The sequence below is a fragment of the Bos indicus x Bos taurus genome, chromosome 2, assembly GCF_003369695.1.
Source record: "Bos indicus x Bos taurus breed Angus x Brahman F1 hybrid chromosome 2, Bos_hybrid_MaternalHap_v2.0, whole genome shotgun sequence".
NCBI classification, from domain to species: Eukaryota; Metazoa; Chordata; class Mammalia; order Artiodactyla; family Bovidae; genus Bos; species Bos indicus x Bos taurus.
Window position 1 is genome coordinate 127,326,232 of NC_040077.1, and position 71,610 is coordinate 127,397,841.

Consider the following 71,610-nt stretch of genomic DNA (forward strand, 5'->3'; position numbering starts at 1 on the left):
GCCTCCTTCTGTGGGCCATCAATATGTATTTAATAATAGTATGTCTCAGAGAAGGCAATGGCACTCCACTCCAGTACTCTTGCCTGGAAAATCCCATGGACAGAGGAATTTTCTGATTGAGTAGAAGCTTTTCCATGTTGGAAAGCTGATGCTACCACTGTAGTGGAGAAATTACTAGAAAATGTTTTTCCCCTTTAAGGAATCCCACAGGATTGGAAAATGTCAGTTTTCATTCCAATCCCAAAGAAAGGCAATGCCAAAGAATGCTCCAACTACCGCACAATTGCATTCATCTCACACACTAGTAAAGTAATGCTCAAAATTCTCCAAGCCAGGCTTCAGCAATACGTGAACCGTGAACTTCCAGATGTTCAAGCTGGTTTTAGAAAGGGCAGAGGAACCAGAGATCAAATTGCCAACATCCGCTGGATCATGGAAAAAGCAAGAGAGTTCCAGAAGAACATCTATTTCTGCTTTATTGACTATGCCAAAGACTTTGACTGTGTGGATCACAATCAACTGTGGAAAATTCTGAAAGAGATGGGAATACCAGACCACCTGACCTGCCTCCTGAGAAACCTATATGCAGGTCAGGAAGCAACAGTTAGAACTGGATATGGAACAACAGACTGCTTCCAAATAGGAAAAGGAGTACGTCAAGGCTGTATATTGTCACCCTGCTTATTAACTTCTATGCAGAGTACATCATGAGAAACGCTGGGCTGGAGGAAGCACAAGCTGGAATCAAGACTGCCGGGAAAAATCTCAATAACCTCAGATATGCAAATGACACCACCCTTATGGCAGAAAGTGAAGAAGAACTAAAGAGCCTCCTGATGAAAGTGAAAGAGGAGAGTGAAAAAGTTGGCTTAAAGCTCAACATTCAGAAAACGAAGATCATGGCATCTGGTCCCATCACTTCATGGCAAATAGATGGGGAAACAGTGGAAACAGTGTCAGACTTTATTTTTGGGGGCTCCAAAATCACTGCAGATGGTGATTGCAGCCATGAAATTAAAAGATGCTTACTCCTTGGAAGGGAAGTTATGACCAACCTAGATAGCATACTCAAAATCAGAGACATTACTTTGCCAACAAAGGTCCGTCTAGTCAAGGCTATGGTTTTTCCAGTGGTCATGCATGGGTGTGAGAGTTGGACTATAAAGAAAGCTGAGCGCTGAAGAATTGGTGCTTTTGAACTGTGAGTTGAAGAAGACTCTTGGGAGTCCCTTGGACTGCAAGGAGATCCAACCAGTTCTTCCTAAAGGAGATCAATCCTGGGTGTTCATTGAAAGGACTGATGTTGAAGCTGAAACTCCAATACTTTGGCCACCTGATCCGAAGAGCTGACTCACTGGAAAAGACCCTGATGCTGGGAAAGATTGAGAGCAGGAGGAGATGGGGATGACAGAGAATGAGATGGTTGGGTGGCATCACTGATTCAATGGACATGGGTTTGGGTGGACTCTGGGAGTTGGTGATGGACAGGGAGGCCTGGCGTGCTGCAGTTCATGGGGTCACAAAGAGTTGGACACAACTGAACAACTGAACTGCACTAAACTGAACTGAAACTTAATTTCAGGTGATAGAGGGAGTCACTTTACTGGACAAATTATGAAACAACTAGATGGTGGGTAATGGCACTGCTATTGGCCCCATCATCCTCAATCTTCAAGAATGGTTGATGGTAGTGATGGCATTCTAAAATGAAAATTGGCAAAACTAACTGAAACCACAGTATTACCTTGGCTTAAAGTGTTACCACCCTTATGGCACCACCCTTATGGCAGAAAGTGAAGAGAAACTAAAAAGCCTCTTGATGAAGGTGAAAGAGGAGAGTGAAAAAGTTGGCTTAAAGCTCAACATTCAGAAAACTAAGATCATGGCATCTGGTCCTATCACTTCATGGGAAATAGATGGGGAAACAGTGGAAACAGTGTCAGACTTTATTTTTTGGGGCTCCAAAATCACTGCAGATGGTGACTGCAGCCATGAAATTAAAAGACGCTTACTCCTTGGAAGAAAAGTTATGACCAACCTAGATACTATATTGAAAAGCAGAGACATTACTTTGCCAACAAAGGTCCGTCTAGTCAAGGCTATGGTTTTTCCAGTGGTCATGTATGGATGTGAGAGTTGGACTGTGAAGAAAGCTGAGAGCTGAAAAACTGATGCTTTTGAACTGTGGTGTTGGAGAAGACTCTTGAGAGTCCCTTGGATTGCAAGGAGATCCAACCAGTCCATTCTGAAGGAGATCAGCCCTGGGATTGCTTTGGAAGGAATGATGCTAAAGCTGAAACTCCAGTACTTTGGCCACCTAATGCAAAGAGTTGACTCATTGGAAAAGACTCTGATTCTGGGAGGGATTGGGGGCACGAGGAGAAGGGGACGACAGAGGATGAGATGTCTGGATGGCATCACTGACTCGATGGACGTGAGTCTGAGTGAACTCTGGGAGTTGGTGATGGACAGGGAGGCCTGGTGTGCTGTGATTCATGGGGTCGCAAAGAGTTGGACACAACTGAGCGCCTGAACTGAACTGAAAGTGTTACCTTTAACTCTTAGGACAATAAGATCAGCACCTTTTGGGAGACAGAAGTTGATGTCTGATGAAATCATTACCAGGAAACCCATGCCCTTAACCATAGAACCACACATGCTCAACCAGCTCTTGTGAACTCTGATATGACCCAGTACTGTAAGACTCTAGGGCAGTATTAGAAGCTTATTTCCCGCAGGTCAAAGAGGCCTTCAGAGACTCTCCACCTGATGAGGGTCTACCCCACACATCGCAACCCAGTGACAGTATTCAATAAAAGACAGCAACCAAAAACTGTACTTGAACCTTGATGGGAAGAGCCCCATCAGGTTCTTTTAACGTATCAGATGGTAGTCAAATTACAGAGTGTTGAACCCTGGGTTCATATCTTTCAACTAAAAAGAGCTCCCTTTTGGGACTTGGTGCTCTGTTGTAGCCACGCATTCCAGGAAACAAACTCACTCAGAAGGACAATGCAGATAGTGGAGTGCAGTTTATTACACCAGCGGGCCCAAGGCAGAGTCTCCTCTTAGCCAAGGACCCTGACCAGCATTTGTGAAAATCTTTTATACCCCTTGTGTACTTGTCCGAACCCACCACCCCAATTTCCTTGAGACCTACATAAAACAAAGGAAGGGTAAATACAATCACAATAACCCCATCATTCATGTGTTAGGTGTTCAAACAATTAATAATCAATAAGCCTGTGGTTAAATTCTGATAGATACAGAAAGAATTTATGACCTGTCTGGAGGTAGGGGTGATTAGAATATGTTTTCTCTTAGGCGATGAGTAACGTGGATGTGATCTTCAAGATTCCCCTGTCCAGAGGGGGTCTTATCCTTCTATTGTAGTTCCCATAAGCACTAAGCACAGAGTCCAGAGCCCTTTGGAGACGTGGCCAAGCATGATCAGCATGAACAGGCCTAAGATGGAGTCCAGCTCTGTCTGTTTCCTCCTTCACTCCAGTGGCTAAGCCTCTGCACTTCCAACGCAGAGTTAGGTCCCAGATTTGATCCCTGGTGGGGGAACTAGATCCCACATGTCATGTCAAAACTAAGAGTTTGCATGCCGCACACCCTCCCCCCACCACCCACACAAAAAAAAGAGCAAACGAATTAATTAAAAGATTAATGATAGAGATTTGAAGGTGTCTTATGGACCTTTTCACACACCATCGATTCCCTTAACTTTCCTCACTTTAAAGTGAGACCCTGTGGCATCACGTGCCCTCCTTGATATAAACAGAGTTCTAGTCTTGGCTTCCTTGAGTACCTGGGTGATGGCATATTTGAGAAATAACTCCTGAGAGGACAGAGGCTTGGGAAAGAACACTCAGTTTCCTTCTAGCTTCAGATGCTGGGATGCAGAGGTAAAAAAGAAATTCCCCGAATATGGAGCTCAGATCTTCTGGGGTAGAGAAAAGACATAAACAGAAGAAACATTAACCAGGGGAATCTATCAGGTGTAGACAGAGAATAACAGTGACTGAAGCTACTAACTGTGGATGTGACCTTTCCCTCATGGTAAACACAATGCCAGAAATAAGAAAAACAATACTCTTGTCTCCAGGGAACAAAGAGGTCATTAAAAGCTTTGTCTCCAGAGCTAGGAGTACCTGAATTTAGTGCCTGCCTTGGTTATCAACTAGGCCTGTAGTACTGAACATGTGATGTAACCTGTCCAAGCTGCAGTTTTCTCGGGTCTAAGCACTACTCCTTTCACTGTGGGCTGTGATGAGAATTACATGAGTATGGAAAAGGTATTTTCGTAGTTCCTGGTACCTAGGAAAAGCTCAGTGGATATTTGTTGAATGAATGAATGTGAGCTAGTTATCTCAAGAGCTCTCTGAGGGAGATAAGACCTTGGAATATGTGAAATGCAAGAGGAGGAGGGGTCCCAGGGACACTAATAGAGGGACAGTAAAGCAGGGTGGTCAAGGTATAGGTTTTGGAGGCAGTCAGATCTGGGTTCAGATATCAGCTCTGTAACCTCTAATACTATGAGCAGATCACCTAATTCTAAACTTTGTGAACAGTAAAAAAAAAAATGAAGCAAAAATGGCAAACATCTTTTTTTTTTTTTATTGCAGTAAAATATGTACAGCATTGGGCTTGTGTGCTCAGTCAGTCAGTCATGTCTGACTGTTTACAAGCCATGGACTGTAAAGAAGAGCCAAGGCTCTTCTGTCCTCTACTATCTCCCAGGGTTTGCTCAAAATTCATGCCCATTAAGTCAGTGATGCTATCTAACCATCTCATCCTCTGCTGCCCCCTTCTCCTTTTGCCTTCAATCTTTCCCAGCATCAGAGTCTTTTCCAAGGTGTCAGCTCTTTGCATCAGCTGGTCAAAGTATTGGAGCTTCAGCATCAGTCTTTCCAATGAATGTTCAGGGTTGATTTATTTTAAGATTGACTGGTTTGATCTCCTTGCCGTCCAAGAGACTTTCAAGAGTTTTCTCCAGCGCCACAATTGAAAAGCATCAATTCTTTGGCACTCAGCCTTCTTTGTGGTCCAACTCTTGCATCCATATATGACCACTGGAAAAACCATAGCTTTGACTATTTGGACCTTTGTTGGCAAAGTGGTGTCTCTGCTTTTTAATGTGCTGTCTACGTTAGTCATGTCTCTCCTTCCAAGGAACAAATATCTTTTAACCTCATGGCTGAAGTTATTGTCTGCAAGCCCCAGAAAAGAAAAGAAGTTCCCCCCAAAAGAAAATCTGTCACTGTTTCCATTTTCTACTCTTCTGGGATGGGGCTGGTTGCCATGATCTTTGCTTTTTTAACGCTGAGTTTCAAGCCAGCTTTTTTGCTCTCCTCTTTCACTCTCATCAGGCTTTCCTGGTAGCTCAGCTGGTAAAGATTCTGCCTGCAATGTGGGAGAGCTGGGTTCGATCCCTGGGTTGGGAAGATTCCCTGGAGAAGCAAACAGCTATCCTCTCCAGTATTCTAGCCTGGAGAATTCCATGGACTGTATAGTCCATGGGGTCACAAATAGCTGGACATGATGACTGAGTGACTTTCACTTCAGTCTCATCAAGAGGCTCTTTAGTTTCTCTTTGGTTTCTGCCATTAGAGTGGTATCATCTGTATGTCTGAGGTTGTTGATATTTCTCCCGGCAATCTTGATTCCAGCTTGTGATTCATTCAGCCCGGCATTGGGCCAGTTGTCTTTCTGCTCCATATTGGGTCTCCACTCCCTCATCTTTTCTCCACACAGCAGCCAGAGAGGCTTTAAAATATAAATCAGTTTCTATTTCTTCTATTCTCCGTATGCTTCAGTGGCTTCTCTTGTAGACTAGAATGTTATGAGATCCTTCATGGTCTTATCACATCACTCGCCCCCAGCTCATTCTGCTCCATCACACTGGCTTCCTTGCAGACCCTGGAACACACTGCTCTCCTTCCCTAGAACCTTTGCACCTGTCTTTTACCTAGAATGTTCCTCCTCTGCACAGCCACAGGCTCACTACTTCACTCTTTTCTAGTCTCTGCTCAGATGTTACCTCTTAAGAGAGGCCTTACCTCCACCCTGTCTTGCATAGCAGCTGCCCCTACACACGCAAGTTGTCTACTTCCTTGTTTGCTTTTTTTTTTAATTCAAAATATATATCACTACCTGACATTACATTCTACATCTTAATTTGTTTATTGTCTGTCTCTTCTATTAGAAAACAAACTTCATGAGGTCAAGCACATAGTACAGTTTGTTTATTGCTGTATCTTAAGCTCAAAGTTCAGTTCAGTTCAGTCGCTCGGTCATGTCCGACTCTTTGCGACCCCATGAATTGCAGCATGCCAGGCCTCCCTGTCCATCACCAACTCCCAGAGTTCACTCAAACTCACATCCATCGAGTCGGTGATGCCATCCAGCCATCTCATCCTCTGTCGTCCCCTTCTCCTCCTGCCCCCAATCCCTCCCAGCATCAGAGTCTTTTCCAAGGAGTCAACTCTTTGCATGAGGTGGCCAAAGTACTGGAGTTTCAGCTTCAGCATCATTCTTTCCAAAGAACACCCAGGACTGATCTCCTTTAGAATGGACTGATTGGATATCCTTGCAGGCCAAGGGACTCTCAGGAGTCTTCTCCAACACCACAATTCAAAAGCATCAATTCTTTGGCACTCAGCTTTCTTCACAGTCCAACTCTCACATCCATACATGACCACTGGAAAAACCATAGCCTTGACTAGATGGACCTTTGTTGGCAAAGTAATGTCTCTGCTTTTTAACATGCTATCTAGGTTGTTCATAACTTTCCTTCCAAGGAGTCAGCGTCTTTTAATTTCATGGCTGCAGTCACCATCTGCAGTGATTTTGGAGCCCCCAAAAATAAAGTCTGACACTGTTTCCACTGTTTCCCCATCTATTTCCCATGAAGTGATGGGACCGGATGCCATGATCTTCGTTTTCTGAATGTTGAGCTTTAAGCCAACTTTTTCACTCACCTTTCACTTTCATCAAGAGGCTTAAAGTTAGCACTCAATAAATATTGGTTAAATTAATTACTGAATAAAACAGGTTTTTTTTTTTTTTTTTACAAGGAGGTTGGATGTTAGGTAAGGTGGGTTACGTAAGGTTACGTAAGGTGGGTTCACATTCTGGGACTCCTGAACTGCTAGATATCTTTATATATATATAAAGTTTTATTTGCTTATTTTTGGCTGCACTGCATCTTCATTGCTCTGCAAGGGCTTTCTCTAGTTGTGGCGAGCAGAGGCCACTCTTCGTTGCTGTGGGCAGGCTCTAGAGCACTCTGGCTCAGTAGCTGTGGCACACGTGCTTAGTTGCTCCGTGGGCATGTGGAACCTTCCTGGACCAGGAGGTGAACTCATGTCCCCAGCATTGGCAGGCGGATTCTTAACCACTGTAACCAGGGCAAGTCCACTGATATCTGATCCATTACAATTTTATAATGTCTGTTAATAACTATTGTTATGGACTGAATTGTGTCTCTATGCCCACCCCCTGTGTAGCCCTAACCCCCATTATGACTATATTTGGAAACAGAGCCTTTAGGGAAATTATTAAAGTTAAGTGAGGTCACAACAGTGGGACTCTAATAGGACTGATGTCATTATTAAAAAGAGGAAGGGACAGATGTGCACAGAGAAAAAGCCATGTGACTATACAGTGAGAAGGCAACCATCTGCAAGCTAGGAAGAGATGTCTCACAAAACCAACCCAGCTAACACCATGCTCTTGGACGCCTAGCTTCCAGAACTGTGAACAAATTCATTTCTGTGGTTTAAGCCACCCAGTCTGATTTAAATCACTATGAGTGATATCATCTTAGAAAGTGAAGGGTAGTTTTTTGGACTCTGTGGGAGAGGGAGAGGGTGAGATGATTTGGGAGAATGGCATTGAAACATGTATAATATCATATATGAAACGAATCGCCAGTCCAGGTTCGATGCATGATACAGGATGCTTGGGGCTGGTGCACTGGGATGACCCAGAGGGATGGTACAGGGAGGGAGGTGGGAGGGGGGTTCAGGATGGGGAACACGTGTATACCCGTGGCGGATTCATGTTGATGTATGGCAAAACCAATACAATATTGTAAAGTAATTAACCTCCAATTAAAATAAATAAGTTTATATTTAAAAAAAAGAAGTCAAGGGTAGTGAGGAAGACACCCCCATCATGTTTTGTGGGTGGCTTCATATTAATTGTTTTATGTACTGTATAGGGGGAAAAAATCCATGAAATGAAATTGTATTATCAGTTGTAAATAATCAATAGATTGGTTCTCTTTCTTTCAAATAGTGTTCATCATTTAAAAATCTTGGAAAAATAAATTTACACTCAAATTTCATATGTGCAGCTATATTAATGTAAGTGAAATCTTGGTAAATGGGTAGCTCATTCATTTTTAATTTTGTTTAAGTGTTATGGAAACATTAAAGATCTTGATCTGTCAGAGTTTTTCACAAAAACAATACTTTGGCCGAACCAAGTTTCCCCACAGTAATAACCTACATACAGCCATATTCAGTGACTAAATTGTTTTATGCTTTTATTAAGGAATGGAGTTCATTCTGACCATCTATCTAAACAAAATGAGACAAACAGCAATAGAAAAGAAAGATGTAACACTGGGATGCATCTGCAGTCAATGCACAGAGCTGGGCATTCGTTACAGAAGAGCATTTAAACACTGCTGCAGAGTGTCCATCCCCGTGTCCTGCAACCGAGCGGCTGCAGGGTCCTGCCCTTGGTCTCCAAGTCTGATCACAAGCACTGCCAGGCTCATGGGGCTGGTCATTCTGCTGGAACACCAAACAGACTTCAAAAAGGGAAGTACAGAAATCTTGAGACTAGTAGTGTATCCTAGCTAAAATTTCATGAAGCACATAATTTTAGTTGTAACAAGCAGTCTTTATGACAACATATTTACTGTTAAAAAAAAAAAAGTAGAAGCTCTGCCAGATTGTTTATTAAACTTATTAATGTTTGAACTTTTTATTTTACAAATTTCATAACATTCTCTCATTATCCATGTTAATTTTATGCAACGCTACATAGGACCTAATTCTCTAAAATAAGTGGTTCAGATAAAAGTATATCTGCCTTGGGAATTCCCTGGTCGTCCAGTGTTTAGGAGTTGTCACATTCACTGCTGAGTTCAATTCCTGGTCAGGGAACTAAGATCCCACATGTCTCTAGGCACGCCATCCCCCCCACTCCCCCCAAAAATCTGGCATAAAGCATTTCTTTTGGGGCACGCAACATAAATTCAGTATTAACTCACTTTATTTTTCATTCATTTAAATACTGAAAATCTCTATGGTAAGACAGCAGATCTTGGAGAAAAAAAGTGATACTAACTGGTCTCCTTTTGAACTCATGTTGACTAATTTCAAGTAACACCTAGCTGTCCTGCTCTATCTAGTCATTTCAATGTAAAAGACTACAATGGACCTTCTTCTTCCTCTTCAGATCTTTAATATCTTCTGCCCCTCCTCAATCTACCTGTTTCTGACAAAGTAGGCCCCTGTTGCTTGACAATGTTCACATTCATGGTTCCCCATAATGTGCCCTAACTCTGCAGCTTTATCTTCCAGAATTCCCCACCACAAACTCTTTGCTCTAGCCATGCTGGTTTATTTTCTGTCCCCAAATTATAAAATGGGCAATTCTGTTTCCAACATTTTGCTAAGAACTTTGTTCATGTCTAAAATATTCCCAGTACTTCCTGGCAGTCCAGTGGTTAAGACCCCATACTGGGTGTGTGTGTGTGTGTGTGTGTGTGTGTGTGTTCAACCCCTAGCTGAAACCTGGGGGACTAGGGAAACCAGGATCCTGCATGCCATGTGGCACAGCAAAAAAAAAAAAAAAAATTCCCTTCCTTTCCTGGGAATTCCCTAGTGGTCCAGTGGTTAGGACATTGTGCTTTCATTGCCATGGGCCTGGGTTTGATCTGGTTGGGGAACTAAGATCCCACAAGCTGCAGCATGGCCAAAGCATACATATATACATAGATAAATTAACAAATACATACTTCCTCTCCTTTCCCTCTGCCTGCCCTTCAAGATTTATTTGAGAGGCTATTTCATTTGTTTATTCAGTAAACATCAACTGAGTGCTCTACATGTGCAATATGGTGTCTGGAATATTGGGATACAGTGGAAACAAGCCTGTACTTATGTAGTTTATATTCTAGCAGGAAAATGACATATTACAAAATGAATTAAAATTTTATTACAATTGTGAGAAGTGCTACAAATATCAGGCACAGGAAAACAGGATAAACCTATAATGGGGAAAATTAACTGGTCTGGGGGATCAGAAAGGGTTTCTTTCAGACATTGTTGCTTTTTGAAAACTATATGGCGATATATTAACTTATATATTATAATTACACAGAACTTTTAATCCAGAAATCCCACTTTTGAGACTTTATCATATAACATTAAAAGTACCAGTAGTTAAAGGGGCTCAAAGTGTGACCCTGGCTCCTAGTGAAGTTGCAAGCATTGTAATGTATACTATCCTACAAAGCCAGGCTGGTGAATTGAGAGAAGGAAATGAAAGTAATCCAGTGTGTCATGAAGAAATATTCAAGTAGGTGGACTCATCATGAGATGCACAGGACATTCCAGAGAATTCAGATTTAGGTCCAGTTACATAATACAAAGTATCCAGCACATGAAAGCTTGCTATAAGGTCTCAGAGGAAGTCTCCCAGTAAAGACTTATTCATTAATAGGGTTTGGTGAAATGGTTGTTGAACATGGGGCAGTAGCCAGTCCTAGCTTCTCAGAGCATAGTTGGCCAAACCGGCTGATGTGTGGTCCTTTGCCTATTTGGAGGCAGTTTGCTGTAAAAGATCCTGTTCTGCTGGTAAAACATCACAGTTGCACTGCTTTGTAACTTGAAATAAAGGTCACCTGTTGTTAGGCTGAGGACAGAATAGATCATCTTTATATAGGGCAAGACATGTGCTGAGTCTCATGAGACAATATCTGTGATTATGTTATTGTTGAACCAAAGCTGCAAAAACTTGAGTATGGTCAATAAAGGCTGTGAAGGACTTGAGGGAGCAGGACACAGAGTAGATTGCAAGACATGTAATGTTTGAAAAGGAAATCTCTTACAGTATCTATATAGTAGCCTTGTGCAGTATTTCTCCTTTTTCTATTCTTGACCTGTTGACATTCTCGTTATTACATTGCCTCTTACTGTGCCTTTACTGAAGTCAGATTCTTTGTGCAGGCCTTGAAACATAATCCACAGATATGGATTAGTTATGGTTCCTCTGGTGTTCAGGTGAGTATGGCCGAGACAGCTCATCTGATTCAGGAACAGCACTTGACTGAGCAAAACTGTGCACTGAAGAGTTCTATTGCTGTGCAGAGTAGAACAGTCCTCAAGTGAGCAATAGAGGTGGCCATTAGGCATGGACACAAATGTCACATTCTTAGTTAGGCAGAGGCACAGATCAGTCTTTATCTTGTAATAACACCACCAGGAATTATACCTTTCTGGGTTATTGGGAATGACACTGGGAGGTACACATCTGGATCTGTGTGCTGTTTGCTTGCTTTCCCTGGCCCTAACCCAAAAGCCAAATAACATGTACAGGAGACTTCTTAACACCTCTTAATGGTGGCTGCAATGGGGCCACGGTGGTCAGCTTCCACGGTGATACTGCAGGTAACATTCTCACGGCAGGATACGGAAGTGTTAAATTGCTACATCAAGGGGTGTCTCCTAAATAGCATTGAAGCCCGGTATTTTCATGCCAGAATTGCCAATTCAAAAAACAGTCATCGGGAGGAATAGTAGGAATAACAGCCTAGTTATATGTGGCTCAGTAATCACAGGCAATTAAGGGCGAGCTCACCTGGGGTAATGTAGGAACCAATGGCAGAAGTTCTTTGGGAGATCCTGGAAGACAGGGATGTCACATCAGACTGGAGTTTATTGATCTTTGTGTTAACTGCCTTGACTATAGCTAATGGTTCTAAAGCAGCTCTAATAACAGGGATGTCTCATCTCAACTCATCTCTAAGATAAATGAGTATGTCTTCTGTGTCAGGATTACTCAGAGCTCCATTTCCCTCTTCACAACTCTCACCCTCTAGATGAGCTCCATAGTTGCAAGCTCATCTTATCCTGTCTCTGTTTGAGAGAGCTAAGCTTACCCGCTGAGCTACTACCTCAGGTGTTTCGGAAGTAATTCTTTGACTAGTGCTGGGTTTTCATTGCAATCAGCTACTCCAGTTTGTATCCTGGCTCTGTTGACCCTGAAACCATGTATTAGGATCCAGTGGAGAAGCTCTGCTCTGCAACTGCTCTGACATTTTTGGAATCTGACTTTGGGTCCAAGACATAGTTTTTAGTGGTGGAAAAACTATATACAACATGAATGTCCATGAATAAGGCATAGATTAATTTCTGGCCCTTCTAGCCTGTGGAATATTAGATAGCTGATTAGAAATAAATTACGTCTATATGGTTTATCTTAAAGGATACTGATTATAAAAGCAAATTTCAAATCAGTTTGTTTAGAAAGAGACCATAGTCACAAAAAATAGCATATTGTATTTGACAGAGTTTGAATATGTTAACATTTTTTCTTAGTTATGGGGAAAAGACTGCGGCCCTCTTTCATAGGATTCCAAAGATATAAGCATCTGAACGCAGAGTTCCAAAGAATAGCAAGGAGCGATAAGAAAGCCTTCCTCAGCGATCAGTGCAAAGAAATAGAGGAAAACAACAGAACGGGAAGGACTAGCGATCTCCTCAAGAAAATTAGAGACACCAAGGGAACACTTCATGCAAAGATGGGCTCGATAAAGGACAGAAATGGTATGAATCTAACAGAAGCAGAAGATTTTAAGAAGAGGTGGCAAGAATATACAGAAGAACTGTACAAAAAAGATCTTCATGAATCAGATAATCATGATGGTGTGATCACTGACCTAGAGCCAGACATCCTGGAATGTGAAGTCAAGTGGACCTTAGAAAGCATCACTACAAACAAAGAAAGCTAGTGGAGGTGATGGAATTCCAGTTGAGCTATTCCAAATCCTGAAAGATGATGCTGTGAAAGTGCTGCACTCAATATGCCAGCAAATTTGGAAAACTCAGCAGTGGCCACAGGACTGGAAAAGGTCAGTTTTCATTCCAATCCCAAAGAAAGGCAATGCCAAAGAATGCTCCAACTACCGCACAATTTCACTCATCTCACATGCTAGTAAAGTAATGCTCAAAATTCTCCAAGCCAGGCTTCAGCAATACATGAACAGTGAACTTCCAGATGTTCAAGCTGGTTTTAGAAAAGGCAGAGGAACCAGAGATCAAATTGCCAACATCCGCTGGATCATTGAAAAAGCAAGAGAGTTCCAGAAAAACATCTATTTCTGCTTTATTGACTATGCCAAAGCCTTTGACTGTGTGGATCACAATCAACTGTGGAAAATTCTGAAAGAGATGGGAATACTAGACCACCTGACCTGCCTCTTGAGAAACCTATATGCAGGTCAGGAAGCAACAGTTAGAACTGGACATGGAACAACAGACTGGTTCCAAATAGGAAAAGGAGTACGTCAAGGCTGTATATTGTCACCCTGCTTATTTAACTTATATGCAGAGTACATCATGAGAAACGCTGGGCTGGAGGAAGCACAAGCTGGAATCAAGATTGCCGGGAGAAGTATCAATAACGTCAGATATGCAGATGACACCACCCTTATGGCAGAAAGTGCCATGATTTTTTTGAGGGGGTCCAAAAATCACTGCAGATAGTGATTGAAGCCATGAAATTAAAAGACACTCCTTGGAAGGAAAGTTATGGTTACTCTAGATAACATATTAAAAAGTAAAGACATTACTTTGCCAACAAAGGTCCGTCTAGGTAAGGCTATGGTTTTTCCAGTAGTCATGTATGGATGTGAGAGTTGGATTGTGAAGAAAGCTGAGTGCCAAAGAATTGATGCTTTTGAACTGTGGTGTTGGAGAAGACTCTTGAGAGTCCCTTGGACTGCAAAGAGATTCAACCAGTCCATTCTAAAGGAGATCAGTCCTGGGTGTTCTTTGGAAAGAAAGATGCTGAAGCTGAAACTCCAGTACTTTGGCCACCTCATGCGAAGAGTTGACTCGTTGGAAAAAACTCCGACGCTAGGAGGGATTGGGGGCAGGAGGAGAAGGGGATGACAGAGGATGAGATGGCTGGATGGCATTACTGACTCGATGGACATGAGTTTGAGTCAACTCCGGGAGTTGGTGATGGACAGGGAGGCCTGGCGTTCTGCGATTCATGGGGTCGCAAAGAGTCGGACACGACTGAGTAAATGAAATGAACTGATACTTATAGGAAATGTATTATTAGCTTTTACATTATAGATCTTTGGATTTCATTCCTTGTTACAAAATCAGCTGTATTAAAATTAATGAAAAAATTTAATTTCGGTACTTAATTTTTCTTAACATATCCAATAGTATCTAATATAATGAACATTCTGTAAATATTTGTGGAAGGAGAAATGGGGTTTATATATCTTTCATAGGGAGAAAAAGATAGTTATCTTTTTCTATTAAATGAAAATTAATGATTAATGATTTAACTAGTAAGTCATTAATGGTATGATGAAATATTGCAGAACCTCCACAATGTGAGCATCACAATCAGTGTGAGGAAGACAGACTTGATCAGGTTGGCAAAATAAAATAGGAAAAAGTGAAAAAGGCAAAGTAAAATAAACAATGGGCTCCAATGGAAGAGATAAGGTCGATAATGCAGTTATTCTGATAAATGTAAATAGGTTGAATTTACCTATTAAATGAAAACAATCTTAAATGTTGGGTATAAAAACTGCCCTAGGTGTTATTCACCTAACTCAGCTAGATGTTGTGTACCTTTCAAACACATAAAACAAAAACACTTAACAAAAAGGATCCTATTCAGGATCCACAAATATCATCAAAATATCTTAGAATACACCTAGCAAGGCAAGTGTAAGATGTGTATGGATAAACGCTATAAAACTTTAGTGAGTGTATTAGCTTTCTACTGCTTCAGTAACAAATAGCCACAAACTTAGTGTCTTCTTGGTGTTGTTGTTCAATCGCTCAGTCGTGCCCTACTCTTTGCGACCCTATGGACTGCAGCATGCCAGGCTTCCCTATCCTTCACCATCTCCTGGACCTTGCTCAAACTCATTCCACTGAGTCAGCAATGCCATCCAACCGTCTCAGCCTCTGTTTTCCTCTTCTCCTCCTGCCTTCATTCTTTCCCAGCAACAGGGTCTTTTCTAATGAGTTGGCTCTTTGCATCAGGTGGCCAAAGGATTGGAGCTTCATCATCAGTCCTTCCAATGAATATTCAGGACTGATTTCCTTTAGGATGGACTAGTTTGATCTCCTTGCAGTCCAAGGAACTCTGGTCAAGAGTCTTCTCCAACACCACAGTTCAAAATATCAATTCTTCAGTGCTCAGACTTCATTATGGTCCAACTCTCACATCCATACATGACTACTGGAAAAACCATAGCTTTGACTGGATGGATCTTTGTTGGCAAAGTAATGTCTGCTTTTTAATATGCTATTTAGGCAATCACAGTTTTTCTTCCAAGGAGCAAGCGTCTTTTAATTTCATGGCTGCTGTCACCATCTGAAGTGATTTTTGCAGCCCAAGAAAATAAAGTCTTAATAGTGTCTTGCTGCTGCTGCTGCTGCTGCTAAGTTGCTTCAGTCGTGTCCAACTCTGTGCGACCCCATAGACTGTAGCCCACCAGGCTCCCCTGTCCCTGGGATTCTCCAGGCAAGAACACTGGAGTGGGTTGCCATTTCCTTCTCCAATGCATGAAAGTGAAAAGTGAAAGTAAAGTCGCTCAGTTGTGTCCGACTCTTAGCGACCCCATGGACTGAAGCCTATCAGGCTCCTCCGTCTGTGGGATTTTTCCAGGCAAGAGTACTGGAGTGGGGTGCCAACCCCAATTTATTAACAGTTCTGTGAGATGGGTCGCTGGTCTAAAGTCAAGGTGTCAACAGGGCTGCCAGTGCATTCTTTCAGGAGACCTAGGGGCAAATCCCCAACATCTTGCTCAGTTAGGTATTGAAGGAATTCGGTTCTGAGATTGTAGGACAAAGAACTCTAGTTCCTTGGTGCTGCCAGCAGGGAACCATCCTTAGTTCCCACAGACCTCTCTGAGTCCTTGCAGATATTCCATAACATTTCAGAAGCAGCAATGAAGGGTGGAATTTTTCTCTTGCTTTGAGTCTCTCCTCTGATTAGATTGGGCTACCCTATATAATGCAGGATGTGATTTTGCATCTTCCCTCCAAAAACAGTGGCCTTTGTAAAAATCTCACCCTTGACTTGCAAAGCAGCTAAATACTCCTCCTTACAGAAGTGGTAAATTCATTGGATGAAAACTTATTTTAAGGCAACTGTCATGCTTATTAACAATGTGTGTGTGTGTGCATGTGTGTGTGAGACAGTCACTCAGTCGTGTCTGACTCTGTGACCCAATGAACTGTAGACCACCAGGCTTCCCTGTCCATGGAATTCTCCAGGCAAAAATACTGGAATGGATTGCCATTGCCTTCTCCAGAGGATCTTCCTGACCCAGGGATTGAACCCTGTTCTCCTGCATCACAGGCAGCTTCTTTACCACTTGAGCTACAGGGAAATCCTTATTATTAACAATTAATATGTCTAAAATGGTCATCTGAGTTAAATTCACCTATTCCAGTTCATTTTAGTTCGCTGATTCCTAAAATGTTGATGTTCACTCTTGCCATCTCCTGTTTGACCACTTCCAATTTGCCTTGATTCATGGACCTAACATTCCAGGTTCCTTTGCAGTATTAGTCTTTAGCATCAGACCTTGCTTCCATCACCAGTCACATCCACAACTGGGTGTTGTTTTTGCTTTGGCTCCGTCTCTTCATTCTTTCTGGAGTTATTTCTCCACTGATCTCCAGTAGCATATTTGGTACCTACACACCTGGGGGGTAATCTTTCAGAGTCCTATCTTTTTTGCCTTTTCATGGGGTTCTCAAGGTAAGAATACTGAAGTGGTTTGCCATTCCCTTCTCCAGTGGACCACATTCTGTCAGACATCTCCACCATGACCCGCCCGTCTTGGGTGGCCCTGCACCGCATGGCTCATAGTTTCATTGAGTTAGACAAGCTGTGTTCCATGTGATTAGACTGGTTAGCTTTCTGTGATTGTGGTTTTCAGTCTGTCTGCCCTCTGATGGAGAAGGATAAGAGGCTTATGGAAGCTTCCTGATGGGAGAGACTAAATGATGGGGAACCTAGGTCTTGTTCTGATGGGCGGGGCCATGCTTAGTAAATCTTTAATCCAATTTTCCACTGATGAGTAGAGCTGTGTTCCCTCCCTGCTATTTACCTGGGGCCAAACTATGGTGGAGGTAATGAAGATAAAGGTGACCTCCTTCAAAACATCCCATGCATGTACTGCTACACTCAGTGCCCTCAGCCCTGCAGGAGGCCATCACCGACCCACGCCTCCACAGGAGACTCCTGGACACTCACAGGGAAGTCTGGGTCAGTCTGCTGCACTCAATATGCCAACAAATTTGGAAAACTCAGCAGTGGCCACAGGACTGGAAAAGGTCAGTTTTCATTCCATACCAAAGAAATCCAATTTCAAAGAATGCTCAAACTACCGCACAATTGCACTCATCTCAGTCAGTCAGTCAGTCAGTTCAGTCACTCAGTCATGTCCGACTCTTTGCGACCCATGAATTGCAGCACGCCGGCCTCCCTGTCCATCACCAACTCCCGGAGTTCACTCAAACTCATGTCCATCGAGTCGGTGATGCCATCCAGCCATCTCATCCTCTGTCATCCCCTTCTCCTCCTGCCCCCAATCCCTCCCAGCATCAGAGTCTTTTCCAATGAGTCAACTCTTTGCATGAGGTGGCCAAAGTACTGGAGTTTCAGCTTTAGCATCATTCCTTCCAAAGAATACCCAGGACTGATCTCTTTTAGAATGGACTGGTTGGATCTCCTTGCACTCATCTCACACGCTAGTAAAGTAATGCTCAAAATTCTCCAAGCCAGGCTTCAACAAAACGTGAACCAAGAACTTCAAGATGTTCAAGCTGGTTTTAGAAAAGGCAGAGGAACCAGACGTCAAATGGCCAACATCTGCTGGATCATCAAAAAAGCAAGAGAGTTCCAGAAAAACATCTATTTCTGCTTTATTGACTATGCCAAAGCCTTTGACTGTGTGGATCACAATCAACTGTGGAAAATTCTGAAAGAGATGGGAATACCAGACCACCTGACCTGCCTCATGAGAAATCTGTATGCAGGTCAGGAAACTGGACATGGAACAACAGACTGGTTCCAAATCAGGAAAGGAGTACATCAAGGCTGTATATTGTCACCCTGCTTATTTAACTTCTATGCAGAGTACATCATGAGAAATGCTGGACTGGATGAAGCTCAAGCTGGAATCAAGATTGCTGGGAGAAATATCAATAACCTCAGATATGCAAATGACACCACCCTTATGGCAGAAAGTGAAGAAGAACTAAAGAGCCTCCTGATGAAAGTGAAAGAGGAGAGTGAAAAAGTTGGCTTAAAGCTCAACATTCAGAAAACGAAGATCATGGCATCTGGTCCCATCACTTCATGGCAAATAGAGGGGAAACACTGGAAACAGTGTCAGACTTTAGTTTTCTGGGCTCCAAAATCACTGCAGATGGTGATTGCAGCCATGAAATTAAAAGATGCTTATTCCTTGGAAGGACAGCTATGACCAACCTAGATAGCATGTTAAAAAGCAGAGACATTCCTTTGCCAACAAAGGTTCATCTAGTCAAAGCTATGGTTTTTCCAGTAGTCATGTACAGATGTGAGAGTTGGACTGTAACGAAAGCTGAGAGCCAAAGAATTGATGCTTTTGAAGTGTGGTGTTGGGGAAGACTCTTGAGAGTTCCTTGGACTGCAAGGAGATCCAACCAGTGCATCCTAAAGGAGATCAGTCCTGAATATTCATCGAAGGACTGATGCTGAAGCTGAAGCTCCAATACTCTGGCCACCTGATGTGAAGAACTGACTCACTGGAAAAAACCCCGATGTTGGTAAAGATTGAAGGTGGGAGGAGAAGAGGACAGAAGATGAGATGGCTGGATGGCATTACCGACTCAATGGACATGAGTTTGAATGAACTTCAGGAGTTGGTGGACAGGGAGGTCTGGCATGCTGCAGTCCATGGGGTCGCAGAGTCGGACACGACTGAGCGACTAAACTGATGTCTAAAATGTATCCTACTTATACATTCTTGGAAATAAAAGTCATCAGTGTTTAATCCCTAGCACCAAAATTATAACTGGAATAATCTCAGACGTCATTCTGAACCTTCAGTAAATTAAAGGTCAGCTATGGGTATCTCTGCAGTCTGTTTTTACCTTTCTTACTTTTTCTAGCCAAGACACATTTACTAAGACAATGCATGCAATGACACGCTTTCCGTGACGTCTCAGGAGGGCGGCCCACCTTCCGGACACGGGTCAGGAGGAAGTGGCCAATAAGGGTCCCGGGAGGCACAGCCCGAGCCTGCAGCTTCCCAGAAAAGGAGACCACGCCCCAGTCAACGGCCGGGCATCAAGCCCCAGCGACTAGTGTATCCCGCACGATGCTGCCTCATTTTGCCCCACGTACAGCGGAAAACCCAAACAACCAGCGGCTGATATCCGGATGGCGCGAAGGCGTGCCCGCGCATGCGCATCCCAGAGGCCAATGGGCGAGGCGGAGGGTGGGGCTGGGCGGGCAGAGAGGAGAGCGCCAGTTGGACGAGAAGAGCCACGCCCACCACGCAACGTCTCTGCGCACGCGCCGAGCGCCAGCTCCTGGTATTTTAGACGCGTCTGCCGTCGCCCTGTTCAAATCTTGTCGGGACGTCTGATCTGGAGGGTTTCGGTAATCGTTTGGGGAAGAACAGTGACAACCTCTTCGTCCTTAGCTTCTCCAGGAAGGCGTGCGTTGGGCCTTTCTCTCATTGAGTGAGGCATCGACGGCCTGTGGTGGGTCTTCTGGTGACAGGGTGCCCCCGTCAGTACCTCAAGACGTGTGTGTTCCCGGGCCTGTGTGAGCCCCGCGGGTGGGGGATGGAGGGTGGCCGGGCGGGAAGGCCGGCCGCAGGCGGCGCCACTGCCTAGAGGCCAGGAGGTTAATTTTCTCCTCGACCTGGGGCCGCCCTTGCAACTCACTTCCGGAACTTAACCTTTTTTTCTTTTCTCGTTTGTTTTTAGGAACTGAGTTTCTGGCAAGGGATACTCGTAGAAGAGTTAGCTGCCGGCCGAGATGTCCAGTTACGTGAACGACCTGTGGTCGGGTTCGCCGCCCAAGGCCTCGCCCTCGTCCTCGCGGTCGGGCTCATGCAGCCAGCCGTCGTCGGCCTCCGGGAGCCGCTCTCCGTCCCGTTCCAGCGTCTCGAGCCGGTCGTGGTCCCGGAGCCGGTCGTGGTCCCGGAGCCGCAGCCCGGCCGGGCGGAGGAGCCGCTCCAGGTCTCGCTCCCGAAGGCGCCACCAGAGGAGGTACCGGCGCTACTCGCGCTCTTACTCGCGGAGCCACTCGCGTTCCCGCAGCCGCCGGTACCGGGAGAGGCACTCCGGCTCCACTCGGAGGTCCTACCGGTCCCGCAGCCGCTCCCGCGGCCGCTTGTATTACCGGAGTGCCTACGCCATCGCGCGAGGCCGCCGCTACTACGGCTTCGGCCGCACCGTCTACCCCGAGGAGCGCAGAAGCTGGAGGGGGCGATCCCGGAGCAGGTCGCGGAGCCCAACCCCCTTTCGCTTGAGCGAGAAAGGTGAGTCTTTGGAGAGGCCTTCGGGGAAAGAGGAAGGACCCCAGCGGGTTAATAGTTAAGACTCCGGTACGGTTGGCACCCAGTTTTAAAATGGATCACTTTCTTTCCCCTTAGGGCTTAACACCGTGCGTTAAATGGCTCGGTGGAGGGCAGTTCTGGGTGGACCAGCTCTCAAAATGCTACTGATTTATTGACCAAGCTTTGATTATTGGTGGCTCAGACGGTAAAGCGTCTGTCTATAATGAGGGAGACCTGGGTTCGATCCCTGGGTCGGGAAGATCCCCTGGAGAAGGAAATGGCAATCCACTCCAGTACTATTGCCTGGAAAATCCCATGGACAGAGGAGCCTGGTAGGCTACAGTCCATGGGGTCGCAAAGAGTCAGACACGACTGAGCGACTTCACCTTTCCTTTCCTTTGATTATTGAGGGAAGCTTACTTTTCTAAACAAAAGAGGTAGAATTCTCTTTCCATAAATAGAAATATATTTTATACGTGGAGATACTGTTTAAATATCTTTATGTTACTAGTGTAAGAACACTTTGATTTTGAGTTTTTTTGGAGAAATGATACCGGATAAACGAACATTTTGTGTTTCTTTTTGTAGATCGAATGGAGCTGTTAGAAATAGCCAAAGCCAATGCAGCAAAAGCATTAGGAACAGCCAACTTTGACTTGCCAGCTAGTCTCAGAAGTGTTCGTGTATCTAAAGAAAGAAACCAGGAAACAGCTGTACTGACTAATGGTGCAAAGTCTGAGGTAAGTATTTTGTTTATTTTAAAAATAATCTCAAACTTCATCTCTAAACTTAAACTTAATATTAAAATAAAGAAGCTCTTCAGAAGACTACTACCAGAAAGAGCTGATTATCCATTTTTATTTCATTTACCCTAGACTGTTTCTTGGAATGGCTAGCTAATATAATTTAAATAACAGACCTGATAATATTAGATAGGGTCTTTCCCATGAAAGTGGGAGACTAATGACCTTTATTTTCAATTGCCATAATCCTGATTACTTCCGTAATTGTAGCTGGCACTTTGATGTCTTTGTAGTTACCAAGTTTTTCTAGCTAGTTTTTTATAGAGTATCTGTAATTCTCATTTGCAGGGTTATGTTCCCACAGATTCTGTACTCAACATACAGTATAGTTTATCTGCTTTATTTCTGTCTTATAGAAATCATGAATGTGGTCTCCAGACATTGATGAAGAAAGTCTGTTGGTAATTGATACATGCGCAAAAGCATCAGAGGTTAAACTAATTTGAAGTCTATGTTGACACTTGAAAGCTTAGTTTTTTGTTGGTAGATTCCGATGCATGCTAGAATTTGGGACAAGCACCATTTGGATAAGATACTAAAGACAATTTTTAAATGAAAGTGTACTTTGTAATGGCGGGGCATCTGATACAGATGTCCCTTTCATAATATATGCAATATATTCCAGATGTTTTGAGAGATTACAGAAGAAGAGGCCTGCTTCATTTGCAGATAAGTTTATTATAATTCTCCAGAAATGTGCAGCATAAAATGCATAGCTTTAAAAGTTTACAATAATGAGGAATTGATACACTCAGTTAACATAAGAACAATGGGTTATCTCCTATCATGCAGACTCAGATGTGGGTTTGCCTAAGCATTAGTGGTGGACAAATAAGAGTTGAGTTGATTTTTCAGGTGATTAGGTACCCAACTGGATGGGCAAATGCCTTAGTTCTTTTGCAACTAGGTATATTTTGGTATGATTTTATTTTCATAGTTACTTGAATTTAGATCAGAGGGATACATAACAATACTGCTTTATGGAGAAAGGTGTCTTAAATCATTGAATCAATTTTATGGGAAAAACTTAACAAAAGTACTGTTATTTTAGGATGTTGATTGGTTAGATCAAACTTGATTTATGTCTCTACAAGTACATTTATAATACAATTGGACTGCTTTTTATACCTACAAGGGTATCACTTCTCAAATTTACTTTCTTTTACCTGTCTAGCTATCAGACACGTTAACAGAAGACGGAACAAAAAATGCCAATGAAAAGTCTTATCAGCAAAAAAGCATCACTTTTAGCTCTAACGTAAGTATATCTAAGCATTGATCACTCAAAAACTAGACTTGGAATGTATTTCTGTCACTGCTGCGGCTGCTAAGTTGCTTCAGTCGTGTCCGAATCTGTGTGACCCCGTAGACGGCAGCCCACCAGGCTCCCCCATCCCTGGGATTCTCCAGGCAAGAACATATGAGGGCTACTAAGCCACTAAATAGAATTTTTAATACTTTTTTGTGTGTGTGGTCCTCACAAGTGACCAATAGGTTCCTACTCTAATATGCACATTCTCAGTTTCAGCGTTTTCCCCTTTTAACTGTTCCCTTTGTCCTTTTTGATTGTTGTAATATTTTAAAATCTCAGAATATCCTATGATTAGAATAATCAGCTAAAGGCTTAATAAAATTTCAAAACTATCTTAATATCTCCCTATTGCAGTATGCTTTGCACGTATCTGATTTCCCCTACTAGTGTCTTGACTTAACAGTTTGATGGAATCAAGTTGCAAGTGAGGTCCATGGCTTTGCATTTGGTTGGTGTCTTTTATTTAATGTGATATTTTAAATATATAATATATGTGTTTGGGAAGCTGACTTAAGAATTTGTTTTCTTTCAGAATTCTGTAGCAAAGCCTATGCTTCAGAAATCAGCTAAAGCTATTGCTGAAGAGAATTCTTCAGGATACCCAAAAATAGATAAGAAGAAAAGTCCGTATGGACTATGGATACCTGTCTAAAAAAAGCCAACAGCTAAGGTTGCCTGAAATGCACTTTTTTTTTTGCAAGTTTGTGTTTCTAGCATTATTCCATTCTTGTGAACCATTTAGTGGTGGTTTTGCAATTACAAATGACAACACAAAAATATGTAAATACTTAATTTAAATAATGATTTAGATTTCTCTTACAGATGGGAGATAGCACAAATGGACCGCAGGTTACACACAGGTGGGATTCTTGTATATTTACACTTCTAGATGTTTTATATAATATGGATGTTATGTAGAAGTGAAATTTTTAAAAGCAAACAGTAATTGAACTGTTTGTGTTGTAAACATTTTGTTAATAAATTTGTTTTTATTATTTTAGTCTCTCTTGATTGTGTATATTTTACATAATGGGTTTTTATTTAATGAAGAAGAATGAGGTAGTATCTCCTTTAAAACCTTCCTGTTCCCAGATCCAAATCCATGGATTGATACCATAGGGCTCAGTGACCTCACCTGGGAGTTCGTGAGAAATGTTGAACCTCAAGTTTCTACCCCAGATCTGAATTAGAAATTGAATCACAACTGTGTTTCCCGTTGATGTAGATACTCATTAAAATCTGAAAAGTTTGGCCTTAAAGACTTAATATTAGCATAATGTTGTCCTGAACTGAGCATCAGGGCAGGAAACTCAGAGGTTGAAGTGGAGTTGCTCAGTGAGCTAGAAAACAGAGGCTTTAGTTGCATTTGTTTTTTTCTATCATGTTTTAATAAATATTCATTGATTTGAAATTCTTGAATGCTTCTTACTATAGCTGAGAAGGAACTTAACTAAGCATGTAAAAAAAATGAGTGTTACACTCAAGATCTGGACAGTTGGTTTAAACATTAGCTACAGACTTTTGTAATTTCTCCTGTTATTATAGTAGTGGATACCAGAACTAGAAAGATTTAAGCCATTTTTAGATGGTCTCTCCAAGCATTTGACTAATTGCATAAATGTTTGAATTTAAATTTAAATTAAAATTCAATTCAATTAAATTTAAATTTAAAAAGATAGTGGAGATCCTCAAGTGGGATGTAATACTGTATTAACTAAAGCTGTGCTATCCAGTATTTACGTGCACATTCCGTTAAGACAGCCACTAGCCCCGTGTGTGCTTTTGACTATTTTGGAAGTTGACTAGAATGACTGAGGAAGTGAATTTTTTTGGTGATACAATGTATTAGGGAGTACTAGTTACATAATTACGGTAATAAAGGTGTTTATCAGTTTCACAATCAATAGCCAGACAAAAAGTAAAAGATGATTACAATTGTAAGTCATAATGGGAACATGATTAACAATATAAAATAATTCATACAGTTTGAGGGAGTCAAAGTGATGAGATAAGTGAAAGTGCATACATGTGTTTTCATCCATCCGGCCAGTCTGGTTGGTTGATGTGTTTAATCCATTTACATTTAAGGTAATTATCGATATGTATGATCCAGTTACCAATTTCTTAATTGTTTTGGGTTTATTTTCTGTAGGTCTTTTTTATTTGTTTGTTTCCTGCCTAGAGAACTTCCTTTAGCATTTGTTATAAAGCTGTTTTAGTGGTTCTGAATTCTCTTTTGCTTGTCTGGAAAGCTGCTCCATCAAATCTGAATGAGAGTCTTGCCAGGTAGACGTATTCTTGGTTGTAGCTTCTACCCTTTCATCACTTGATAAATATATCTTGCCATTCCTTTTTGGCTTGTAGAGTGTCTGTTGAGAAATCAGCTGATAACCTGAGGAGTTCTCTTGTATGTTATTTGTTGTTTTTTGATACTTTATTAAAAACAATAAAGTTTTTAATACTTTATCGCTGTCATTAAGTTTTGTCCATTTGATTACTATGTCATGGTATTGGTATGCTCCTCCTCGGGTTTATCCTGCCTGAGACTGTTTGTGCTTCCTGAACTTGGTTGACTATTCCCTTTCCCTTGTTTGGGAAGTTTTCAGTTACTATATTTTTTTAGGTACTATCTCTCCTTCTGGGACCCCTATAATGCAAATGTTGGTGCATTTAATGTCCCAGAGGGTCTCTTAGGCTGTCTTCATTCTTTTTCATTCTTTTTTTCTATATTCTGTTCTGTGGCAGTGATTTCCACCATTCTGTCCTCCAGGTCATTTATCCGTTCTTCTGCCTCAGTTATTCTATTGATTCCTTCTAGCACATTATTCACTGTTTGTTCTTTAATTCTTTTTGGTCCTTGGTAAGTGTTTCTTTTCTTTTTTTTTTTTGCATCTTCATTGTTTTCTCAAGATCCTGGGTCATTTTCAGTATCATTATTCTTTTTTTTTTTTGGAAGGTTGCCTATCCACTTTATTTAGTGGTTTTTCTTGGGTTTTATCTTGTCCCTTCCTCTGGGATATAACTGCTTTTTCATGCTGATTAACTTTGAATAATGTGGTTTTTGTTCTAGCTCTTGTGAAACTGTGGTTCTTCATGCTTCTGTCTGCCTGCTGGAGGAGGCTAAGAGGCTTGAGTAAGCTTCCTGATGAGAGGGACTGGCGTGGGAAAAAATGGTCTTAGTGTGGTGGGCAGGGCCTTCTTGCACAGTAAAGCTTTAATACAGTTATTGGTTGACCCGAGGTTGGACTTCCTCCCTGTTAGGGCTCTTTGGATTAATGGCAACCTCCAAGAGGGCTTATGCCAAGGGGTAACTTTCTGAACTGCTGCTGCCAGTACCCCTGTTCTTGTGGTGAGCCCCTGCTGACTCACATCTCTGCAGGACACCCTCCCAACCAAGGTGGTTTTGGTTCAGCTCTCCTTTTGGGTCACTGCTCCTTTTCTCTGGGTCTTGGTGCATGCAACATTTTGTTTGTGCCCTCCAAGATTGCAGTCTGTTTCCCCAGTCCTGTGGAAATCCTGTAATCAGATCCCCTTCAAGGCCAGATTTCCTAGGGATTCCCAGTCCCTTTGTTGGATCCTCAGCCTGGAAAGTCTGAGGTGTGGTCCAGAACCTTCACAACAGTGGGAGAACTAATTCAGTATTACTGTTCTCCAGTTTGTGGGTCACCCACCTGGCAGGTACGGAGTTTATCGTGATTGCGCCCCTCCTACCATCTCGCTGTGGCTTCTTTGTCTTTGATATGGGGTATCTTTTTGGTGGGTACCACCATCCTCCTGTCAATGGTTGGTCAACAGCTAGTTGTGATTTTGATGCTCTTGCAGGAAGAGATGAGCGTACATCCTAGTCTGCCATCTTGAACTGGGAGCCTAGAACTGAATTTTAATTTATTGCAAAGTGCAGATAATAAATATTTCTGTGTAGAATATTGTATTGGATAAGAGCTGCTGTTAAATTTGACCCTATTAAAAATGTAAATGTGCAAAGACTTGGGTATATATGTCCCTGGACATCAAATTTGTTACTATCTTTTAGGTAGTCTTGGTCACATTCTCATCCTTTAAGCCAGCAGCACTTGATGTGAACAAGGAATTTCCTGGGAGAAAGTTTTTCTGGGTGAAAAAAAATGTTTCTTTTCCACTTAGTTTAACAGTGGTTATTGGGAGGGTAATTTGCTTCTAATTCATGAGAGTTTAAATAGTAGGTTCATTTATATTCTAAGGAGACCTGAGAATATCAATAGACTGGCCTAGTTACATCAAAGTATAAGAAAACAGGATTGGTTTTAGGGTTTGTAATTTTTTAAAAATGTGGATAACATGAACACCCAGTTAGTATAATTTGTTGGTATATCCTTAGCAAGGTTACAGAACTCCCCAAGGTATTCTTTGTAAGGGAAACTTTTGCAATGAACTGATGACAAAATGCTACGATACTTTTCACCTTCACTTAGCTGGTGACAGAAAGGCACCTGCTTTGATTGTGATTTGTGTTCAAATACAGCCTTTAATAGCTAAGTATACAAGTCATGTAACCTCTTTAACCAATCCTCCTATATAACAGATTAGCCAAATCTGTTACTATGGACGTGTGCCACTTCTGAGTTTCCTTCTGCAGTGATCTTACCTTTCAGCCTTGTTCAGTCGCTTAGTCTTGTCCGACCTTTTGCGACCCCGTGGGCTGCAGCATGCCAGGCTTCCCTGTCCTTCAGCATCTCCCAGAACTTGCTCAAACTCATGTTCATTGAGTCGGTGATGTCATCCAACCATCTGGTCCTCTGTTGTCCCCTTCTACCTTCAATCTTTCCCAGCAGCAGGGTCTTTTCCAGTGAGTCAGTTCTTCACATTAGGTGGCCAGTATTGGAGCTTCAGCTTCAGCATCAGTGCTTCCAGTGAATATTCAGAATTGATTTCCTGTAGGATTGACTGGTTTGATCTTGCAGTCCAAGAGACTCTGAAGTGTCCTCTCCAACACCACAGTTCAAAAGCATCAATTCTTCAGTGCTGAGCCTTTATGGTCCAACTCTCACATCCATACATGACTACTGGAAAACCATAGCTTTGACTAGACAGACCTTTGTTGGCAAAGTAATGTCTCTGCTTTTTAGTATGCTGTCTAGGTTGGTCATAACTTTTCAAGGAGCAAGTGTCTTTTAATTTAATGGCTGCAGTCACCATCTGCAGTGATTTTGGAGCCCAAGAAAATAAAGTCTGTCACTGTTTCCATTGTTTCCCCACTTGTTTGCCATGAAGTGATGGGACTAGATGCCATGATCTTGTGCTGTGCTTAGTTGCTTCAGTCATGTCTTACTCTTTGTGACCTATGGACTGTAGCCCACCAGGCCCCTCTGTCCATGGGATTATTCAGGCAAGAATACTGGAGTGGGTTGCCATGCCCTTCTCCAGGGGATCTTCCCAACCCATGATCTTAGGTTTTTGAATGTTGAGTTTTAAGCCAGCTTTTTCACTCTTCACCTTCATCAAGAGGCTCTTTAGTTCCTCTTTGCTGCCTAAGGATGGTGTCATTTGCATATCTGAGGTTACTGATATTTCTCCTGGAAATCTTGATTCCAACTTGTGCTTCATCCACCCTGGCATTTCACATGATGTACTATGCATATAAGTTAAACAGGGCAACAATATACAGCCTTGATGTAGTACTTTGCCAATTTTCAATCAGTCCGTTGTTCCATGTTCAATTCTAACTGTTGATTCGTGACCTGCATACTGATTTCTCAGCAGGCAGGTAAGGTGGGAGTACCAGGGAATGGTATTGCCATCTCTTTAAGAATTTTCCACAGTTTGCTGTGATCCACACAGTCAAAGTCTTTGGCGTAGCCAATGAAACATAAATAGATCTTTGTCTGGAATTCTTTTGCTGCTTCTATGATCCATTGGATGTTGGCCATTTGATCTCTGGTTCCTCTGCCTTTTCTAAATCCAGCTTGAACATCTCCAAGTTCACAGTTCACGTACTGATGAAGCCTAGCATGGAGAAAGATTCTAAGCGTTACTTTGCTAGCATGTGAAATGAGTGCAATTGTGTGGTAGTTTGAACAATCTTTGGCATTGCTTTTCTTTTGGTTTGGAATGAAAACTGCCCTTTTCCAGTCCTGTGGCCACCGCTGAGTTTTCCAAATTTGCCGGCATATTGAGTACAGCACTTGTAACAGCATCATCTTTTAGGACCTGAAATAGCTGGAATTCCATCAGCTCCACTAGTTTTGTTCGTAGTGATGCTTCTTAAGGCCCACTTGCTTCACATTCCAGGATGTCTGGCTCTAGGTGAGTGATCACACCATCGTGGTTATCTGGGTCATGAAGATCTTTTTTATATAGTTCTGTGTATTCTGTGTATTGTTCACTTAGGAAGGCTTTCTTATCTCTCCTTGCTATTCTTTGGAACTCTGCATTCAGATGGATATATCTTTCCTTTTCTCCTTTGCCTTTAGGTTCTCTCTCTTCTCCACTATTTTTAAGGCCTCTTCAGACAACCATTTTGCCTTTTTACATTTCTTGGTGATGGTTTTGATCACCACCACCTGTACAATGTTAGGAACCTCTGTCCCTAGTTCTTCAGGCACTCTATCAGATCTAATTTGTTAAATCTATTTGTCACTTCCACTGTATAATCTAAGATTTGATTTAGGTCATACCTGAATGGTCTAGTGGTTTTTCCTACTTTCTTCAATTTAAGTCTGAATTTTGCAATAAAGAGTTCATGATCTGAGCTAAAGTCAGCTTTTGCAATAAAGAATTCATGATCTGAGCTAAAGTCAGCTCCTGGTCTTGTTTTTGCTGATTGTACAGAGCCTCTCCGTGTTTGACTGCAAAGAATATAATCAATCTGATTTCAGTATTGACCATCTGGTGGTATTCATGTGTACTTGTGTTGTTGGAATAGTGTGTTTGCTATGACCAGTGTGTTCTCTTGGCAAAAACTCTGTTAGCCTTTGCCCTGCTTCATTTTGTACTCCAAGGCCAAACTCGCCTGTTAACTCCAGGTATCTCTTCCTACTTTTGCCTTCTAGTTCCCTATGATGAAAAGGACATCTTTTTTTGGTGTTAGTTCTAAAGGTCTTGTAGAAATTCTACTTCTTGTAGAAGGTCTTGTAGGTCTTCATAGAACTGTTCAGCTTCTTCGGCATTAGTGGTTGGGCCATAGACTTGGGTTACTGTGATATTGAATGGTTTGCTTTGGAAACGAACAAAGATCATTCTGTCGTTTTTGAGGTTGTACCCAAGTATTGCATTTTGGTCTCTTGTTGACTTTGAGGGCTACTCCATTTCTTTTAAGGGATTCTTGCCCACAGTAGTAGATACAGTGATCATCTGAATTAAATTTGCCCATTTCAGTCCATTTTAGTTCACGGATTGCTAAAATGTCAATATTCACTCTTGCCATTTCCTGTTTGACCGCTTCCAATTTACCTTGATTCATGGACTTAAAATTCCAGGTTCCTATGCAATATTGTTCTTTACAGCATCAGACTTGACTTCCACCACCAGACCCACCCACAACTGGGTATTGTTTTTGCTTTGGCTCAGCCTCCTCATTCCTCCTGGAGCTATTTCTCTGCTCTTCTCCAATAGCATATTGGGCACTTATGGACCTGGGGAGTTCATCTTTCAGTGTGATATCTTTTTACCTTTTCATACTGTTCATAGGGTTCTCAAGGCAAGAATACTGAAGTGGTTTGCCATTCCCTTCTCCAGTGGACCACATTTTGTCAGAACTCTCCACCATGACCCAAATATCTTGGCTTATTTTCTTTTTACTACCAAGTATGCTGAAAAGAGGGCTTTCCTGGTGGCTCAGATGATAAAGAATCTGCCTGTAATTCAGGAGACCTGGGTTGGATCCCTGGGTAGGGAAGATCCCCTGAAGAAGGATATGGCTAGCCACTCTAGTATTCTTGCCTGGAGAATTCTGTGGGCAAAAAAGCCTGGTGGGCTATAGTCCATGGGGTCAAGTCCAAGAGTTAGACACTACTGAGCGACTAATACTCCTAACTCCTAATGCTGAAAAGAATATACTTGCTCCATTTTTTCATAATCATCCCATGAAGTCCTGTCAGTCTTTAACTTGACCTTGTTTGGGTGTGGCCATGACTACCATGTTCAGTCTCTTCTAAGCTTTATAACAAAAGATAACTGCGTATTCCCAGACTGTCTTTATGTAAGTGGGATGCAGTTGCCTAGGTGTGATAAACCATGTCATGAACTGTGAACAAATAGCAAGCAGGTGCTGACAGTGAGAAATTGTACCAAGAGACTAGATTCAGTGCTGTCCAATATAAAGGAGAGCCTCAGTGAAAAAGATTAAAGAGGTCCATTCATTTTTTATCCCAGTATATTTAAAAATATTTCAACATTTAATGTAAAAAGAGGTGATTTCCTACCTTTTTTTGGTAAGGTGGTGTGATTCCGTGTGTATTTTACACTCAAAGCACACCTCAGTTTGCCCTAGCCACATTTCAACTGGTAGCTAGTCACATATGGTAGATGGCTACCGTGCTTATGAAAAGCACAGCCCTAGATGTTAGGTTCAGGTCTGTAATACTATTGTTTAGTCACTAAGTCACGTCCAACTCTTTTATGACCCCATGGACTGTATGTAGCCCACCAGGCTCCGTTGTCCATGGGATTTCCCAGGCAAGAATACTGGAGTAGGTTGCCATTTCCTTCTCCAGGGGATCTTGCCAACCCAGAGATGGAACCCATGTCACCTGCATTGGCAGGTGGGTTCTTGACCTCTGAGCCACGAGGAAAGCCCTCAGGTCTGTAATACTTTGCTTTTTTTTTTTTCCCTAGAGAAGTCTAGCTTACTGAACTAACTACAGCATGCTGTCCTTTGGTTTTCTTTGCTGAAACATCAAGTTTACCTAGTGAAATAAAACTTGTTCTTATGAGGGCTCACTTTTCACTATTTCCTTATGGAGTCCTTTCTCAAATTTTTCTGTCATTCAGGCAGATTGCTATACATTTGTCTTTGACCTCTTCTATTGTCTGCAGTGGCTCTCTGTCCTTTGCTCACTGTTGGATTCTATCCTTGGCCTACTCCTTTAACCTCTGTTGCCAGTTTCCTCCATTCTGCCTTTAACTATCATCTACTAACAGGATTAGCAATTTTTTGAATTCCAGTTTGCAATGCTTGCCTCAGTACTTCAAAATGAACCTTTCCTATACTGAGCTTATTACAGTATTGCCTGTTTGAATTAGTGACTTTAATCATGCACCCAGTCACCTTCAAAGATCATACTGACATCTGATTTTTGGTTGGCTCTTAGGAGTGCTTTTCTCCTCTGTAGAAATCCTTTTTGTCTTTTAAACCCAGGTCAGTATCATGTCTATGAAACCTATTAATTTTTCCCTCACTTCCTTTTCCCTTAGTTGAAATGTATTAAATGTTTCTTTGAAAATACTGGAGAACAAAAAACTCATTTCATTACTATTGATAAGATTGGGCTGCATGGGTGTGCATTTGTGTCAAATTAAGTTAAAAAATTACTCTAAGTAAAATTACCACTCTGTTCCCATTCTCCAGAGGCAATCACTGTAAATAGTATGATATACATCCTAGATTTTTTTTTTATGCCTGGACAAACCCCTCTTTATATAGATAAGAGCATCTCTTCATTGTAGATCTATCTCATTCTTTAATTGTATGAATGTACCATAGTGTTACAATTTCCCTATTCACAGTACATTGAATATACCTTTATTAATAGCACTTATATAGCCATCTATATGTCCATCATTAGCTAAATCATATTTTCCTACTCGTTTATCTGTAAGCATTGCCCAATTTACTGATCTGAATCCTAGTTAATGTTTTTATTCACATGACATGGAATAAATAATCTTCACTTTCATGGGACACACAGTCTTCTGTCTTGTGTTTCCCGTGTGTGTATGTATAATTACTACTAAAATCAAATATCCTAAAACCAATTGGAATAAGGTTAGAATTCCAGTTAGCCTTAAAAAAATGGATTGTATTATATATATTGTAATAATTCTTTGACCAAGTATTTTAACTTACATTCTTCCAAGGAATATTTGCATTTTGAAGGATGGCATATTTACAAAATGCCATTGGAGAATCAGTCTCTTACTGTCCATACTTGTCCCATACATGTACCTGGGCCATGGAGTAGAATATGAGAGAGGCAAGAACTTGTTAACTGACTGCTCTGGGCGGATGAGGGGATGGGGAAAGTTAAGGTGAATTTCCAGTAGGAATTTCTATTGCCTTTCTTTCACTACCTACCATAGCTTACAAGAAGAATTAGTGCCAATTTAGCATCTGAAGTTCCCAAGTTGAACCCTGCTGCTGCTGCTAAGTCGCTTCAGTCATGTCCGACTCTGTGCGACCCCATGGACTGCAGCCTACCAGGCTCCTCCGTCCATGGGATTTTCCAGGCAAGAGTACTGGAGTGGGGTGCCATTGCCTTCTCCGAGTTGAACTCTAGGTCAAGTCAAACATGAGAAATTTCAAGTCATCATGATGATGATGACTTGGGTTTGTATCTAAGAATTTTAAGCCTAGCAGAGTACACACATTAAGTACACACCTAAAACAAATCCAAGACAAGATTTTTCTGAAACAAGTTAATAAATATGTAAGTATGAAAATACAGTCATTTGTAGGACACATCTTTACAAGTTATAAAAGGGTGTCCTGATTAACTGGTACAATTTGGCAGTCAAAACAGTTCCTGAAGGAGATTAGACAGCTGTTCCCTCTTTCTAAGTTAATTTCAGCTGTAGATTTCTCATAGAATCTTTCTGCCTTCTTGTTGAATTTAGCATTCCTTTCATTAATGTATAATGACATCTCCAGCTATATTTGTTTCATTTTTTAATTCTGTAGAAACCTATGCTAATGCTCAGTCACTTCAGTCGTGTCTGGCTCTGTGCGACCCCATAGATGGCAGCTCACCAGGGTCCCCTGTCCCTGGGATTCTCCAGGCAAGAACACTGGAGTAGGTTGCCATTTCCTTCTCCAATGCAGGAAAGTGAAAAGTGAAAGTGAAGTCGCTCAGTTGTGTCCAACTTTTAGCGACCCCATGGCCTGCACGCCTACCAGGCTCCTCTGTCCATGGGATTATCAAGGCGAAATCCAAAGCTGCTTGCTTTTTTGTTCTGAGTTAAGACTGAAAGCAATATATTTAGAAAAGTACCCTGCAAGGATATATGTCCAATGAGCATTGTTCTTGCAGTTTACTTTTTAAAGTTAACAGTACTATCAAATGTGAGAGAGGAGAGTAAAAAGTTGGCTAAAACCTCAACATTCAGAAAACTAAGATTATGGCATCTGGTCCCATCACTTCGCGGTAAATAGATGGGGAAACAGTGAAAACACTGGCAGACTTTATTTTTTTGGGCTCCAAAATCACTGCAGATGGTGACTGCAGCCATGAAATTAAAAGATGCTTACTCCTTGGAAGGAAATTTATGACCAACCTAGATAGCATATTAAAAAGCAGAGATGTTACTTTGCCAGCAAAGATCCGTTAGTCAAGGCTATGGTTTTTAGTAGTAGTCATGTATGGATGTGAGAGTTGGACTATAAGGAAAGCTGAGCGCCAAAGAATTGATGCTTTTGAACTGTGGTGTTGGAGAAGACTCTTGAGAGTCCCTTGGACTGCAAGGAGATCCAACCAGTTCATCCTAAAGGTGATCAGTCCTGAATATCATTGGAAGGACTGATGTTGAAGCTGAAACTCCAATACTTTGGCCACCTGATGCGAAGAACTGACTCATTGGGAAAGACCCTGATGCTGGGAAAGACTGAAGGCAAGAGAAGAAGGGGATGACAGAGGATGAGATGGTTGGATGGCATCATCGACTCAATGGACATGAGTTTGGTAAACTCCAGGTGTTGGTGATGGACAGGGAGGCCTGGCATGCTACAGTCCATGGGGGTCACAAAGAATCGGATATGACTGAGCGACTGAGCTAAACTGATGGTATAAAGAACAATATTGCACAGGAACCTGCAATTTTAGGTCCATGAATCACGGTAAATTGGAAGTGGTCAAACAGGAGATGGCAAGAGTGAACACTGACATTTTAGGAATCAGTGAACTAAAATGCACTGGAATGGCAAATTTAATTCAGATGACTATTGTATCTGCTATTGTGGGCAAGAATCCCTTAGAAGAAATGGAGTAGACCTCATAGTCAGCAAGAGTCTGAAATGCAGTACTTGAGTGCAATCTCAAAAATGACAGAATGATTTCTGTTTGTTTCCTAAACTAACCATTCAGTATCACAGTAATCCAAGTCTATGCCCCAATCAGTAATGCCAAAGAAGCTGAAGTTGAAGGATTCTATGAGGACCAAAAGACCTTCTAGAACTAACACCAAGAAAAGATGCCCTTTTCATCATCAGGGTTTCTCTGAGTTCAGTTGATAAAAAATTCTCCTGCAATGCAGGAGACTTGGATTTGATTCTTGGGTCATGAAGATCCACTGGAGAAGGGATAGGCTACCCACTCCAGTATTCTTGGGCTTCCCTGTGACTCAGCTCGTAAAGAATCTCCCTGCAAAGAGGTAGACCTGGGTTCGACCCCTGGGTTGGGAAGATCCCTTGGAGAAATGAAAGGCTACCCACCCCAGTATTCTGGCCTAGAGAATTCCATCGGTGCCATAGTCCATTGGGTTGCAAAGAGTCAGTCACGAATGAGGGACTTTCAACTTCACTTCAGCCCTCCCCACTTCAGGGAGCCAGGAAGTGTACCTGTTACTTGTCTTCACTTACCCCTTACGCAGCAAGATTTCCAATAATGCTTTGGTTGAATTCATCTGGCCTCTTACCACTTGCTATTGATTAAAAGAGTCCAAGAGCCCTGCCTGGTCTGTTACACTACCAGCCATATAGTAATTCATGTTTCTTCACAGGCTCACCAATAGTGTGTCATTGAACTTTGAGATTTTTGTCATATTTCCATCTCTAAAATAAAAACAGTCCACTGAGATTCTGATTAAATAACATTTACACTTTTTGGAGATACTTCTTTGTGATAATACATTTTTCTTTTGTCTTCCAACCAGAAAATCCTTAATCACTTATTGAGATTTAAGTTTTTTAACTTAAAACTATTTTGTAGTTTTCCTCATGTTACTGTTTAAATCTTATACAGTATCTCTCTTTTAGCGGACTACTTTTTCATTTCCACATCTAATTAATGGTTGAAGAAAAAAAAATATTTTCATGCATTTCTCTTGTATCCAGCAACTTTGTTGTTGTTGTTGTGGCTAAGTCGTGTCCCCCTCTCTGCAAATCCATGGACTGCTGCACGCTAGGTTTCCCTGACCTCTTGTATCCAGCACCTTAGTGAAAGTGAAGTCGCTCAGTCGTGTCCGACTCTTCGCGACCCCATGGACTGCAGCCTACCAGGCTCCTCCGTCCATGGGATTTTCCAGGCAAGAGTAATGGAGTGCCATTTCCTTCTCCAGAACTTTAATCCAGCACTTTACTGAATTATATTAACTTTTTGGCACTATTATTAATTCTGGCGCAGTTTCCCCGTTGAGCATGTTGGAACGAACAGGATGGATGCGCCCTGCTCTCCTGCATCCCATCGATTTTCAACATCGTTGGCGGGAAACGAAAAATTAAACAGACTTGAAAAATCTCTTACATACATTGAAGAGAATGAAAATGGTGCCATACGACAGTACTAAGGGTCTACGCGAGACAAGGTAGTCAGGGGAAGACCTGCTTTGGAGGAAGTGACACAGTCTAAGCGCTGAAGGGAAAACACTTTCCGCTTAAGGGTGAGGTACACAGTTGAGGTAACTTTCCACAAGACTCCTCTAGCTTGGCTATGCTCCGCCACACGCCGGCTACCGAAACACTCCTGCCCCGCCGCGCCCCTGCCCCCGCCCCTGCCCCCGCCCCTGCCCCCGCCCCTGCCCCCGCCCCTGCCCCCGCCCCGCCGCGCCCCTGCCCCCGCCCCTGCCCCCGCCCCGCCGCGCCCCTGCCTCCGCCCCGCCCCGCCGCGCCCCTGCCCCCGCTACGCCCCCTCCTCTACGGCCTTTTGCAGCTGCGCAATACTCTGCCCAATTGAAAATGTCTCACTGCCTAAAGGGGCAGGGATTGGCCCTAAATTCCTGAGGCTGACGGAAGAGGCGGGGTTTATGGTAGGCTATTATTATGTATTGATGCGACAGTCCAAAGGTCGGCGGAAGTGTTGGGTGTTGTTTCCGGAAGTGGGAAAGGAAAGCTTGAGATGGCGGCTGCGACTCTTACCGAGAAGGTACGGGCGGCTGGTTCTATCTAGGGTTCTTAGTTGGGGAGGGTTCTGAGGGCAGCAGGGGCGAGAAGTGGAGGAAGTGCTTGTGTGCCGGGTCAGGAAGGCGCAAATAATGTGGGGCCAGGATCGGCGATGAGCGCCTGGCCCAGCCCGCGGGGACTCACCTGGGCTGACCGGGAGAAGCCTAACCGGCCCTTACTCGGCCTCTCCTCCTCCGTATAGGTGCCGGTGGGTGGAGCAGAGGAGCAGCAGCCTCCCGCAGGAGCCGAGGAGCTGGCCTCCCAGAAGCGCGAACAGAGACTGCGCAAATTCCGGGAGCTGCACCTGAAGCGGGTGAGTTGTCTTGGAGGCCACCTGACACTTGTCACCTGGCCAGGCCCGTGCACATTTGTGGAGGGAAGAGGAAGGCTCACCTGTGTGTGTGACAGATCAGCAGAGCTGGATGAAAGTTCTGTCCCAGTGGTTCTCAACCTGGCAGCACATTGGAGTCACTTTTGGAAACGGACACACTTTCTCCAAACCTTTTTTCGAGTTTGGGGGGGTCTCTCACTAACAGCCTCTCTGCAGTATGACCCCAGTAAGCTCTTCCAAACAGAGGGAACACATGCAAAGGAAAGGAATTCATATCAGGGATGAGTCCAGCAAACAGCTGGCTGCAGTTGGAGCCAAGAAACAAAAAAGCAGCTCTTGACTGTTTCAACTCAAAGGGTCCTGACTGATAGCTCGGCCATGGTTTCACAAAATCCTCACCCAGACTCAGACTACCACAGTGTGACAAATGCACAGCGATACAAACCACAGAAATGACCCCACAGCACCGTCTTCTGCTAAGACCAGTGGTAAATATAGCACTAGCCTCACTCCCTTACTCCTGCCTCCTGTATAAAAACTTAAGTATGTTCATAAAAACAATCAGAGTATGCCCTGACTTTCTGATCCTGCCTAAGCCAGAGCTTCCTGCAGTCACCCGATATAGACTCAAATTCTGTAAGTAGGTGTTAACCTTTTCACTGAAATGTCTCCAGTTCCCTGTGGTTTGCTGTTTCCTTCTGTGTAGCACATTCAGCTTTGACCACACGTGTGTTCTTGGTGTCTGGATGGCAGGAATGACAGGTTGAGAGAAGTCTGTTTCTTTACCCAGAAAAATTTGATACAGAAGCAAACACACTTACCTATTTACTTGGAGGAACTGTGTAAAGAACATGGGGTTGGATATTAAGAGACACATCTTCCTGGACTAACTGCCTCCAGCCTGTGACCCAACAAACATCTAACGTAAGGTGTCCCTGAGATAGTATACTTGTTTTGGTTTATGCAGTTCAATTTATTTTAAAACAGACTCTTCATACAGTAATTTAAATGGGGAGTGCCTTTCACTTGCCATAAGGTAAACTGCTAAAATATCTAAAGAGCAGGAGTACTTGGGAGAGGTTAGAGATACTATCATAGGTTATTAAAGCGCAAGCCTCAAATTGAGGCTTCTTCCTTGAATTAGGATTAAAAGGGAATTGAAAGTAGAATATTTTTTTTTCATAATGTGAGACATTAACCTCCAGGCATCTGGAATAGCACACCAGTACAGCTCAACACATTTCTTGACTGTATACAAATGTAAGACCTTGCTTAAAATCCTTTGATGGTTCTCTTGCTTTTAGGATAAATGGAGTCCCTTGTTAATGTGTCTACTTGGCCTTCCTTGTTTAAAGTGGTGAAAATTTGTTTGGATTTATTTTTATGTTTCAGCCAACAACCTTTTTGTGTTTATGGTTTTAGAATGAAGCTCGTAAATTAAATCACCAGGAAGTTGTTGAAGAAGATAAAAGACTTAAGTTACCTGCAAATTGGGAAGCCAAAAAGGCTCGTTTGGAATGGGAACTACAGGAAGAAGAAAAGAAAAAGGTTAGGAACTGCTCTGCTGTCCTCATAAGTGGTCTGTTCTATTGTATTGAGATAGTAAAAAAAGCTCTTTATCAGCTGCAACACTTTGGGCAAGTAATTTAATCTCCCTGTGATTGTGTTTTCTCATCTGTAAAATGGGATCTGTAATAATTACTTGAGTTAATTATGAATTAAATGAGTCAGTGCATTTGGAACATTTAAGAGAGGGTCTGACACTGGATAAATGTTGAATAATTATTATTTTGTAGATTGATGTACTCACTTCTTATATAGTAGCAGATAAGCAAATTTCTCCTTCACATAGTAATGGTTATTTTAAATGTATTGCTTTATATTCACTTAAAATAGTTCAAATAATTGCTTGTATCATAAGGGCAAGCATTAGCTTTTTTCCCTTTCATTTAGGAATGTGCAGCGAGAGGGGAAGACTATGAGAAAGTGAAGTTGCTAGAAATCAGTGCAGAAGATGCAGAAAGATGGGAGAGAAAAAAGAGGAGGAAAAACCCCGACCTGGGATTTTCGGGTGAGACTGAACTTTATTGAATAGGCCTCTGAGATAAGCATGCCTTCAGTGTTTCTGGTTTTAAGAAAGGATATGCCTCTTCATGGAATATTCTGTAATAGACTTATACTCCTAAGAAAAATACAAATACATCATATATGGCAGAAGTGAAAAAGGCTCTAGTTGAATCAGCTGGATTCCTTTATTCAGTGCTAAAATTAAAGCCTGTTGGTCAGGATCTTCAGGATACAGGCTATGCTAATAATTTTGATTTTTCTCTGAATAGTAATGATCAAATAAGGTAATATATCGTTTCCAATTCTCATTTTACTTTTAGATTATGCTGCTGCCCAGCTTCGCCAGTATCATCGGCTGACCAAACAGATCAAACCAGACATGGAAACATATGAGAGACTGAGAGAAAAGCAGTAAGTTGACAGGATTAATGCAAGTCCTGTTTTCATCCTGAAGTGGTATTGATGTATTAAAACTTGTGTGTTTACATAAACATATATACATAAATACACACTGTAGTGCTTAGGTATGGATTAGCAATAGCTGGGTTTTTTTGTTGTTGTTGCTGTTTCTTGGCTGTGCTGGGTCTTTGTTGCATGTGGGCTTTCTCTAGTTACAGCAAGTGGGAGTTACTGTCCATTGAAGCTACTCTCCGTTGAGGTGTGTGGGCTTCTCGCTGCGGTGGCTTCTCCTGTGGATCACAGGCTCTTGGTGCACCGGCTTCGTTAACTGCAGCACTCAGGCACAGCAGTTGCCCCACATGGGCCCTGGAGCATGTGGGCCTCAGCAGTTACGGGGCATGGGGTTAGTTGCTCTGTGGCATGTGGCATCTCCCTGGACCAGGGATCAAACCTGTGTCCCCTGCACTGGCAGGTAGATTTTTAACCACTGGGCCACCAGAGAAATGCTCAACAACTGTATAAGGATAGTTTCAGGTCTTGATGACACTGTTTACTGCTCGTCCACAGCAGTTAAGCTAACCACATGATTATCTTGCTAGCTGGGCATTCTGCAACTGGGTGTTGAGAGATTATCGTAGTTACTCATATTTTGCGACATAGAATGCTTTAGTGCCAGGATAGTTGAACTGCTGTAAAGGACCAGAGAGTGAATATTTTAGGCTTATAGGCTATCTGGGCTCTGTCACAACTACTCCACTCTGCCCTTGTCATGTGAAAGCAGCCATAGAGTAGTCCTAGACAGATGGGTGGACTGTGTCCCAGTAAAACTGTTTCTATAAACAAGAGGCTGGAATTTGCTGGCCTGCTGTAGTGGAAAGAGAACCTGAAGCTGGAAGCAAGTCCTTTAACCTCTGACCCTTGGCTCTTTCATCTGTAGAATGAAGGTGTTGAACTAAGTGATTTCTTAACTTTCATCCTTTACAATTCTGTATCCTCTTTTCTCTTGTTTTTTTAAAAAAGATGAGATAGGATCCCACAGTAAAGACATTTAGGTATTTTATCTCTCTTCATGAATGGTAGTTTAGCCTGAAAATGTGGAGCACTTGCAGTGTTACTCCAAGACCATGTTGCTGTCTTTTCAGTGGAGAAGAGTTTTTCCCAACGTCCAACAGTCTTCTTCATGGGACACATGTGCCTTCCACAGAGGAAATCGACAGGATGGTCCTAGACCTGGAAAAACAGTGAGTACTCCATACAGCAGCCATCTCATTAAATGTTTCGTGAAAAAATGGACATAACGTGCTTGGAATGAATTAAGATAGATGTTCTACTCGCTCATGTCTGACCTTGCATCTCTAGTGGTATTGGGGACAGAGAGCAAGTATGAATTGAATCCATTTGATTTGGAATGAAGATGTAAAATATTGATGGAATTGAGTTATTATAATTGAAAATTATAAATAAAATTATTCTCTTTAAAGAAATTATTCTTAATTCTACTTTAACAACCATGGCATTCTTTGATTTAAAGAAGTATAAATGTTCTAGTAAACTTATGTATTTGTGTTTCTTAATACTGATAGGGTTGTTTTTCCTGATATTGATCAGGCAGAGCAAAATGAATTTAATTTATAGGAGCTCATACACTTCAGTATTAAGATTAGTGTCTAGTACATACTATATACTCTGTTCATATTAGCTGTGGTTATTAATATAATTATATTTATTATAATTATTAATTAATAATATAATTACTGTTACAATCATTTCCTTTACTTCATGTATCCAGTTCCTGGCAGTGCATCATTGTTCTTTTAGAAGCATTCTGCAGATTTGTTTGTATTTACTGAATTTCATGGTTCATACCCAGGGATATGCTGTTAATTGGCAGTTTCAACTTCATCTTGATGAAAACTGGGCTTCCCCCTCCCCAAAGTGTGCTAGTTTAAGTGTACTGATTTTTTTTTTGTCATGTTTTATTAATACCAAAAAGGAAAGCAGTTGTGAAATTTATTTTCTTCTCCCAGAATTGAAAAACGAGACAAATACAGCCGGAGACGTCCTTATAATGATGATGCAGATATTGACTACATTAATGAAAGGAATGCTAAATTCAACAAGAAGGCAGAAAGATTCTATGGGAAATATACAGCTGAAATTAAGCAGAATTTGGAAAGAGGAACAGCCGTCTAATCCCATCAGGAACTGTTTAGAAGCTTGAGAATAGAGTGAAAATTTCTGCTAGCAAATTGAAGTTCTCTTCAGAGTTACACTGTAAACTAGAGCTCCGTTTGTGCCCTCCCACCCAGCATTTAAAAATAAATGTTTTTTCTTAAATGTATACTTCATGTATATTTCCACATTTTTTGTGCTTGGATATAAGATATATTTCTTGTAATGTACTTGTTTTGTAAAAATCTACTTTGTATAAATTCTATTATTTTTCTATGTATTTTAAGTGTGTATGACGAATCTTTGAAGCATTTTGGGTTTAAGGAATGCTGGTAGCGTATGTAAGTGTAGTCCTTGTTACTTTGAGTATTTCGATGAATTTGATAAAATCTAGAACTGGACTTGGGAACCATGCGGGGTTGTGGACTCCATAGCTAAGGATGGTGATGAGGAGACGACAGTGGCTGCTGGAGGGCAGGAGCAGCTGTCTCCATAGAGGGCTGCTTAGGACCAAGTTCAGGAAGTGGAATTGTCCTCCTGTAAACAGTGGCCAGATGTAGTTCCCTTTTGGAAAGGAGCTGTCTTGTGGATGAGAGTCCCTACTAAGCATTGTATCATTTAAAACATGTATCTGGGGACTTCCCTGGTGGTCCAGTGGTTAAGAGTCTGCCTTCCTGGGTTTAATCCCTGCTTGGGGAACTAAGATCCCACATTCTGAGTCACTTCAGTCATGTCTGACTCTTTGAGACCCTATGGACTGTAGCCTGTGAGTGTCCTACGTCCGTGGGATTTTCCAGGTGAAAACACTGGAGTGGGTTGCCCTTTCCTTTTCCAAGATCCCACAAGCCCATGCCCTGCAACTGGAGAAACCCATATGCCTCAGCAAAGACTCAGCACAGCCAATAAATAAAATGAGTATTTGTATTTATACATTTATATTTACGTAAATATACACACACGTGCTTCCATTGCAAACGTGGTCAGAATAGTACAATGAGTCCTACAATAATTCAGTGCCTGTCTTTAATAATTACCAACTTATGCCAATCTTTGTTTCATCTTCATTTCTATTCACTTTCTATAACTCTCATGTTATTTTGAAGCAAATACTAAATGTGTAATTTCATCTATAAATATTTCACTATCTGAAAGATTAAAAAAAGACTACAATGCTATTATCACAATAATAGTCCTATTTTAATAAAACTAAAGAGTAAAAGATCGGTATAATTTTTTCTGTGTGTTGATAAAAATGCTAAGTACCTAATTAGAACATTCCAAATTAAGAAAAACCTGAAACTCAAGAAAATTTCACAAAAACTTCAGCTTTAGTATTTATAATTAATAACCACTGATGCTTATTCCCTTTTAAAATTTATGTAGTACTTTCTATTTCTGCTCTTATTTTATCTTCTAGCGTTTAATCTCTGTGCAGTTAGGTCTGACCACAGCCTGGATGCTACCTCTGAAAATAAATATATGTATTTTTCTTAATATGTATATTTTTTATTGAAGTATAGTTGACTTATAATGTTTCAGATGCACAGCAAGATGATTGAGTTATACACATTTTTTGGAGATTATTTTCCAGTATAGGTTGGTTCAGTTCAGTCGCTCAGTTGTGTCCAACTCTTTGCAACCCCATGAATCACAGCATGCCAGGCCTCCCTGTCCGTCACCAACTCCCGGAGCTCACCCAAACTCATGTCCATCGAGTTGGTGATGCCATCCAGCCATCTCATCCTCTGTCCCCTTCTCCTCCTGCCCCCAACCCCGTTTTTCCAATGAATCAACTCTTTGCATGAGGTGGCCAAAGTATTGGAGTTTCAGCTTTAGCCATTAGTCCTTCCAAAGAACACCCAGGACTGATCTCCTTTAGAATGGACTGATTGGATCTCCTTGCAGGCCAAGGGACTCTCAAGAGTCTTCTCCAACACCACAGTTCAAAAGCATCAATTCTTCGGTGCTCGGCTTTCTTCACAGTCCCAACTTTGACATCCATACATGACCACTGGAAACATTTTGGATTTTTGAGGCCCCCAAAATAAAGTCTGACACTGTTTCCACTGTTGCCCCATCTATTTCCCATGAAGTGATGGGACTGGATGCCATGATCTTCGTTTTCTGAATGTTGAGCTTTAAGCCAACTTTTTCATTCTCCTATTTCATCAAGAGGCTTTTTAGTTCCTCTTTGCTTTCTGCCATAAGGGTGGTCATCTGCATATCTGAGCTTATTTATATTTCTCCTGGCAATCTTGATTCCAGCTTGTGCTTCTTCCAGCCCAGCATTTCTCATGATGTACTCTGCACTTAAGTTAAATAAGCAGGGTGACAATATACAGCCTTGATGTACTCCTTTTCCTATTTGGAACCAGTCTGTTGTTCCATGTCCAGTTCTAACTGTTGCTTCCTAACCTGCATACAGATTTCTCAAGAGGCAGGTCAGGTGGTCTGGTATTCCCATCTCTTTCAGAATTTTCCACAGTTTATTGTGATCCACAGAGTCAAAGGCTTTGGCATAGTCAATAAAGCAGAAATAGATGTTTTTCTGGAACTCTCTTGCTTTTTCAATGATCCAGCGGATGTTGGCCATTTGATCTCTGGTTCCTCTGCCTTTTCTAAAACCAGCTTGAATCTCTGGAAGTTCACGGTTCATGGATTGCTGAAGCCTGGCTTGGAGAATTCTGAACATCAGTTTACCAGTGTGTGAGATGATAGGTTATTACAAGATACTATAATTCTTGTGCTAGACAGTAAACCTTTGTGATGTGTTGCCTATCTATTTTTTAAAATTACAAATCTAGCGTTCTATCCATACGAAGTCAAGTGGAATCAAAATGTCATAAATTTTTTAGGCAAAGATTGATAAATTTTCTAAGATACATATATTATTGATACGTATACAAAAGCTTTTCTACTGTGCTTGAGAAAGGCTTGAGAAAAAAACATCAAAAAAAAAAAAAAAGATGGAGAAATTGGAAAACTAAATGAAATGGTAGCACTGAATATGAAATAGAAGAAACAAGCTAAAGTAAAAGATCATCACATAGTCCAGTTGTTTTTAAACATGACTGCTCATTAGAAACATCTGGAGCTCTGGAGGAAAAAGAAGCAATACCTGGGTATTTGTATTTTTCAAAAACAAATTTCAAGATAATTCTGATATGCACCTGGATTTTAAAAAGTGATTACAGGTTTTCCTATTAAATCATAGTTTTGGTGATACAGAGTTCTGTTTTTCTGTTGACCAATCATGATACAATGGTGTTAAACAGTTAATAGCTATATAATCACAATAGTGAAGAATTCCAGAAAAACATTTACCTCTGTTTCATCAACTACGCTAAAGCCTTTGACTGTGTGGATCATGACAAACTGTGGAAAGGTCTTGAAGAGATGGGAATACCAGACCATCTTACCTGTCTCCTGAGAAACCTGTATGCGGGTCAAGAAGCAACAGTTAGAACAGTTCTGTATGGAACAGCTGATTGGTTCAAGATAGAGAAAGGAATATGGCAGGGCTGTCTGCTGTCACCCTATTTGTTTAATCTGTACGCTGAGCACATCATGAGAAATGCCGGGCTGGATGAGTTACAAGCTGGACTCAAGATGGGGGAGAAACATCAACAATCTCAACATATGTGGATGATACCATTCTAATGGCAGAAAGTGAAGAGGAAGTGAAGAGCCTCTTGATGAGGGTGAAGCAGGAGAGTGAAAGAGCAGGCTTAAAACTCAATATTAAAAAATTAAGATCATGGCATCTGGCCCCATTACTTCATGGCAAATAGAAGGGGATAAGTTCAGAGTAGTGACAGATTTCCTCTTCTTGGGCTCTAAGATCACTGCAGATGGTGACTGCAGCCATGAAATCGGAAGATGATTGCCTCTTGGCAGGAAAGTGATGACAAATCTAGACAGTGTATTGAAAAGCTCAGACGTTACCCTGCTGACAAAGGTCCGTATAGTCAAGGCTGTGCTTTTCCCAGGGGTCATTTACGGTTGTGAGAGCTGGACCGTAAAGAAGGCAGAGTGCCGAAGAATTGAACTGTGGTGTTGGAGAAGACACCTGAAAGTCCCTTGGACAGCAAGGAGATCAAACCAATCAATCTCAAGGGAGATCAACCTTGAATACTCATTGGAAGGACTGATGCTGAAACTCCAGTATCTTGTTCATTTGAAAAGTCGACCCATTGGAAAAGTCCCTAATGCTGGGAAAGACCGAGGGCAGAAGGAGAAGAGGGCGTCAGAGGATGAGATGGCTGGATGGCATCACTGATGCAATGAACATGAACATGGGCAAACTTTGGGAGATGGTGAGGGACAGGGAGGCCTGGCATGCTGCAGTCCCTGGGGTCACAAAGTGTCTGACACGACTGGGTGACTGAGCAGCAACAACATGTCCCTTCATCTGGGACTCTGGGCCATAACTTTATGCTTTTTCATCATCACGTAATATGGTTTTGCTTTAGCTGCTGTGGGACTCTGGTTCTTGCTCTGTCTGCCCTCTGATGGAGGAGGCTAAGAGGCTTGAGTAAGCTTCCTGACAGGAGGGGCTGGTGATGGGAAAAACTGGGTCACGCTGTGGTGGGCAGGGCCTTGCTCAGTAACACTTTAATCCAATTATCTGCTGATGGGTGGGTTGCACTTCCTGGTAGTTTTTGTCCTGAGATGACCCAGCCCTGGGGACTACATGCTCTATGGTCGGGTTAATGGCGACCTCCAAGAGGGTTTACGCCAAGGCGGACCTTCCCAGCCCGATGCTGCCAGTGCCCCCATCCCTGTGGTGAGCCCCTGCCCACCCACGCCTCCACAGGAGACCCTCCAACACCAGCAGCTAGTTTTGGTTCAGTCTTCTGTTGGGTCGCTGCTCCTTTCCTCTGGGTCTTAGTGCATGCAAGGTTTTGCTCGTGCCTTCCAAGTCTGGAGTCTCTGTTTCCCCCAGGCCTGTGGAATTCCTGTAATCAAATCCCGCTGACCTTCCAGGCCAGATTCCCTGGGGATTCCCAGTCCCTTTGTCAGATCCCCAGGCTGGGAAGCCTTAGGTGTGGTCCAGAACCTTCACGACAGTGGAGAGCTTCTTTGGAATTATCGTTCTCCAGTTTGTGGGTCGCCTAACTGGCGGGTATGGGATTTGACTTTATGCTGATTGTGCCCCTCTTTGTCTTTGGATGTGGGGTGTCTTTTTTTGGTGGGTTCCAGCATCCTCCTGTTGATGGTGGTTCAACAGTTAGTTGTGATTTTGGTTCTCTGGCAGGAGATGAGTGCACATCCTTTTACTCCACTATCTTGAACAGGAAGCTCCTGAAAATAAATATATTTCATTTCCCATTTCCACTGCCTTAGTTCAAGTCTTTAATCCTGAGTATTGCAATAGCCTTAAACAAAAACACACATCAAAACACACTGTCACATGGAATCTGGCAAGGTATTTACAAGAATATATGGGCCAGCAGGGTTTATTCTAAGAATGCAAGAGTAGCTTGAAGGCCTGTAAATTGCCTGTCCAATATCAATTCTCTTCATAACCAACCAAACCCTGATTTTTGGGGGTGAATTTGTGGTAAAATTTCCAGCTAAACATTTGTTTTCCCCTGACTGACCTGCTATTCCAGGTTGCTATAGCTCTGGCTAAGATGACACAATCTAATCTGAGAAATCTTTTGCTTTCCTCGTAAGGGAGCCACTCCCTGCTTCCCCCGTTCTTCTTCCTCCTTGGATCATACATGAGAGGGCTGGAGTTGTAACAGCAGCCTTTTTGTGCCATGAAGTAGCAAGCATGAGGACAGACTTAATGTGCCAAGGAGAGTGGAGCTTGCATTCCTGTTTGCAACACTGAGCAGCGGCGCCAGCCCTAGACACCTGCCTCTCATCTTCCTGTTACCTGCTGCTGAAGAAATGTGTGAACAATGCATGGTTCAATTTCAGGACAGATGTGAAATATACAAAAATCAGTAGTTTTTCTCCACTCTAGAAATAAATACCTAGAAATGGAGTTGGGAGGAAATAGGTTACAATAGCAATAACTATTAGTATCTGTATATACATATACATATATATTTATATATATTGGCCAAGCCTGAGGCATGGGATATTAATTCCCCGACCAGGAGTGAATCCATGCCCCCTGAATTGGGAACAAAGAGTCTTAACCATCAGACTACCAGGGAAGTCTAGCATATATTTGTTGTGGAGTCTGCTCCTGTGGGTGGGGTTGGACCAGCGGCTTGTGCGGGTTTCCTGGCTGGGGGAACTTGAGTCTGTGTTCTGGTGGATGGAGCTGGATCCTCTCTGGAGGGCAATGCAGTGTCCAGAGGTGAGTTCTGGGTGTCCATGGGCTTTCCAGGTGACATGAGCGGTAAAGAGCCCACCTGCCAATGCAGGAGGCATAAGAGATGCAGGTGCAGTCCCTGGGTTGAGAGGATCCCCTGGAGAAGGGACTGGAAGCTCACTCCAGTATTCTTGCTTGGAGAATCCCATGGACAGAGGAGCCTGGTGGGCTGTGGTCCATAGGATTGCACAGAGTCAGACATGACTGAAGCGACTTAGCAGACACGCACAGGTGGAAAAGCACACATATGGTGCTTTTCTACAAACAAAGAAAGCTTATGTGAAACTTATGGCTTCGAGCAGCCTGTCTTTTAATGTTCAGGGTTGTGTTCCTGTTTTGCTGGAGGATTAGCATGGAGTGTCTTGCACTGGAGCTTGCTGGCTCTTGGGTGGAGTTTGGTCTCAGTGTAGGTATAGATGTCCGTCAGCAGATGAGTGGATAAGGAAGTGTGCTACATATACATGATGGAATATTACTCAGATATAAAAAGGAATGTATTTGAGTCAGTTCTAATGAGGTGGATGAACCTGAAGCCTATTACACAGAGTGAAGTAAGTCGGAAAGAGACAAATACTGTATATTAATGCATATATATATGTGTGTGTGTGTGTGTGTGTGGAATTTAGAAAGATGATACCGATGATCCTATACATAGGGCAGCAAAGGAAACACAGATGTAAAGAGCAGACCTTTGGACTCAATGGGAGAAGGCGAGGGTGGGAGGATTTGAAAGAATAGCACTGAAACATGTATGAAGTGAAGTGAAGTCGTTCAGTCATGTCCAACTCTTTGCGACCCCATGGAGTATAGCTTACAAGGCTCCTCTGTCCACAGAATTTTCCAGGCAAGAGTACTGGAGTGGGTTGCCATTTCCTTCTCCAGGGGATCTTCCCGACCCAGGGATCAAACCCAGGTCTCCTGTGTTTCAGGCAGACACTTTACCGTCTGAGCCACCAGGGAAGCCTTGAAACATGTATACTACTGTATAAAAATAGATGACCAGTGCAAGTTCGATGCATGAAGCAGGGCACCCAAAGATGGTGCTCTGGGACAACCCAGAGGGATGGGGTGGGGAGGGAGGTTCAGGATGAGGGGGATACATCTATACCTGTGGCTAATTCATGTTGATATATGGCAAAAGCCATCACAATATTGTAATTATGCTCCAATCAAAATAAATTAATTAATTTAAAAAAAGAATGTATTTGTTGTTGTTTAGTTGTTAAGTTGTGTCTGACTCTGGCAACCCCATGGACTGTAGCCCGCCAGGCTCTTCTGTCCATGGGATTTCCCAGGCAAGAATACTGGAGTGGGTTGCCATTTCCTTCTCCAGAGGATCTTCCCGACCCAGGAATCAAACCCGTGTCTCATGCACTGGGAGGTGGATTCTTAAGACACTGAGCCACTTAACACTGAGCCTGGGTTAAATGAGAAGGCACAGGACATATGTGAAGAAAATTATAAAATCTAATTGAAAGAGTTAACATGAGACTTCAACTTTCAGTCAAGATGGAGGGATGGGAGATGGATTTATCTTGCCGCTTGAAACAAAAACACAAGAAGCTTATGTGAATGGCAGTTTTCTCTCTTTCACCACGTTGGGTCTCAGTTGCAGCACGCGGAACCTTCTCTGTGTCACGTGGTATGTTTCAGAGGGTGGGGTCTCTTTCTGTGGCGCCCTGGCTCAGTAGTTGTGGGCTTAGTTTCCCTGCAGCACATGGGATCTTAGTTCCTGGACTAGGGATCAAACACACATCCCCTGCATTACAAGGCGGATTCTTAACCACCAGACCACCAGGGAAGTCCCAGCAGTTTTCAAGATACTGGAAATAAAACAAGGAGGGCCAGTGGTTCCTAAGAGAGGAAACAAGGGTAGCCCTATGATCAACTGAGCTCACTGGGTTTAAAGAATGTCCAGGCTATGGCGCATGGTGGGAGAAGCCAGGCAGAGCCCAGAGGTGCCCAGAGTGCTGGAGAGAAGGGAGCTGCAAGCAGAACTGGGAAAGTCCACAGAGGTCTCAACAAGCATAAGGCAGAATATGTGTGTGAGGAAATGACTGGAAGCTGAGGGAAGAGTCGAAAAAGCAAGAGAGTTCCAGAAAGACATCTATTTCTGCTATATTGACTATGCCAAAGCCTTTGACTGTGTGGACCACAATAAACTGTGGAAAATTCTGAAAGAGATGGGAATACCAGACCACCTGACCTGCCTCGAGAAACCTGTATGCAAGTCAGGAAGCAACAGTTAGAACTAGACATGGAACAACAGACTGGTTCCAAATAGAAAAAGGAGGACATCAAGGCTGTATATTGTCACCCTGCTTATTTATCTTATATGCAGAGTACATCATGAGAAACACTCGGCTGGAGGAAGTACAAGCTGGAATCAAGATTGCCGGGAGAAATATCAATAACGTCAGATATGCAGATAACACCACCCTTATGGCAGAAAGTGAAGAGGAACTAAAAAGCCTCTTGATGAAAGTGAAAGAGGAGAGTGAAAAAGTTGGCTTAAAGCTCAACATTCAGAAAACTAACATCATGGCATCTGGTCCCATCACTTCACGGCAAACAGATGGGGAAACAGTGGAAACAGGGGCTGACTTTATTTTTCTGGGCTCCAAAATCACTGCAGATTGCAGCCATGAAATTAAAAGATGCTTACTCCTTGGAAGGAAAGTTATGACCAACCTAGATAGCATATTCAAAAGCAGAGACATTGTCAACAAAGGTCCATCTAGTCAAGGCTATGGTTTTTCCAGTAGTCATGTATGGATGTGAGAGTTGGACTATAAAGAAAGCTGAGTGCCGAAAAATTGATGTTTTTGAACCATGGTGTTGGAGAAGACTCGAGAGTCCCTTGGACTGCAAGGAGATCCAACCAGTCCATCCTAAAGGAGATCAGTCCTGGGTGTTCATTGGAAGGACTGATGTTGAAGCTGAGACTCACTTTGGCCACCGGATGTGAAGAGCTGACTCATTTGAAAAGACCCTGATTCTGAGAAAGATTGAGGGCGGGAGGAGAAGGGGACGACAGAGGATGAGATGGTTGGATGGCATCACCAACTCGATGGACATGGGTTTGGGTGGACTCCGGGAATTGGTGATGGACAGGGAGGCCTGGCGTGCTGCGGTTCATGGAGTTGGACTCGACTGAGCGACTGAACTGCACTGAGGGGAGAATAGCGCCTGGCACTCGCGCATGGCCAGGAAGAGTGTTTCCCACGAGCTGAGCCGGAAAACTTCGTAATTCATGTCTGAGGTTTTGCCTCAGTAGTGGAGATTAATTAGCCCTAGACTAACCACTGCTTGGGTTTTGCCTAAAAATCTTAAAAGTTCAGACGTAAAAGAATCAAACGATTTCCCTCGGACACACAGAGCAGACTTGTGGACACAGTGGGGGAAAGGGAGGGTGGCATGAATTGAGAGAATAACATGGAAACATATGTCAAACAGATAGCAAACATAGAGAATTTGCTCTATGACTCAGGAGGCTCAAACTGGTGTTCTGTGACAGCATAGAGCGGTGGGATAGGGTGGGAGGTGGGAGTGAGGTTCAAGAGGGAGGGGACACATGTATACCTATGGCTGATTCATGTTAACATATGGCAGAAACCAACACAATATTGTAAAGCAATTATCCCCCAATTAAAAACAAATTAATTTTAAAAAACTAAAAAAAGAATCACACTGTTTCCAAATAGTTTAACTATATCCTAGAACAAAGATTAAGAATCATTATAATAAACACAGAAATATCCAGTACCTAAAAAATCAAGTTCACAGTGTCAGGCATCTTCAGAGAAACAGGAAAATAGGACTCATAATGAAAAAAAAACCTAAATCAACCTACACTTACCAAGAAGTGACACAGACGTTTGAAGCAAGAGACAAGTCAGTTACTATAACTATACTTCACATGTTCAAAAAGTTAAGAAGAGACATGAAAAGGCCTCCATTGAACTTCCTGACATGAAAATTACATGTCTAAGAAGAAAAATATGCTGAATGGGCTTAACTGTAGATTAGACGTCACAGAAGAAAGTAGTGGACTTGAAGACATAGCAACAGAAACCCTCCAAAAGGCAAGATAGAAAGTAAAAGAAATAATACGCAGGGCATCAGTGAATTAGGGGACCCTTTATGTGTAATTTGGAATTTCCAGGAGGTAGGAGGGAAGACACTGCTGCCCATAAAAGGCGCTGAATCTGAAGTCTAGTCTTTCTCTGTCGAAGGATGAGAAAACATGAGAAATGTCATGAAAGACATATTAGCACCAAGCTGAGGTCTTTTCCTTGACTTTAGCCGCAAAGTTCAAAAGGGACCACCTGTCTCAGGCGTGCTTACCTTCAAGACACATCTTGTCCTTTGGAAAATGCTGTGAGGGAGAATGGAGATGATCTATGTCAGTCTCTCTGAACCCATCCACGGTTCTGATGAAACTGAGTGCCTAGAAGAGGGAGTGAGGTCTGTTTGGGGGGATATAGAGGATGTGGCTGGAAACAGAGGCAATGTTAGCGAGCCCCCTTTGACACCAACCTGACTGCTGCTGAGGCCCCATTGCTGGTGGTTTAGTCACCAAGTCGTGTCTGACTCTTTGCAACCCCATGGACTGCAGCCCACCAGGCTGCTCTGTCTATGGGATTTCCCAGGCAAGAATACTGGAGTGGGTTGTCATTTCCTTCTCCAGGGGATCTTCCGGACCCAGGGATCAAACCTGGGTCTCCTCCATTGCAGGAGGATTCTTTATGACTTAGCCACCAGGGAAGCCTGTTAGCCATGACTTATTCTAAGAGGGAGGTGGCAGAGGTCCTTTTTAATTCCCCCTACACCCCATCCACAGCAGTCTTGTCTGAGTAATCCCCTCTAAGAGCATTCCTTCCTACCTACCCTGCCCACCAGGGCAGGGCTGCTCCCCACTGACCCTTTTCTTCCACACTGTAACATCTCAGTGGGGACACTTTCCTCACTGGCTCATTGATTTCAGAGGCCTTCCCAGAGAAATGGAGGCTTAATTCTCACATGACCCAACTATGTTCTCCCATTTGGAAGGCCTGGTTGAACATGCGGTGAAGCTGCCCATAACAAAATGATCTCTAATTGTTACAACTAGTTGTATTTAGCACATTGTTCCCAGCTGGTCTGGGGTGACTTTTCCCCTGTTGGGTTCTTCTTAAGGCCTTAGTGAAATGGGGCGGGGGAGGGGGGGTGGCAGTGGCTACTAGCAGTAACCTCACAGGATGGTTGCTGGTATTAAAAGGATAATCCATGCAAAGCTCTTAGTGCCATGGGCTTTGTTGATGCTGTTGTTGTTGAGTTGCTAAGTTATGTCTAACTCTTTGCAACCCCATGGACTATAGTACTCCAGGCTCCCCTGTCTAACACTATGTCCTGGAGTTGGCTCAGATTCATGTCCACTGAATTGGTAATGCTATCTCATCCTCTGCTTTCCCCTTTCTCTGTTTGCCTTCAGTCTTCCCCAGCATCAGGGTCTTTTCCAAGGCCACCATCAGGTGGCCCAAGTATTGGAGCTTCAGCTTCAGCATCCGTCCTTCCAATGAATATTCACAGTTGATTTCCTTTAGGATTGACTGGTTTGATTTCCTTATAGTCCAAGGGACTCTCAAGAGTCCTCTCTAGCACCACAATTTGAAAGCATCAATTCTTTGGTGCTCAACCCTCTTTATGGTCCAGCTCTCACATCTGTACACAACTACTAGAAAAACCATAGCTTTGACTAGATGGACATTTGTTGGCAAGATGATATTTCTGCTTTTTAATATGCTGTCTAGATTTGTCATAGCTCTTCTTCCAAGGAGCAAGCATCTTTTAATGTCATGGTGGCAGTCACTGTCCACATAGATTTTGGAGCCCAAGAAAACAAAACTTGTTATGCTTCCACTTTACCCCTTCTACTTGCCATAAAGTTTGCAGAGTACGTGCTCCTGCATCTTGGCAATTCCTGTTGTCACCCTCATGTTCCTGAACAGGACTCTCCTCTCTCCTTTCTCATGGCAAGAGACCCTGTGCACTAGCCATTAAAAGCATGGATTCAGGGGAGTTTCCTGGTGGTCTAGTGTGGATTTGGTGCTTCACTGCTGGTGCCTGGGTTCAATCCCTGGTCAGGGAACTGAGACCCTGCAAGCCACGTGGTGTGGCCAGGAAAAAAAGAAAGCACAGTCTCAGGTGTCAAACAATTTAGATTCAAATCTCAGTTCTTCCATTTCTCAGGCAAAAATTCTTAGGCAAGTCACCTGTACTGTTCACTCAGTTCAGTTCAGTTCAGTCACTCAGTCGTGTCCTACTCTTTGCGACCCCATGGACTGCAGCACGCCAGGCCTCCCTGTCCGTCACCAACTTCCAGAGTTTACTCAAACTCGTGTCCATGGAGTCAGTGATGCCATCCAACCATCTCATCCTCTGTCGTCCCCTTCTCCTCCCACCCTCAATCTTTCCCAGAGTCAGGGTCTTTTCAAATGAGTCAGTTCTTCGTATCAGGTGGCCAAAAATTGGAGTTTCAGCTTCAACATCAGTCCTTCCAATGAATGTTCAGGACTGAGCTTCCCTAACAGAGTGCTGTAGACTAGGTGGCTTAAACTGTACAAATTTCCTTGTTCACAGTTCTGGAGGCTGGAAGTCCAGGCTTAAGGTGCCAGCAGGGTTGGTTTCTGACAAGGGTCCACTCCTTGGTTGCAGATGGCTACCTTCTTGCTGTGCTAACATGGCCTTTTCTCTGTGCATGTGTATTCCTGGTATCTCTTCCTCTTATAGGGACACTGATTCTATTGGATTAGGGCCCCACCCTTATGACGTCTTTTAACCTTAATGACCACTGTAAAGGCCCCATCTCCAAATCTAATCATATGGGGGGGTTAGGGTTTCAGCATATGAATTTGGGGTGACATGATTCAGTCCATAACATGTCAGCTACTTTGTGCTTCAGTTTCTCCAGCTCTAAAACATGTTAATCATGCCTACCTCTGAGGACTGTTGGGAGGATTTAATGAGTGTAATGCACTTAGACATGTCTGGTTTATAGCAGGTACCATATGAGTTATAATAGTAATAACAAAATGAATAAGTACTGTCCCTATAGAGATTTCCTATACTCTTCCTAATCAAGATAATACCAATTTATTATTATTATTTGGCTATATTACATGGCATGTGGGATCTTAGTTCTCAGACCAGAGATTGAAATTGCACCCCCTGTATTGCAAGCACAGAATCTTAACCACTGAACCACTGGAGAAGTCCCAACAATTCCAAATTGAATGTTCAAAAATCTTCAAGGGAGGTAGAATTTCTGTGTGATTTGCTCCCTGCCCCCAAAAGTCTGGCTTTCTTTTTTTTTTTTTTAGGACCAGCAGAGACTCTTGAGAGTCCTTTGGACTGCAAGGCGATCCAACCAGTCCATTCTGAAGGAGATCAGCCCTGGGATTTCTTTGGAGGGAATGATGCTGAAGCTGAAACTCCAGTACTTTGGCCACCTCATGCGAAGAGTTGACTCATTGTAAAAGACTCTGATGCTGGGAGGGATTGGGGGCACGAGGAGAAGGGGATGATGAAGGATGAGATGGCTGGATGGCATCACTGACTCAATGGACGTGAGTCTGAGTGAACTCCAGGAGTTGGTGATGGACAGGGAGGCCTGGTGTGCTGCGATTCATGGGGTCGCAAAGAGTCAGACACAACTGAGCAACTGAACTGAACTGAGAGACCTCCTCTTCCTGCTGATCTGAAGCTTTGAAGAGATAGGAAACCCAGGAGCTTTGATGTCCCCCTTCCCCAGACCCCTTCCCCTCACACAGATTGGTGCTGTCGCAGCCGCCTTCCTCCTTCAGCAAAGCTCTCTTCAGAGCTCACTGCTTATCCAGGATTAGCCTCATGCTCCCGGGGGCTGCTTCTCCAATCCAAGACAGTTAGACTCAAAGTCCGGTTTCTGACAAATGACAACCACTTGCAGAGCCCAGGAATCTGAGAACCAGAGGTCTCACCTGGGTTTTTGCTGCGGTTAGAACCAGCATATGCTAAGTCACTTAAGTCATGTCCAACTCTTTGCGACCCCGTGGACTGTAGCCCACCAGGCTCCTCTGTCCATGGGATCCTCCAGGCAAGAAGACTGGAGTGGGTTGCCATGCCCTCCTCCTCCAGGGGATCTTTGCAACCCAGGGATGGAACCCACACCTCTTATGTCTCCTGCATTGGCAGCAGGTTCTTTACCACTTGTGCCACCTGGGAAGCCTCGGTGGAACCAGCACTCAAGATCGAATCATTAAAATAAAAACAAAAAAAAATTCCTTATCTATAAAATGTTCATGTTTTGAATGAATAGTCTAGCTTTGGATCCAGTCCTGTTTCTGTGGATGAGGTTGACGGATTTTCGTTTGGACACCTCCAGCTTGTTGGGAGCTCAACAGGCTGGAGGGACCATGAGAAGCTGAGAGATACTGACAACATCTCAGATGGCTGAGGCCTGTGTGTGTTCATGCTAGTGCGTGGTGTGTATGTGCATGGTGTGTGCTGGGAGGGGCAGGTGTGTGTTTCTTTGGTTGGAAGTGACCCTTTGGGGAAAGGTGCAGAAAATAACTGACAATCTCAGAAATGCTCTACAATGTGTGGAGTGTTCTAGAATGTCACTCACCACATGTATGCAAAATGTAAACACCTAAATTATACCACCATTTTTACAAAATCCTGCTTTGGCATTTCTCATTCTTATTAATATAATAGAAGCCCTCAAATAAGGAGCGGTCTAGCTCTCAGCTGTTGCTTAGGGGCCTGTGTGGGGCCTTAAGGGACAGAGCCTGACAACACGAAGTGGTGGGGAAGGAAAGCAGGGACCCTTAAACGGCCTTTTGGAGAGATCATAGCCACTGTTTAGCGCCCTCTTGTGGGACTTGAGGAACATAGCTTCAAAATCAGTTGTATTTTGGCAATGGCACCCCACTCCAGAACTCTTGCCTGGAAAATCCCCTGGACAGAGGAGCCTGGTAGGCTGCAGTCCATGGGGTCGCTAAGAGTAGGACACAACTGAGCAACTTCACTTAACTTTTCACTTTTGTGCATTGGAGGAGGAAATGGCAACCCACTCCAGTGTTCTTGCCTGGAGAATCCCAGGGACAGGGGAGCCTGGTGGGCTGAAGTCTATGGGGTCGCACAGAGTCAAACATGACTGAAGCGACTTAGCAGCAGCAAGAAAAACATTCAGCCTTTCCCTAGATAGAAAGTTAATCCACAGTAATTTAGAAAATTAAATTCTTCCATTCTTCCAATTGGAAGGTTCAGAGGGAAGGTGTCCAACCCTCAGCAACCCCATGGACTGCAGCCCACCAGGCTCCTCCATCCATGGGATTTTCCAGGCAACAGTACTGGCTGTGTGCAGGGCTGGCTTAAACTTTAAATCCCCTTCCAACTCTGAGATTGTCTAATTCTACAAGGGAAGAAAACAACTTGAGAGAGATCTTTTTAAAATATTGATTTATTTGGCTGTGTCGGATCTTGGTTGCGGCATGTGGTATCTTTGATGCAGCACGCCAGGCCTTCTGTTGCTGCACACGGGCTCTCTAGTTGCAGCTCACCAGCTTAGTTGCTCTACAGCATGTGAGATCTCAGTTTCCCCGATCAGGGACTGAACCCACATCCCTTGCATTGGGAGGGAGATTCTTAACCACTGGCCCACCAGGGAAGTCCCTTAAGCAAGGAGATCTTTGATGGTGTTTTAGAGCTGATGGTTTCAGGCTCTTCGGAGAATGGGGATGACTTTGAAAGGAGAAGATGTCCGTGAGCTGTTCCCCCACTGCATGTGGCCCCTGGGGGCGGGTAGATAACTGGTCTCTTTAATTGATGACTCTTCAGATCCAGAAGAGCTGTGCTCCTTGACTATACTCCAGAAGCCTTGGTTCCTTCTGAATCTGATTTAGATGATCAGATCCTGGACTTTAAGCTGGTGCTGTAATGGGATGAGGTTTGGTGGTTTGCAGGAGGGGACCAGTACATTTTGCATGTGGGAGGGAGGTGAATTTTTGTTGGTGAGGGGTTGGGCTGTGGCAGGTTGCAATTTCCAAAGATGGGCACACCCCTAACTACCCCTTCTGCATGCTCTTTCTACAATTTGACATTGAAGATCCTCCATAATGATGTGGAGGTTAGTTTTCTAGCTCTGCTCTGATAAAGTACAGTTGCCCTTGGGTATCTGCAGGGGATTGATTCTAGGAGCCTCCATGACACCAAAATTTGAGGATATTCTCAAGTCCCAGACTTGGCCCTCCACATCTGTGCATTCTGCATCCGAGGATATGGGCTGACAGTACCACAAACCAGGTGACTTGAACCACAGACCCTATGGTCTCTCAGTTGTGGAGGCTGGATGTCTGAGATCCAGGGATTGGCAGTCTTGTTGCCATCTGAGGTCTGTGAAGGAGAATCTCCTCCCTGCCTCTTTGCCAGCTCTGACGGGTTGTCTGGCACTCTTTGGCATGTCTTGGCATGTAGCAACATCGCTCTGATTTCTTTATCTTCATGTGGTGTTCTCCTGGTGTGAGTTAACTGTCTTCAAATTTCCCCATTTTATAATGACACCACTCGTTTGAAAAAGGGCCCACCTTAATGACTTCATTTTAACTTGATTAGCTCTGTAAAGACCCCATTTCCAAATAAGGTCACAGGCTGAGGCATGGGGATTAAGACTTTCACACATGAATTTTGTTGGGGTATATGTATTAGAGAAACAGAACCAACATGTATATGGAGTTTTATGCACATGTATACAATCTCTATATAAATTTCTCCATATAGATGGATGTATTATGAGAAACTGGCTCACATGATTTTGGAGGCTGAGAAGTCCCATGATCTTCCATCTGCAAGCTGGAGACCAAGGAAGGTCAGTGGTAAAATTCAGTCTGAGTCTGAAGGCCTGGGAACCAGGGGAGCCAAAGGTGTGAGTTCTAGTCCAAGGGCAAGAAGAGACTGATGTCCCAGCTCAACAGGCAGGATGGAAGAGGATGGATCCTCCCTTCCTCCTCTTTTTGTTCTATTCAGGCCTCCAGTAGATTGCAGCTTGCATGATCCTACCCAAACGGAGGAGAGCAATCTACTTTTCTGAGTCCATTGATTCAAACATGAATCTCATCTGGAAACATCCTCACAGACACACTCAGAAAGAAAGTGGACCAGTCCAACTGACACATGAAAGAAAGCATCATGGTTGCATACTGTAATCCATAACTGGGAGGGACGGTGTTTCTTCTCCTTGAACTTGGGTGGACATTTGTAACTGTGATGGAAATGATGCTGAGTGACTTCGGAGGTTCAGTCACAGAGGCAATATGGCTTCCACCTGGTTCTCTCTCAGGAATCCAGCCACCATGCCTAGAAGAACATGCATAGGCCTTGTGAAGGTCTTAATCAACAGCCTGCATCAATTGCCAGACATTTGAGTGATATTTGCTATTTCAATCCCCAGCCTTTGAGTCTTCCCATTGAGGCCCAGATGTTGTATAGCAGAGTCAAGCCATCCTGCCCATGTCTGATCCACAGAAACTGTGAGAGATAATTAATTGTGGATGACTAATTTAATTTAATCAATTTAATTAAATTAATTAAATTAATTTACGCCACTCACTAAGGGCAGGCAGCTGCGACTGGCACACTAAGCTCGGCTATGAGGAGCTACCCCACGTCCGAGGTTGGGGCAGAAGCCGGGAGGACCCCATGCCCGAAGGGCAGCGGCCAAGAGGAGTTACCCCACGTCCGAGGTCAGGGGCAGCGGCCGAGAGTACCAGACTGCGACGGCGCAGGAACGGCCGAGAGGAGCTACCCCGCATCCGAGGTCAGGGGCGGCGGCCGGGAGGAGCTACCCAATGTCCAGGGAGCCGTGGCTGCGTGGGCACAGGAGGGCCTAGAGGAGCTATCCCACGTTGAAGGTCAGGAAGGGCGGTGGTGAGGAGATACCCCTCGTCCAAGGTAAGGAGCAGCGGCTGCGCTTTGCTGGAGCAACCGTGAAGAGATACCCCACGCCCAAGGTAAGAGAAACCCAAGTAAGACGGTAGGTGTTGCCAGAGGGCATCAGAGGGCAGACACACTGAAACCATACTCACAGAAAAATAGTCAGTCTAATCACACTAGGACCACAGCCTTGTCTAACTCAATGAAACTAAGCCATACCCGTGGGGCAACCCAAGATGGGCGGGTCATGGTGGAGAGATCTGACAGAATGTGGTCCACTGGAGAAGGGAATGGCAAAACACTTCAGTATTCTTGCCTTGAGAACCCCAGGAACAGTATGAAAAGGCAAAATGATAGGATACTGAAAGAGGAACTCCCCAGGTCAGTAGGTGCCCAATATGCTACTGGAGATCAGTGGAGAAATAACTCCAGAAAGAATGAAGGGATGGAGCCAAAGCAAAAAGAATACCCAGCTGTGGATGTGACTGGTGATAGAAGCAAGATCCAATGCTGTAAAGAGCAATAATGCATAGGAACCTGGAATGTCAGGTCCATGAATCAAGGCAAATTGGAAGTGGTCAAACAAGAGATGGCAAGAGTGAACATTGACATTCTAGGAATCAGCGAACTAAAATGGACTGGAGTGGGTGAATTTAACTCAGATGACCATTACATCTACTACTGTGGGCAGGAATCCCTCAGAAGAAATGGAGTAGCCATCATGGTCAACAGAAGAGTCTGAAATGCAGTACTTGGATGCAATCTCAAAAACGACAGAATGATCTCTGTTCGTTTCCAAGGCAAACCATTCAATATCACAGTAATCCAAGTCTATGCCCCAACCAGTAACGCTGAAGAAGCTGAAGTTGAACGGTTCTATGAAGACCTACAAGACCTTTTAGAACTAACACCCCCAAAAGATGTCCTTTTCGTTATAGGGGACTGGAATGCAAAAGTAGGAAGTCAAGAAACACCTGGAGTAACAGGCAAATTTGGCCTTGGAATACGGAATGAAGCAGGGCAAAGACTAATAGAGTTTTGCCAAGAAAATGCACTGGTCATAACAAACACCCTCTTCCAACAACACAAGAGAAGACTCTACACATGGACATCACCAGATGGTCAACACTGAAATCAGATTGATTATAATTCTTTGCAGCCAAAGATGGAGAAGCTCTATACAGTTAGAAAAAACAAGACCAGGAGCTGACTGTGGCTCAGATCATGAACTCCTTATTGCCAAAATCAGACTTAAATTGAAGAAAGTAGGGAAAACCACTAGACCATTCAGGTATGACCTAAATAAAATCCCTTATGATTATACAGTGGAAGTGAGAAATAGATTTAAGGGGCTAGATCTGATAGATAGAGTGCCTGATGAACTATGGAATGAGGTTTGTGACATTGTACAGGAGACAGGGATCAAGACCATCCCCATGGGAAAGAAATGCAAAAAGGCAAAATGGCTGTCTGAAGAGGCCTTACAAATAGCTGTGAAAAGAAGAGAAGTGAAAAGCAAAGGAGAAAAGGAAAGATATAAGCATCTGAATGCAGAGTTCCAAAGAACAGCAAGAAGAGATAAGACAGCCTTCCTCAGCGATCAATGCAAAGAAATAGAGGAAAACAACAGAATGGGAAAGACTAGAGATCTCTTCAGGAAAATTAGAGATACCAAGGGAACATTTCATGTGAAGATGGGCTCGATAAAGGACAGAAATGGTTTCTGTTACTACATGTAATTGAAAGAAGAAAAGGGAATTTTAAAAGTCATTTTGAATTTAAACATTTCACTAATTCTGATTGTAATTTTGTTCTACTAGACTGACTTTCTCTCTCTCTCTCTCTTTTTGCCAGACATACTAAGAGATGGGACTTTAGTGGCTGAGAAAACAATGATCTTTTCATTTGTTGTAGATACAGGTATTCTAAATCAATGGCATGTGAGTTGATCAGTTTTTCCTAATATTTTGTTTATTATTAGGGAAAAAAGAATTTTGGTTCCATAATCCAGGCTTACAAAAATTTTCAGCAAAATTTTTACACACTGAGCCACAAGGGAAGCCCAAGAATACTGGAGTTGGTAGCCTATCCCTTCTCCAGTGGATCTTTCTGACCCAGGAATTGAACCAGGGTCTCTAGTCTTGCAGGTAGATTCTTTACGAACTGAGCTATCAGGGAAGACCCCGAGCAAAATTAGCCTATATAAATAAGATCAAATTTATATCTGTACATTTTTCTAAAGGGGCTGTACAAATGGCCAGTAAACACACAGAAAAGATGCTCAACACCATTAGCCCTCAGGGAAATGCAAAGTAAACTACAATGAAATATACTTCACATTCACTAGCTATAATCAGAAAGACAGATAATAACAAGTGTTGGTGAGCACATGGAGAAATTGGAACTCTCCATACATTACATACTGGCAGGAATATAAAATGGGGCAGCTGCTTTGGGAAACAGTCTGGAAGTTCCTCAAAAGGTTAAACAGAGAGCTACCACATGACCCAACAATTCTTACCCCTGAGTATGTACCCAAAAGAAATGAAGATATCTTGCCACACAAAAACTTGTAAGCAAATGTTTGTAGCGGCATTCTTTATAATAGCCTCAAAGCGGAAGCAGTCAGATGATGAATGCATAAAGACTGTGGCTTGTCCACACAGTGGAATACTATTCAGCAATGCAAAGCATGAGGAGCTTCCCTGGTGGCTCAGTGGTAAAGAATTGACCTGTGAATGCAGGAGACACAGGTTTGATCCCTGATCTGGGAAGATCCCACATGCCACAGAGCAACTAAGCCCATGTGCCAGAACCTCTGAAGCCCGAGCACCCTAGAACCCATGCTCCACAAGAGAAGCCAGTGCAATGAGAAGCCCGTGTACTAAAGAGTAGCCTGCGCAGCCAGACCCAGCACAGTCAAAAATAATATTAATAAATAAAAATTTAAAAAAGGAATGAAATACTGATACCAGCTGCAACATGGATGAATCTTGAAAACATCTGCCAACGGACACAGTTCAGACACAAAAGACCGTACACGTTATGTGACCCCATTTATATGACATGTCCAGAACAGGCAAATCCATAAAGCCAGAAAGTGGGTTAGTGGTTTTGCCAGGAGCTGGGTGGATGGGAGAAGGAGTGATGGGGCATGACTGCTGATGGTTATGAGTCTCCTTTTAGGATGATGAAATGTTCTAAAATTATATTATGGTTGATGGTTGCACAATCCTGTGAGGAAGCCAAAACCCACTAAATTGTGCCCTTTAAAAAGTGAACTTTATGGCATGAGAATTATATCTCAACTAGGCTAGTATCATTTCTGATTGTAATCATATCATGACAAGACTTCCATTGAGTTTGGATGGATTGTTTAATGTGCAGGCTTCACAAAATCCACTTTTGGTGTGAATTTCCAGGAGGCCTCTTGAGAAAACAAAGTAGTCAAATCAGACTCTTGGATTCCCAAGAGACACATGTGATGGCCCATCCAGAGAAATATCAACAACTCAGTTAGAAATTTCATTTAAAAAGCTATATTGAGCACCTATTATACGTTAGGGAGTGTTCTAGAAACTTGACTATGTCAACAAATACAATTTAAGGACTGATTTTAGCTACGCTGCTTCTCGCAAGCATTTGTGTATGCTAAGTCACTGCAGTCCTGTCCGACTCCATGCGATCCTATGGACTGTAGCCCACCAGTTTCCTCTGTCCATGAGATTGTCCCGGCGAGAACGCTGGGGTGGGTTGCCATTTCTTTCTCCAGGGGATCTTTCTGGCCCAGGGATTGAACCCGTGTCTCTTGTGTCTCCTGCATTGGTAGGCAGGTTCTTTACCATTGGGGCCACCTGGGAAGCACAGGGTGCTTCTAATCACTCCAGGAAAAGTAGCTGCAGGTATTGATTGATATCAGCAAGGATTTGTGACTTCCCTCCTGCTATTTTTTGGAGAGATTTGACCCACTTCAAGAAAAAAGGAGACCTGAAGATACAGCTTTTGAAACAGCTTTTTTTTTTTAGCCCATACTTAAGAGAGTCAATAGCAGTTAAGAATGGCTTTGGCTGTAAATAATAGAAATCCCAACAGTGCTGGCTTGAATAAAGAGGATATTGTTTTTCTAAAAAAAATGGAGAGGTGGGGAGTTGTTCAGTGACTTGTAAGATCACCAAGAACCTGGGAGCCGTCCCTTTTGTCCCACTTTGGCTTCTCAGTGTATCGGCCTTTTGTCTTTGTCTTTGTGACCTGTGGCCACCAGATGGTGCCCAGCACTCGGTACCGTGTCCTCTTACCAGTGCCCAGCGAGGAAGAGAGGGCTAAAGTCCCCCAATTTTTCTCCTCTGGAGGCTCAATGTATTCTGGAAACCTTTCCCAGTATCATCGGCTGGAACATGATCGTGAGCTGTATCAGTGCATGATGTACATAGCCAGTGGGGTGGCCATGGTTCGCTGATTAAGGCTGGGTGCAGTTGGCACTGGCTCTGGGTTTTAGTCCAAACTGGGTTGGCACCATGAATCTCCTTCTGGGACCCATGAGGACAAGAGGGTACACCAATCGCACATTTCAAGCCCCAGCCCGAACCACGTGGTAAAACATCACCTTGGCTGAAGCAAGTCACAGGGCTAAGCCCAAAGTCAGGGGACAGGGAAAGCCCCTCAGTCCACTATGAGGTCATGGCAGGGAGTGAGGTGTAATCCTGCTTCAGGGGAGTGCAGGCCACATCTGCCTTTCCCTAGGCCAGTCAGCAGGGCTTGGATTGCCATGGACGGCTTAGACCAAACCCGACTCATAAAGGTGTAGTGGTGAAGAGCGTGGTCTGTCCTTTGTCCATGGCATTCTCTAGGCAGGAATACTGGACTGGGTAGCCAGCCATTCCCTCCTCCAGGGAATCTTCCCGACCCAGGAGTTCAACCTGGGTCTCCTGCATTGCAGGCAGATTCTTTACTGTCTGAGCCACCAGGGAAGCATGGAGAAGGACATAGGGGATCAAATTCCAGCTTCCCTCCCTACCAGCTGTGTGATCTGAGGAGATCAGTGTCATGACTCAGAGTCCTCATCTGTAAAATGAGGGTAATAATAGCACCCGTTGTGAAGACTACAACTGCTTCTAAAAGTGCTTAGCACACAGTGTTGTTGTTTAGTCTCTAAGTCGTGTCTGACTCTTTTGCGACTCCTATAGCCCGCCAGGCTCCTCTGTCCAGGGGATTTTCCAGGGGAGAATACTGGAGTGGGTTGCCATTTCCTCCTCCAGAGGATCTTACCGACCCAGAGATCGAACCCACATCTCCTGCATTGGCAGGCAGATTCTTTACCACTGAGCCACGGGGGAAGCCCCTATTGGCACACAGTAGGGCTGTGTAAATGTAGCTCTGATTCTCTGGGGCCAGCGGAAGGGAAGATCTTGCTGCTCCAGCTGTCCCCGAAACTGTAGCTCTGCGCGTCTTTCTCATTCCTCCCAAACAGCTCACCAGCTAATGCTCTGCAGTTGCTTTTTCATTAGTTGTCACAGAATTCCCATCCAGTAGCTCCTGACCACTGAGGTTTGCAGTTAATGGTGGCCTCACACTCGGAAACATGAAACGGAATGATCTACTCCAGCTTTGTTAGGCTGGAATTGGCCACTTGAATAAAAAGACAGCTGCTGCATTACCTGCTCTCGGGCCAAGCTGGAGACAGAAAGACTGTCTTCACCAGATGGTCCACGTGCTGGGGCTCCAGACTCCTCAGGGATTCCAAGGGTGTTCATTCCAGAGAATTCTCAATCAAAGAGCAACCCCAGGCAGACACATTTTCACACTAGCATATCCACAGCATGTGTGGGGGGAAAAAAAAGCGAAGATCTGGGTAGATCTAAGTGAAACTAATTAGCTGTCAGCTGTATTGCATCTGGAGATCAAATATAAACTGTTGGCATCAAAAACTGTTCTGGTCCCTGTCATTTCCGTTCTCCTGGTACCACGCCATCCTTTGTTGCACGGGCTCAATGTGTTTCTCCACGCTGACAGCGATCCAGCAGCCCGCCAAGCGTGGAATCCCAAGTCATCTGCTATCGGCAATTGTAGCGTCCCTTCATTTCGTGCCAGGTGGGGTTAGATAGAGCTAACTGGGATGAGTTGGAGAAGGAAATGGCAACCCACTCCAGTGTTCTTGCCTGGAGAACCCCAGGGATGGGGGAGCCTGGTGGGCTGCCGTCTATGGGGTCACACAGAGTCGGACACGACTGAAGCGACTTAGCTGCAGCAGCAGCAGCAACTGGGATGAGTCGGTGGGAGTGGGTAATCGCACTGTCAGTATGTCAGTTACCCATTCACAGGGTCCTTTATCAGGGATGAGTCGGTGGGAGTGGGTAATCGCACTGTCAGTATGTCAGTTACCTATTCACAGGGCCCTTTATCACTTCTACTGTTCTGTGTGTGCAAAGGTCACAAAGCTCAGGGTCTGAAACAGGCTCGTTTTGGCCAGTCTCCTGCTGAATTTTGTCAATGACACCAGGTTGAAGTGGTTTATCAATAGTGGGTTGAAGAGCTGGGGGTGGTGGGGGGGTGTGGATTTTTCCTTTCAGGAGAGATATATGCATCTCGTGATGGGAGAGTGGCCAGAGAACAGAGCCAGCCGTGGTTTTTATTCTATTTAGGTATTTAAAGTGTTTTTCCCCTGGTGGAAAATAATCTGTTTTTGGTTTAAGTTGATTTAAAATTGCAGCCATGTTATCATAAATAATGTGACACCTCACTCTTTAAAGAAGCTTTGAATATGGTTGTGTGTTCCCAAGGATACAAATGACAAATTTGCTTTGTGAATTTGATTCTTTTCCATGGCAAAAGATGTGTAATTTTCAGTACATTTTAAAAACCAAAGAATAGTTGGCATAGGGTACCACTAAGAACTGTCCACTAGGTGGCAGTATACCTTTAGGTTTTTAACGCGTATCACCGTGGGTCTCAGACCATGGTCCCTGAACAGCAGCATCTGCTTTGACTGGGAATTTGTTAGAAATGTGAATCCCTTGGCTCCACCTCAGACCTACTGAATCAGATGGTCTTGGAGTGGAGCCCAGTAATCTGTGCTTTAACAGGCCCTCTGGGTGATTTTGTCGTACTCTCAAACTCAAGAGCCACTGATCTAATTCAGCTTAGGTCTTTCTGTGATCTGAAAATGCCAACAATTACAGGCGACGAAGTCGGGTGGGCTTTAGCCACAGGTGCTGTGATTCAGAGAAGCCACACATGTCTTTTATCCTGAACTTTTCCCAGTGTCTAAAATGTCCCCCATTGATCATGATTCAGGATTAAAGTATAGAAAGTTCCAGAAGGACGTGAGCCTCTAGATACAATGTATTAACCATTATAATCCCCTAATACCAAAGAACTATTTAGATTCTTGGGCCAAAGAATTGTTCTGGGGCCCAACAATTGTTTTTGCAAATCAGGTTTTCTTGGAACAGAGCCATACTCATTGGCATCTTGTCTATAGCTGCTTTTAAGGTGCAGAGGCAAGAGTTGAGGAATTGTGACAGAGACTGTGTAGTCTTCAAAGCCTGAAATAGTTACTATCTGGTCCTTTACAGAAAAAGGTTTAGGTTTAGATAAAGAGTTATCCAGAGCTTCCCTGGTGGTCCAGTGGTTAAGAGTCTGCCTTGCAATGTAGGGTACATGGGTTTGATCTGTGGTCCGGGAAGATTCCACCTGCCATGGGGCAACTAAGCCTGTGTGCCACAACCACTGAGCCTGTGCGCCCTGGAGCCCATGCTTGGCAACAGGCCGAGCCCCACAATGAGAGACCCGTGCCCTGCAACTAGAGAAAGCCCGAGTGCAGCAACAAAGACCAGCAGAGCCAAATAAACAGAAAACATTGTCTGAAAAAGTTACCTAAGCAAAATCTCGAGGGATTGGATCACCAGACACAGGGCAGTTGAGGGACCCAAAGTGGGAGACCTTGAGCAGTGGTTTGGGCAAGAATGTGGGGGTGAGGAGAGACTGTATCGGGGAGATGAGAGGCCTGGGTGAAGGTTGACAGGACACCGACATGCTACGTGTCCGACTCTTTGCGACCCCATGGACTACATACAGTCCATGGAATTCTCCAGGCCAGAATACTGGAGTGGGTAGCTGTTTCCTTCTCCAGCGGATCTTCCCAACCCAGGGATCGAACCCAGGTGTCCCGCATTGCAGGCGGATTCTTTCCTAGTGGAGCCTCAAGGGAAGCCCGACCTGCTACTGGTGCTCCAAATCTACATACCAACCAGCAAGTCGACTAACTAGAATCACCTTGACTCATCCGCAAATAAAAACTATTTAGTCATCTATAATCAGCTAAGATGTTTCTTACAGGAACTTTTCACCCACTTACTTTCAAAGGACTTGGAGTGGGCATGCAGGTTCACAGTACAGAGAAAAATAAGATGTTTGCGGATAAAACACGACGGACCACGTTCGTCAGGCTTCTTTCCACTTATTTCCATTCCTAGTATCAGCTATTAGGCTAGAATTTCTTGAGCATTTTCTATGTGTTTTAAGCCTGTTTCCTGAGCAGTTTTCAGACATAGCATCTATTGGATTTCTACGACAGCACTGAAAAATACACCTCTATTCTTCCATTTATCAAGCGAAGAAACCACTCAGAGAAGGCAGGTAACTCTTAGATGGAATAGGCAGACCTTGGACTTGAAACCCCTGGACCTAAGTGTGCTCTTAATCAGAACTGGGTGGACTGTTCCTCATTCCGTCCATCTGGAAGGTCTTTCTAATTGTGCTATTCTTGGTGTTCTTTTTATAAACTGGCAGCTAGGCCTTGCAGTCTTATTTAAGTTATTATATTTTTACCCTTCCTAGGAAGACTCTAATTAATTAATCATATAGAAATCATTCTCTGTTTCGTCCATTAAGTTAAACTGAGGTCTTTAGAGAGAGGAGTTAGAAGCCTTGTGAGAAGGGGGCAGTCTCAGGGATGGCTTTGATTAAACATTTCAGAGTCTCAGGCCAGAGGCATCAAGGCAAGAGGCTGATATTCAGAACAGAGGCACCAGCCCCTGGCCACCGTTGGGCACGGAGAGGGGATGGGACAAAACCAAACTCCTTGGGCCAGGATCATTCGTTAGACCCAGTTCTAGGTATTGGCCTGTGGAAGAACAAATTACCTGAGGCTGGCAAAGGCCCCTGATCTCCATCCTCAGACTGACGTGGGTAGCTGGTACAGGCCCTCTTAGTGAGCAGAAAATCCTATAAGGGCCTCTGGAAACACTAAGAGACGTGCCGGGGTGCACCTAGCTCCTTTATTCCTTGGTGTTTTATTTGTTGTCTGGGGAAGTATTGACAGGTGTACAAATCAGAAATAAGTGTGGGTGCCCTTGGAGAAATGCTTGCACTGAAGGGCTCGGTCTCCTCCACCCTTACTTTTAAAAATTAATTAATTTATTTTAAATTAACTTATTATTTTAAATTTTTATTTATTTTTGGCTGCATCAGGCCTTATTGTGGCATGTGGGGTTCTCTAGTTGCAATGTGTGGGCTTCGTTGCCCCTTGGCACGTGGGATCTTAGTTCCTTGACCAGGGATCGAACCTGAGTCTCCTGCACTGGAAGGCAGGGTTTTAACCACTGAAGCACCAAGAAAGCCCCCTTCACCCTTACTCTTTGCAGGAGGTGCTGAAGGTGGAGTAAGGTCTTGGCTTATGTGGCACACGATATTGGTAGCTGGATGCTTTCACGGCCTAAACCCTCCCCCTTCCTTCCCAGTCTGGCCACATGTGGGAGGACATGGGTGGTGACATGGACTTTACAGTCACATCCCCTGGAGGGAGGCAGCCTTGAGGACACGCTCCCCGGAGATTTATTTACCTGTGAAACTGACCTCTTGGTAGACTCCAGAGAACTTGTCCTCAACAGGCGACCTCCAACCCGCAGGGGTGAGAGGTGAACACAGAAGCGGATGACCTGGAGGGACTGAGGGGTTGCAGAGGTTGTCTGCTCGCTGGGCAGGTCCAGGGGGACGGAGTGAGTTGCAAGAGAGCAGCAAACAGGGATACAGCTGTAACAGAGGATGGACTGACGAGGGTAGGAAGATCACGACATTTTCAAAAAATGCAGAGGGACTTCCCTCGTGGTCCAGTGGCTCAAACTCTGCATTCCCAATGTAGGGGGCCTGGGTTCAATCCCTGGTTGGGGAACTAGATCCTGTATGTCGCCATCAAGAGTTTGTGCACTGCAATTAAAAGAACCTCACACTCAACGAAGATCAAGGACCCTGTGTGCTGCAGCTAAGACCCAGTGCAGCCATGAAGATAGATAAAATAAATCGATATTAAAAAAAGATGGAGGGTATCAGAAGGGGCCTAAAGATCCATTCCACATCAAGGAAACATCCCACACAGTAGCTGACTTAGCGTGTGTGAAGCCCCCCCAAATGGGTGGTGTGCTTAAGGGCTGAACCGCCAGCCACACATCTTGACACTTTGACTTGTGTGCTGAGGCTCCCCACAGAGGCCCAGGCTCCATCTTCCTTCTCCCCGAGTTCCTGCCATCTGTCATGAGTTCCTACCCATCAGAACTTGGGTGCCACATGGTACTGACCTTCTGATGGGCATGACTTCTCCTGGATGAGCCCCACCTGGGGAGGAGGCGAACTCTGACTTGCTGCGTCCCACGTGCCTGCCGCCCCCTTGGCACTGCCCTGGATGCCTCTGGAGCATGCAGAGAGCCGGCCAGGGTCTTCTGGGGGCCGGGACTGGAACGGGGGCCTCCACATTCCTGCCGCTTTCCAGGGCCGTCTCCAAATGCCTGTCAGCTGGTGAAGGCGGGAGTTGTGTGCGCCAGCTGCAGGAATCAGGCTGAGTCAGAAGACCTCAGCTTTCAGATAGGAGAAAATCACTTTGGAAAGAAACAGGCTGCAAATAACCTATAATGACCAGAGCCAGGCCCTGGCCGCTTTGCTCTGGCTTTAGTGCAATGTCCCAAGATATTTTTGCAAAGCCTGAATCTGGCCAGACCTGAAACTTCCTATGCCAAATGCTTTCTTCGCCTTAATTTTGCAAGTTGGGAGTCTTTTGAAGGCCACCTCCTCTGCAGTTTCAGGTTCACTTACCCTTGACACATCACGAGGCTGTCTGG

The 71,610-nt window shown here is 43.5% G+C and overlaps 2 protein-coding genes across 4 annotated transcripts; both read left to right on the forward strand.

The window, feature by feature from the left end:
- The first annotated feature begins 19,710 nt into the window (after nt 1-19,710).
- On the forward strand, nt 19,711-23,969 carry RSRP1 (arginine and serine rich protein 1). 3 transcript variants are annotated; one of them, XR_003507163.1, is made up of 5 exons: nt 19,711-19,947; nt 20,280-20,836; nt 21,443-21,594; nt 22,014-22,915; nt 23,502-23,969. XR_003507163.1 is itself a non-coding variant. In XM_027520084.1 (5 exons), exons 2-5 carry the CDS (start codon nt 20,332-20,334, stop codon nt 23,619-23,621), a joined length of 861 nt encoding a protein of 286 aa, XP_027375885.1. In that variant the 5' UTR covers nt 19,819-19,947; nt 20,280-20,331; the 3' UTR covers nt 23,622-23,969. The 3 variants fall into 3 exon arrangements, 2 of the variants coding, with proteins under 2 accessions (XP_027375885.1, XP_027375877.1); XM_027520084.1 differs by having other exon boundaries at nt 19,819-19,947; nt 22,832-22,915; XM_027520076.1 differs by having other exon boundaries at nt 19,849-20,051; nt 22,832-22,915.
- Nucleotides 23,970-37,126: 13,157 nt separating this feature from the next.
- Nucleotides 37,127-43,443, forward strand: SYF2 (SYF2 pre-mRNA splicing factor). The gene is made up of 7 exons (XM_027520100.1): nt 37,127-37,236; nt 37,456-37,566; nt 39,007-39,132; nt 39,538-39,655; nt 39,972-40,062; nt 41,193-41,291; nt 42,078-43,443. Exons 1-7 carry the CDS (start codon nt 37,210-37,212, stop codon nt 42,241-42,243), a joined length of 738 nt encoding a protein of 245 aa, XP_027375901.1. The 5' UTR covers nt 37,127-37,209; the 3' UTR covers nt 42,244-43,443.
- Nucleotides 43,444-71,610: the final 28,167 nt, after the last annotated feature.

Coding starts and splice junctions, on each gene's coding strand:
- RSRP1 (XM_027520084.1), top strand. CDS start 20,332: ATGTCCAGTTACGTGAACGACCTGTGGTCGGGTTCGCCGCCCAAGGCC. Junction 21,595..22,831: donor CTAATGGTGCAAAGTCTGAG/GTAAGTATTTTG, acceptor TTACCTGTCTAG/CTATCAGACACGTTAACAGA. Junction 22,916..23,501: donor GCATCACTTTTAGCTCTAAC/GTAAGTATATCT, acceptor GTTTTCTTTCAG/AATTCTGTAGCAAAGCCTAT.
- SYF2 (XM_027520100.1), top strand. CDS start 37,210: ATGGCGGCTGCGACTCTTACCGAGAAG. Junction 39,656..39,971: donor CCCCGACCTGGGATTTTCGG/GTGAGACTGAAC, acceptor TTTTACTTTTAG/ATTATGCTGCTGCCCAGCTT. Junction 41,292..42,077: donor GTCCTAGACCTGGAAAAACA/GTGAGTACTCCA, acceptor TTCTTCTCCCAG/AATTGAAAAACGAGACAAAT.